Source organism: Zootoca vivipara, chromosome Z, assembly GCF_963506605.1.
Source record: "Zootoca vivipara chromosome Z, rZooViv1.1, whole genome shotgun sequence".
NCBI classification, from domain to species: Eukaryota; Metazoa; Chordata; class Lepidosauria; order Squamata; family Lacertidae; genus Zootoca; species Zootoca vivipara.
Window position 1 is genome coordinate 42,884,999 of NC_083294.1, and position 72,089 is coordinate 42,957,087.

Genomic DNA, 72,089 nt, shown 5'->3' on the forward strand with positions numbered 1-72,089 from the left:
GACTTATTTGTATACAGTCTCAAGTTGTGGATGTCTATGTCCTTATCCCTGGTCAATAGAGGTGTTGAGAAGGAGGGACATCAAGAGTCAGGCTCACGACACAATGTCCCCAATTCATGGAGCATTCCAATGCTGCAGCAGGGAAGTGGCACGTAGTGAAGAACAGAGTCATTCCGTGAATCTTAGGAGCTGCCAGGCTTTAAACTGAGAACCATTGGCTTCTATTGCCTGGTTTTAGATGGTGCCCAGCTATATCACCATCTCAACAGAAGCATTTCCTTTTCTTTCTCACCCAGGTGTGGGAGGGGTGGGTTGCCCCTTTTAAGATGGAAACTTCATTCACATTGAAATCACTGGGGCTTGACTTCATTATGATTAACATCATTTCACAATGATTTGTGATGTTTTCATTGTTGTTGTTTTTGTTTTTAATTGATATTTTAAATATTATCTTTATTCTATTCATGTTTAATTATGTTTTAATGATTGCCTTTTCTATGTTTTTAGCCTTTTCTGTTTTATGTGTGTAAGCTACCTTGATTCCCAAGCTGGGATAAAAGGTGGGGAATAAATAAATAAATATATTTATAATGGTGATTTCAATGTGCCTAAATTAGTCTGGATCAAACCCTTTTGTAAGGAGGTGTATTAAACTTTTTTTAAAAAAATAATTAGATGGTCTTTCTGATTGGCTGCTGTCCAGCACTTATTGCCTGCTTGAGTTAGTAACTCTTGTGCCTTGACTTAACAGCCTCTTCCACTCCTTTAAAATGCACTCTGATCAAATGGGAATGCCCCACTTTCATTGGAGTGGAGAAATTTCTAAAGGGGGCATAGCCACTTATCCTTAGATCATGAAAACAAAGCATGTCATGAGATCCCTGAAGAGGAAATGTGTTTCTCTACAAGCCTCAGAGCTCTCTGAGCATAAGGGGGGCGAGTGGGAGACAGAAAGAAAGAGAGAGAGAACATAACACATAGCCAAAAGCTTTGTTGTAAAGCTACACCAAAGCCATCTGTCCACAGATTTTCATTCCACATCCCAATCTGGAGAACCTGCCAGTTTTCTAAGCTTGGTGTATTTTCAGCAATAAATGAAAGACAAAAACAAAACAGAAATATTTTTGTTGCAGAGCAAATCTGTCACAGTTATTCATTGCGGCTTTCTGCTGTAGGGTGGCCATGTGCCCTACTTCACAATAGGCAGTTCTCTATTATAATTATTTTTGAAGCTTGTTTTGCTTTTATACTATTAGTAATAACAGTAACAAATATAAACAGCAATGGTATGCCAGTGGCCCATCCAGTCCAGTATCCTGCTCTCACAGTGAACACCCAGATACCTGTGGGAAACCATCAAGCAGGAACCAGGCACAATAACATTCTCCCATCCTGCAGTTTCCAGCAACTGGTTTGCAGGACCGTTGCTACCTCTGACTATTGAAACAGAGCACAGCTGCAGACTCTTGGGGCATCCCTGTACCGGTTTCTGATTTGATCCCAGAATGTCCTGCTTTTCCTTGGGGTGTCCCTATTTTCATTGGAGAAATGTTGGAGGGTGTTGTAGGACATCCCTATTTTCATTAGAGTCATTCAAGTCTATGGTTGTCACTGCTTCCCATGGCAGCCAATTCCATAGTTGAACTGTGTACTGCGTGATTAAGTATCTGTCCTGAATCTTCCAATGTTCAGCTTCTCTGGATGCCCACAAGATCTAAGTGTCATGCAACAGAGGGGAAACTGCCATGCTCAGGTCCTACTTTTGTGCTTCCCATAGGTGTCTTGGTTTGCCATTGTGAGAATGGGATGCTGCACTTGATGAGTCATTAGCCTGAAACAGCAGGAGTTACAAATTCATATGCATTTGGGTTTGTTTGTTTTCAGAGTAGGAGACACTTTGAGAAATGTAGGTTAAGCTTTGGATTCAAAACAGCCTACAAAATTTTGTGATAAACCAAGGCGGGAGGGGGGAGATGAGAGAGAGAGAGAGGGCAGAGAGAGAGACAGAGAGAGACAGAGATATTTGCAACCCAAAAAAGCAATTCAGATTTAGCATGCATCTGCTATGCCAGAGATACACTATGCCGGAGATAGAGGTTATACACTTCCTATTACAGGGGAGAGATCAGGAGCGTACCAGGACTGTAGCTGAGTTCCTCTATTTGATCTTTTGCTGCTGAAGTACATTACAGGATCCTGCCCCTGTTGGAGACCCACAGAGGTGAAACAGATTGCTGGCCTCCCCTCTCTTTGGCAAGTGTTTGTACTGATGGGTTGGTGACGGGATCACACTGGACTCTTTGTTTGTTTTTTTGTTTGTCTGTTTGTTTTAAAATGTTTGTAAATGATGCCTATAAAGGTTTAGAATGGAATGAATGAGATACACTTCCCTGCTTTTGAAAAAGGAGCCCAGAAAAAACTGAATGGAATCAATTAAGAAGCAAAATTTATACATTGCTAATCTTTCAACCAGTGGGGGGCAACTTGTTCAACACTGTAGGCCACAACAGAAGTAACAATAAACCGAAGTTTTACAGATAATGTACAGATTGAGTGCATGTTGTTTCTGTTGTTGTTGTTGTTTAGTCATTCAGTCGTGTCCTACTCTTCTTGACCCCATGGACCATAGCATGCCAGGCACTCCTGTCTTACACTGCCTCCCGCAGTTTGGTCAGACTCATGTTGGTAGCTTCGAGAACATTGTCCAACCATCTCGTCCTCTGTCGTCGCCTTCTCCTTCTGCCCTCAATCTTTATCAGCATCAGGGTCTTTTCCAGGGAGTCTTCTCTTCTCATGAGGTGGCCAAAGTCTTGGAGCCTCAGCTTCAGGATTTGTCCTTCCAGGGAGCACTCAGGGCTGATTTCCTTCAGAATGGATAGGTTTGATCTTCTTGCAGTCCATGGGATTCTCAAGAGTCTCCTCCAGCACCATAATTCAAAAGCATCAATTCTTTGGCGATCAGCCTTCTTGATGGTCCAGCTCTCACTTCCATACATCACTACTGGGAAAACCATAGTTTTAACTATACGGACCTTTGTTGGCAAGGTGATGTCTCTGCTTTTTAAGATGCTGTCTAGGTTTGACATTGCTTTTCTCCCAAGAAGCAGGCGTCTTTTAATTTCGTGACTGCTGTCACCATCTGCAGTGATCAAGGAGCCCAGGAAAGTAAAAATCACTCACTGCCTCCATTTCTTCCCCTTCTATTTGCCAGGAGGTGATGGGACCAGTGGCCATGATCTTGGTTTTTTTGATGTTGAGCTTCAGACCATATTTTGTGCTCTCCTCTTTCACCCTCATTAAAAGGTTCTTTAATTCCTCCTCACTTTCTGCCATCAAGGTTGTGTCATCTGCATATCTGAGGTTGTTGATATTTCTTCCGGCAGGATTGTCTTCAGATGGCTCTGGGATTGGATAACTCCATACCCTCCAACATTTCTCCAGTGACAATAGGGACTTCTCTAAATCAAAGGACATCCCTGGAAAATAGGGGCACTTGGTGGATCTGCCATGCTACCTAGGTAAAGGTAAAGGGACCCCTGACCATTAGGTCCAGTCGTGACTGACTCTGGGGTTGCGGTGCTCATCTTGCTTTATTGGCCGAGGGAGTCGGCGTACAGCTTCCGGGTCATGTATCCAGCATGACTAAGCCACTTCTGGTGAACCAGAGCAGTGCACAGAAACACCGCTTACCTTTCCGCTGTAATGGTACCTATTTTTCTACTTGCACTTTGAGGTGCTTTCGAACTGCTAGGTGGGCAGGAGCTGGGACCGAGCAACTGGCTTTGTCATGCTGGCCACATGTCCTGGAAGCTGTATTGGCTCCCTCGGCTAATAATGTGAGATGAGCGCCACAACCCCAGAGTCAGTCATGACTGGACCTAATGGCCAGGGGTCCCTTTACCTTTACCTTATACTGAGCTGGATGGACCAATGTTGGGACTCCACTTCCTCTCTTTATATATGTCTCTGGGTGTGATTTTTTAAAAAATATTTTTTCTAAACAAAAACAAAAAAAGTCATAAGCATCAAGAGAAAAACAGGCATTGACAGCAGAATAATATAAATGCAAGATAAGAAAAGAAATATATATTTAAAAAATCAGGAGTAAATGAACCAGATACAATTATAAAATTAAAAATGGGGTATGAAAACACAATGTTCATTATACAATGAATGAAATAGGTAGGAAGAAGAAAGGCCTTACCTGTTTACAGATGCTGCCAAATAAGATCATATTTTGACAGCATTGCCATATATTTAATAAATAACTTCCAAATAGAAATCTCTTCCTATTTAAATAAGTTCTTTATTTAAGACCACGAGGATTGATATCTTACTTTAATTTGGGGGCATGAGCATCTGCTTTGCATGCAGATGATCCTAAATTGAATCCCTCTGTCCTGAGCACACACGCCCACCCCACCCAAGCAGTACATGCAATTGGAAGTTTAGTTCTTTATTGGCAAAGCACTTGATTACATCAGGTCCTACGGTGCAAGAATCACATGCACCACTCCTGTTAAAAAGCTAGTGTTGGGCATTTCCTCCTTCATTCCTGTGCTCTTTCCCAGCAGTTGGAGTAACAGTGCACCATGCATCCTCCAGCACATTTAACCACTCCTCTTCTGACAACATGGTGCATGCAAGCAACCAGCAGCTTCTCCTGTGCACCAACTCCAACTGTTGCTGTCATTTTAAGCCCCTACTCATTTTCTGAGACAGTGGAGGAGGAGACAGAGGAGGATTCTAATGACCAGACACCCTCTTCTACCTCTGTGCCTCCCTGAAATTCCACCCCACCCCCAGACTCATAGGTGCCTCACAACCCCAGAAGTCACTGGTCCCTTTGGACTCCTTCCAGTTCTTGACTCCTTGTCATCTCCAGGTAGGGCTCCTTCCTGAAATTCTGAAGAGCCACTGCCAGCCAATGTAAGCATTACTGAGCTAGATGGACTGGTGAGTGTGACATAGTATAAGTAATCATTCTAGGATTATATCTCATGGCTTGTTTGAAAGCCAAGCTTTCAAATACAAAAATGCTACCATATAGTACCTTGAAATCTCTTCCAGAATTATATGCAAAGTACTGGAAAGGGCCAGGCACTGCCCAGGAATTTGAAGAAAGAAGAAATCTGTGATTTTTAAATAGATAGTTTGGGGGCTGCATGCACACACACATATACTAACACACAACTCACCACCTTAGGAAACCTAGTTTGTAACTGTCACACCAAATTGGGTAAGTCATGGCACACTCACATTTGGTCCACCATCTTGATTCAGTATGGCATATGGCATCCAAACATAGACTAAGACTGCTGCCTCCAATCGACACAGTTGCAACTCAGCACATCAAACTTGGTGACAATATTTTGAGAGGCATCCAAATTGGCACAAGTTGGAACCATCCTGCCAATTGGGCAACAATCTCTTCAGAGCCATCTAATTTGTTGTAGGTTGGAACTGTCAAGCCAGGTTTGGCAAACACCCAACAAATGGGGCAACAATGTCTTCAGAGTTGTCCAAACTGGCCTAGTTTGGACCCATCCACCTTGGAAAAATGCTGAATTTGGCGACAATATCTTGAGAGGTAGCCAAACCTTGGCCAAAAAATAAGCAAAGTCACACCAAGTGACATTTCAGTCCTCCATCTTGATTCAAAATGATGGTCAGCATTTGTGCATCAACAGTAACTGCCCCTGCCTCAGAAACCCTCATGCCAAGTTTGGCAACAATATTGTGAGAGGCAATGAAACCTATAGAGGGGAAATGGGCAAACAGACAGACAACTCACTTTCCAAAATTTATAGTAAATAATAGACCTTATAGACTTCAGAAAAGGTGTTGCTTTTAACAAGAGAAAATAAAATATTTTTACAAAGATATTGTTTTGCTTTAACACAGATATTTGGAATTTTCTTTTTTCCCAGTCAATGTTTTGGAACAAAATATGTAATCAAAATTCATATATCACCTACCTTAAACCAGGGCATGCATCAGGCTTTAATTGCTTTATAAATGCATGGCAATTAATTCTTTAGAACTTTTTAAAACATCCTTCCAACCCCCCTTTCCATGGCACATACAATATAAACATCATGCAGGAACTGTAAAGGCATAAACAACCAGTCTTACTCAGGGCGGGGGGGGGGCAGACTGCAATTATCATTTAATCACAGTTAATTATATGCTTAATGTACCTTGAGCAAGAAATTACTTAAGCTGGAAAAAAGAATCCCACCAGACTTTGCATTACAGTAGCGAAACACTGTCACCTCCTTGACAGAGAATGAGATAGATACTATACAGTATTGCACATACCCTAATGTTTCTGCCTAATTGTACTTAGCATATCAAAAGGAAACTTAAATTTACCCTCTTTGGGGAGGTGGCAGAGGCTATATGTGTGGGGCAGGGAACAGATAGCTCCATGTTGCACAGTTTCATGCAAGGGGAAGATTTATCTAAATACTTGGGTGGTAGTTTCAGCCTTTATTGAGGGCTTTACTGAATTGTTTTGTCGCAGTGGGGAGGTGCTATCTGTGTATAGTGGAAGATGCTATTCCAAGGAACACAAAGGTTGAACTGAAAGGGAAGTGCAACCTTTCTGAAATGAACATTTTCAGAAGGAGCAAAACTGAGCTGCAACAATGAAGAATCTGCAAACAATGTGACAGCAATAATCCTTAATTCCAGTGCCTTTGTTCCCTGTGCAGCAATGAGGATCTCTAACTTGTTTTTGCGGAATTTGTGAGAGGACCTCAGCAGCTACGGGGGAGTTGCGGTTAAGAGATGTTGCTAATGTTCTTTCCAGCACAGTGCAATAGCTTCTTTACCTTTTAGAAGTGTCTTACCGTCTGCTGAGCGTAGGGGGAATATGCCATGATATATTGGCCCATAGATGGTCTTTGTGGCTTTAAAGAAACTCTGTGCATCATGAGTGTCTGCTAAGTGCTGGATCTCTTGAGCTTTTTTATCCATCAGGTGTTTTTTAGTTCTCTGGTTCTTCTTTGAACCTCAGCCTTAGTGTTAGCATAGGTTTTTTGTTTTTTTCCTTAGTGGCACAGTTTCTATCTTTGCCAGATCTGAAAGGCCTTCCTTTTCTTGTCAATCATGCGTTCAATCTCACTGTCATTCTCATCAAACCAATCCTGGTGTTTCTTGGTTTGGTATCCAATAGTTTGTACACAGGCTGCAATAATGGATGTTTTTAGCTTGGTCCAGTGTTCCTCGATGTTATCAGGGAATTCTGAAAGCAGATGGTCTGATTTGATTTGATTTATTGTTACGGTTCTTGACCAGCACACATAAATATGCAATACATAAAAACAATAAAAGAAGACAAGAATATCTAAAAATAGACAATAAGTATAAGTTTTAACAATTGGTTAAAAGAAAACTAATTAAAAGGAGTATTACTACTTAGGGAGGTAGACTACAGCAGTTAATATCACTGGATCATCTTTAGCTAGTCCTGAAGATGTTCTGAGGATATTTGGACACTGCTAATTAGATTGGACCGAATTTTTATGGCTCTAGCACAGAATTTGGCAACCTTCGCTATTGTACTACCAATCTTACTATGTGAAACATGGACCACTTATAAACGCCATCTCCAACTCCTCAAAAGATTCCATCAACGGTGGTTCCAAAAAATTTTACACATCACTTGGGAAGACAGGCGAACTAATATTAGTGTACTGTAAGAAGCAAAGATCACCACTGTTGAAGCAATGATTCTTCAACATCAACTTCGTTGGACCAGTCATGTTGTGGGGATACCTGAGGATCGTCTTCCAAAGCAACTACTCTATTCCGAACTTAAAAGTGGAAAGCATAATGCTGGTGGTCAACAAAAGAGGTTTAAAGACTGTCTCAAGGCAAATCTTTAAAAATGTAGTATAAACCCTGACAACTGGGAAACACTGGCCTGTGAGTGCTCCAGTTGGAGAACAGCCTTTGCCAAAGGTGTCATGGGCTTTGAAGAAACTCGATCTCAGGACGCAAGGGAGAAACGTGCGAAGAGGAAGGCACGCTTGGCAAATCCACACCGTGATCAACTCCCACCTGGAAACCAATGTCCCCACTGTGGAAGGATGTGTGGATCCAGAATTGGCCTCCACAGTCACTTACGGACCCATTGTTAAAACCAGGTTTATGGAAGACAATCTACGAGTGATCGCCAAAGAAGAAGAAGAAGAATGAGGATCTGTAGTCTTAGCTCTCTCTGCAAACCTCCACTATGTATCATGAGAGGTGACACATATTTTAAGACACCTGAGCAAGCCTGAGAGTGACTAAGGAGATATTTCATTGCTCATTTATCTCAAAAATACATGTGCACACAAAGAGGTGCAGGGAGCGTTTGATGCAGCACTGAAAAAATAATCTGCCCATTGTTCAAATAAGTCTGAATATTTTTTTTAAAAAAAAGATTATGCGGTTACACTCAGGAACCAGAAATAAAGTTGGGTAGGAGGATTATGTTATCAAGATTCTGTGCTTCTGCCATCAGGTGGCTCTCATTTGATCTTCTGATATCTGCTGAGAACTGGAGAGGATGCTATCACTTCAGAAGGGAAAAGAGCCGGATGATACCACCAGACAGCTGCCGAGGCTACTGATATCACAGAGATTGCAAAGGCCTGTGGGACATTTCCTTGGCCTCTGGAAGAGCACTTGAGAACCCAGTGGAGATCATTTAGTGAGCAAGATGTTCCTTTGATGACTGGTGCTTCTAAGACAAACCACAGAATACCCTTCAGCACCTTCCTGTTCCAGTGCACCGTATCCAAGTCACCAATGTAAGCCTGATGTAAACAGCATTTCAACTTAATTCCGAGTGGCTGATCAGTAATTTTCTCACTGTTTTCATGGTTCTCCAGGCTAGAGGATTAATGCAGACACTATATTCATTTATTGGCTGTGGACTGAAGTGTGTGTGTGTGTGTGTGTGTGTGTGTGTGTGTGTAGGTGAAGGGGAAACAGTTCTTTCAATTTGTAAGGAAAAGCTTTACAGTTTACAGCGACAAAAAAAGTTAGTGCAAGGAAAACTTAATTCCAGCAGATTTGGCAGAATCAACACCTTTCTAGCACTGCATCAAATCTCTGTGTTAAATCCATGAGGAAATACTTCTTATTAATCAGCCCACCTCCATCAAAAGTAGGGAATTTTATAATCAACCCCCAGGTATTGAGTGGAGACAGGCCTGGACTGGCCCAAGTCTCTGCCAATCAGTGCTGCAAGTAGGCACAAGCAGTGGTAAAACTTCATGCTCTGGCACTGGGGGGGGGGGAGAGCAGGCGGGGGCAGGGCTGGCACGCGTCCTGGGGGCAGGGTGCGCCATCTGCAAGGGTTTGGTGCCCACCACGGGCGGGGGGGCAGCCGCAATGGCACCCCACCGGGATCGCGCTGCCGGGGGCGGTGCACTCCTCCTGCATTCCTCTTCCTCCGCCAGTGGGCACAAGGTTTAAAAGTGCTAAGAACCACGACCCCCTTATCCAATGTGTACAATAAAATGAAGTAATATAACACCTGCTTGTCAAAAGTATTGATGAAAGGAAGTGGGCAAACACAGGGGCATCAGAATTGGCTTGACTGAGCCCTCGCAGTCTTCCAAAATGAAAAAAAGAAAAATGTAAAGGTGGCTAGCATGGAAACCCCTGGAGCTACCTATCCGAAATTTAGCAAGGTAAATTCCCTCTGCAGGAATTACTGTGCCTCCAAATATTATGACCGTATATGACCAAAAAAAAAGTTATGGCCATTTTCATTTTGCCGTGTAAGTCATTGGGAATTCTGGCGAGTCGTTATTTCCAAATTGTCATCCAGAGTTAGATCTGGGGTGGGTTGGAAGGGGTCTGGGTATTTCTGCAGTGGATCAGGTACAATCCAGATTTAAAAATGGGGCCACAAAGTGGATTGGAGGGAGTCCATGCACAGCCCTTCTATTTAATGTTTTTCCCCTTACTGATACAAGGGTGGAATCTACACACATATAAAAACTGTTCTGAAAATGTTTTTTGTTTTGTTTTTTAAAAAAAGCACTTATAAAAATACATTGAATTTTTCATAAGGCTCACCATCGCCATCTAGTGTCACATTGTATGTTGCACTTAAACACACACTTAAAACTTTTTATTTGCAGCTATATACCGTAGCTGAGTCCAGAATGAAGAGACATAGCACACACTAAATGGAAAACGAGTGAGGTCCCAACTAAAGAACAATGTCAACTTAAGTTGGCATTGTATGTGAATCTTGCAGATTTAACATATAGAATAACAGAACAAGAAGATCATACGTTTAGAGAAGATTGGAAAACATTGATTGAATAAAGGTAAAGGTAAAGGGACCCCTGTCCGTTAGGTCCAGTCGCAGACGACTCTGAGGTTGCATGCTCATCTCACTTTATAGGCTGAGGGAGCCGGCGTTTGTCTGCAGACAGCTTCTGGGTCATGTGGCCAGCATGACTAAGCTGCTTCTGCCGAACCAGAGCAGCACACGGAAATGCCATTTCCCTTCCCGCCAGAGCAATACCTATTTATCTACTTGAACTTCATGCTTTCGAACTGCTGGGTTGGCAGGAGCAGGGACCGAGCAACGGGAGAACACCCCATCGCGAGGATTCAGACCACCGACCTTCTGATCGGCAAGCCCTAGGCTCTGTGGTTTAACCCACAGCACCACCCGCGTCCCTATTTATTGAATACATGGGGGGAAATTGTGTACACCTGAAAATGTTGGCAGCATTAAGATAAATTCAACAGTGTAAATAAGTTTTGATGGATGGAATAATGGAATATTGAATGGTTTAATTTTTGTAAAAAAAATGCAGGGATTTATGATATGCAAAATATACTATGGAAAGAGAAGAAGGGAAGTCATTGATATTTTAAGGGTGTTTAAATGAGTATTTAAAATTGTAAAACAGAAAATTTAATAAAAATATATATGAGAGAGAGAGAGAGAGAGCACTGTAAAAACTCTGTTCAACATGTTTGATTTAATTGCATCAGAAAGTTGTATTGGGGAGCTAGCAAACTACCTTATGGAGCCATGGGCCTAAAGATAGGATGGGGATATTTTAATAAAAAGCAGACACAAGGCACTTGAATTGGCAAATCACATCCGGCTCAATCAATATGGTGACACGAGTGCACGATGTTCAGTGGCTCAGCTTATGGTGGCAACATGCCATGTCTTCCAAAATCAGCAACCTATGCCAGACACTTTGAAAGAGGGAGCAAATGAGATATAAAAATTGGCAGCATGTTTGGAAAGTGACGTGAAACAGTAGGGGAAATGTCAAATTCAAGTTATTGGGATTTTTATTTCTGTTTTACATTTTTTACATATCTCAGAGAGCTAAGAAAACAGTGGGGGGCCTTCTGTGCCCCTTTCTTCCCTCAAATTGCAGAGCAGGGTTTGAGCAGAGACTGGGGTTCTCACAGTTTGAGCAGATTTGTTAGGTCTTGAAGGGTAGGGACCAAGTAGGGTGAGTTTTGGGGTCCATGACTTAAATTTACCCCTAAGAAGAAACCCACTAGATCAGTCCACTAAATTTGGCCAAGTCCTGATCCAGATGATTTATGGGTATCTGGGCATTGCTCAAGTTGGGCTGAGGCAGCCCCGGTTTGCAGCAGCTTGGCAGCCCAGAGCATGGGCGTAGGCAAGGGGGGGCAGGAGGGGGCAGCTGCCCCCCTAGAAGCAAAAAATTAATGTATTTTACAGACCATAACCAGCACTTTTCCCCTCCAAAAACTGAAGTGGAAAGGGCTTTGCTTTAGCAAGAGCAGCTAAGTCTCCGCTTGCTGGGGGGGGGACACACAGCTGTAACAAAAACACATCAAATAAATAAAGCAAAGTGGCTACCAGTAGTTAAGCAGTTAAGACAATGGAGCAGATGTCCCCAGGCAAGTTTCGATAGCTGACCAATTCACCCTATTGTTCTTGAGTGGGAGTTGTTAATGAGCATTCAGGAATCACATTAAGAGTTCTATTGACGATTTAATGAGGGTGCAGAGGATTCAATTTGACTAAGGTGGCTCTGCAAGGCTAAAGGGAAGTGAATAAGAAAGGGGGGGCTGTAGCTTTGACAGACACAGTGATGTTTATAAAAAGCACAGGTGTTCCAGCCTGCCCCTCCTCCTGCATCTGTATACTGTAAATCAGGGGTGGCCACCTCCCAAGAGACTCTGATCTACTCACAGAGTTAAATACTGGGAGTGATCTACCCCCTTTTGGGGGGTTCAGGTCAAAGCTGTTGAGTTTTTTTAAGGAAGGGAAGCCCTGTTTTTTTTGGTTTAGGTCAAACTTGTTGAGCTTCTTTTAGGAGGGAGGGAGGCCCATTTTTGTTTAGGGCTTCAGGTCATAGTTCAACTTTTTTTAGGGAGGAGGAAAATTTTGGGTGAGCTTTTTTTAGGGGTGCCAGTGACCTACCAGTGATCTACCACAGACATCCAGTGATCTACTGGTAGATCACAATCTACCTGTTGGACGTGCCTGCTGTAAATCAAGCAGAGAGAAAGCTGCTTACAAGACTCCTCTTGCTGCAGAGTTCCAGCATCACAGCGTCACCCAGAGGCACCCAAAAATATGAGTTATCCCATTCTCTATTCCTTCCTTCCTTCCCTCCCTCTTCCATCCTTAATAAAATACTGGGGGGGGGGCAGATAAGCCCCACATAGAAAGCCCATCAACATGGGGGGTGTGACTCTTTCAAATACGGTATTTACCAGTAATGGGGGGGAGGGGAGAGGCACCTAGGCCTCTAGGAGTTGGCTGCTATGCCTAGGAGTAGGACAATTCAAGAAAGCAGAATGATGCATATGCTATGGTAATATATCAATAGAATTGTAGTCGGAAGGGACCACAATGGTCATCTAGTCCAACCCCCTGCAATTCAGGAATTTTTTCCTAAGGTGGGGCTTGAACCCAAGACATGGTTGAAATATTATGCTGATATGCAGCAATGCCTTGGAGCTGTCGTGACTGCGGCCATGCCTTGCCTCGCCCTCGCCCACCCTGCCACCCTCTCTCGCCTGCCCAACCCTCCTGTCCTCTTGCTGCAGAGTTCCAGCATCACAGCGTCACCCAGAGACACCCGTAAATATGAGTTATCCCTCTCTCTATTTCTTCCTTCCTTCCCTCCCTCTTCCATCCTTAATAAAATACTGGGGGGGGGCAGATAAGCCCCACATAGAAAGCCCATCAACATGGGGGGGTGACTCTTTCAAATACGGTATTTACCAGTATTTGGGGGGGGAGGGGAGAGGCACCTAGGCCTCTAGGAGTTGGCTGCTATGCCTAGGAGTAGGACAATTCAAGAAAGCAGAATGATGCATATGCTATGGTAATATATCAATAGAATCATAGAATTGTAGTCGGAAGGGACCACAAGGGTCATCTAGTCCAACCCCCTGCAATTCAGGAATTTTTTCCTAAGGTGGGGCTTGAACCCAAGACATGGTTGAAATATTATGCTGATATGCAGCAACGCCTTGGAGCAGTCGTGGCTGCGGCCGTGCCTTGCCTCGCCCTCGCCCGTGCTGCCACCCCCTCTCGCCTGCCCGACCCTCCCATCCTCTCCAGCCAAGCAGGGTAGCTGCCAACGCTGCCAGCCCCAGAAGCACAAGGTGGCTGCTGCCGCCGCCGCCACCACCACAATGTCATTGGGCCCACTGGCCCTGTGGCCCCGCCCACATTCCCACTTCGTGGCCCCTCCCCTCCTGTGCCTTGGCCCCGCCCCTGAACGACCATGGCTTGCCCCCCCCCTAGTTTTGATCCTGGCTACGCCCCTGGCCCAGAGTGATCTGCAGCTGTCATAGTTTGGGGTGCTAGGGGAAGGAGAGGTAGGCACCGGATGAGAAGAAACAGAAACCACAAAAAGAGGAGGAGGTACCTACTTAAGTGGCACTGTCTTCTGGGAAAAGTTAAGCATCGGGAGCTGAGTATGACTGATCTAGGACCTCTAGAGCAGGGTCACAGGACATATCATGAGGAGGTCTATGCACAGTACAAGCACAAGTCCAGACCCTTATGAGTTCTGTGTAGCCAGGATTACCTAACACCGTTCAAGAGTGAGCTGTTGCCTCAACAACACACTGCAGCTTTCTGAGGTCTAATAATAATAATAATATATTATTTATACCCCGCCCATCTGGCGGCTTCCAGATGCTTGTGCTTGTACTTCCTTGTGCTTGTACTGTGCAGAGCGATGGGGGTGGAGACCCTCCTTCAGGTATACTGGACCGAGGCCGTTTAGGGCTTTAAAGGTCAGCACCAACACTTTGAATTGTGCTTGGAAACATACTGGGAGCCAATGCAGGTCTTTCAAGACCTGTGTTATGTGGTCTTGGCGGCTGCTCCCAGTCACCAGTCTAGCTGGCGCATTCTGGATTAATTGTAGTTTCTGGGTCACCTTCAAAGGTAGCCCCACTGATTAACCTGGTGGCTCCTTGGAGGGCAGGTACTAACAAGAGGCACCTGTTGTTTAAAAGGCCACCCCCTAATTCTGTAGCCATTGTCTTCAGAATCCTGCAAGGCAGTGCCCACATGGGCGATCCATCCAACCTTGCCATTCCTGCCAGGATTGTGTGGCTGTGCCACCTTGCTGCAGCAAGATCTCGCCAGGCATTGTTAAGCAAGGCTGCTGGGTAGGGTTGGGGCTCAGGCAGTGAAATAAGATGGGTTGTTCCTGCTAATGGCTCCTACAGCATGGGTAGTGGTAATTGAGATATGGGTTACAAAGGAGGAGTAGCTCCTGAACCAGAAGAGTTCGCCAAGGCTATATCCTCTGGCTTGGGTTGTCTGGAAGCAAGGGGTGATGGTGTTCCAGGTGGAGCCTCCCCTTCCTCTGAGCTACAACCAGAATCGTGGCCCAGGTACATGACAGTTTTGTCAGCATGTGGTTATTGGTTATGTTCCTGAAACTGTTAATCCCACCACCTCCTCCAAAGTATCCTCTCCAAGATGTTGATTGAATTTAGCAGGGAACTGGGACAAATTACAACTTGTGAAGCCTGGGTATTTAAGATCTGCAGCATCACTGAGACAAAGTGCAGAGTTTACAGTACTGTCTGCTGTGATTACTTTGCCATGGAAATGCCTTTCATATCCAGATCACTAAATTTAAATGTAAAGCAATTTCTCTCCCTTTCCCCCTTTTCTTATTTTGTCACCGCTACAGGCAAAGGGGGAATCAAAATGATGGGACATATTTATAACTGCTCTGTTTGTTATTCAACAGAGGCGTTTTTCGTTTGGTGTTTCTTTTGGTTTATAAATTCTATGTATAGTTTAAATTGTCTATGTAACTTGTCAGGAATCTAGTCTCCCAGCAGTTATTATTACATATTACTGTACATCAGACACTGCTTTGCCTTCCTCGGGATATTAGTGTTCTGGTTCCCAGAGCGACGGCCAATGTTTGTTTCTGGTGCTTCAAAAACTAACATACTGACAGTTTCATCCTTGGCACATCTACATAGAAGTAATCCGTATTGTGTCCATGAGTCTCACCCACAGGTGAATGGGCATGAAATTGCAGCCATAATAGGTTCCCATTCCCCTTTCAAATTAATGCTGCAGCCCTAATCTGAATTTCCTGGGAATATGATCTATTGAATTAAATAGGGCTTGCCTTGTGAGTATTATTATTATTATTATTATTATTATTATTATTATTATTATTACGATGACGATTTCATTTCACTTCTATCCCTTAAAGAAAAAAAATCTCAAAACAAGTTAACAACCTATATTAAAACATCAAATAAAGCAATAAAAAACCATTACAGAATAAAATCAAATATGAAGTTTTTGTTACAGGCCACCCCAATCTCTGCCAAGTTGTCTGAGACTCCAAGATATTGGCACTTAACCAGGATTTGCGTACCTTTGGAATGAAGCATGGTGGAGACTGTAGTGTCTTTAAGAAATATGCTTTATTTACACATATTTACAACTGAGTTTTCCATGGAAGGGGTGCAGAACATTGTACCCCCAAAGTGTTTCAGGTTGCTCCCCTCATAGTTTCAACAAGATTGGTCCCAGAGCAAAAGCCAGTCACGCTCCCTCATCTCTATATTGAGCCTCTCCCAGCCAGCATGCATGGAGTCCTGGTACCTCCCTGTTTCTTCCCAACTCCTCCTGCTCCAAACATAACTCAAGCCCCATGTACAAGGAGTATTTTTTCCTATGGTGACACACCCCTGTAACCCTGGCAACTTCCTAATTTTGCAGCTGGGGAAGTGACTCCACATACCCTTCTTTCCCGACGCTGAATGTGCATCTTGACCCTGCCATCACCTGTCTCTGTTCTTTGATGGCACCTCTGTCAGCTGATGTCCTGACCAGGAGAACTGGCTCAACCTATATTTTTACACTGCTCCTGGTTCCTTCACTTAATATTCCAAATATTAGCTAAATTATGCCATTTACTAAACTAAGGATCATGGGGGATCTGTCCCCCTGCAATTCATAACAATATGTTAAAAGCGATAGGAAACTAAAATATTATCTTTGTTGTTGTTGTTGTTGTTTAGTCATGTCCAACTCTTCGTGACCCCATGGACCAGAGCACACCAGACTCTCCTGTCTTCCACTGTCTCTCGTGCTTTGATCAAACTCATGTTAGTAGCTTCGAGAACACTGTCCAACCATCTCGTTCTCTGTCGTCCCCTTCTCCTTTTTCCCTCAATTTTTCTCAACATCAGGGTCTTTTCCAGGGAGTCTTCTCTTCTCATGAGGTGGCCAAAGTATTGGAGCCTCAGCTTCAGGATCTGTCCTTCCAGTGAGCACTCAGGGCTGATTTCCTTCAGAATGGAGAGGTTTGATCTTCTTGCAGTCCATGGGACTCTCAAGAGTCGCCTCCAGCACCATAATTCAAAAGCATCAATTCTTCGGTGATCAGCATTCTTTATGGTCCAGCTCTCACTTCCATACATCACTCCTGGGGAAACCATAGCTTTAACTAAAGGTACGGACCTTTGTCAGCAAGGTGATGTTTCTGCTTTTTGAGATGCTGTCTAGGTTTGTCATCGCTTTTCTCCCAAGAAGCAGGCGTCTTTTAATTTTGTGACTGCTGTCACCATCTGCATTGATCATGGAACCCAAGAAAGTAAAAGCTCTCACTGCCTCCATTTCTTCCCCTTCTATTTGCCAGGAGGTGATGGGACCAATGGCCATGATCTTAGTTGTTTTTTTTTTTATGTTGAGCTTCAGACTATATTTTGTGCTCTCCTCTTTCACCCTCATTAAGAGGTTCTTTAATTATCTTAGGCATGGATAAACTGGGAATAGCAAGCGAGTAGAATTCTATTGCTCTTCTGTCCTGTTTGCAGGCTTCCCACAGGCATCTGAATGTCACACCAGTTGGGTCATTGCTTGATTCAGGAGGCTCATTTCCTTAGGAGGTTCTTGTCCTGTTCCAAAAGAGGGTCATTCTGGTGACATAGCAGGGCAGGGCATAGAGGAGATGGAACCTACTCCAAACCGCTTTCAACTCAGTCACATGACCTGGTGACATGGCAGAAGTTGTGCCAGCAAAAAAATGGTGGCACCAGTCAAACCTGATAGCTCAGTTGGTTGCTAATAATGCCAGGTTTGCAAGTTCTATGCATGGGACAGCTGAACATTCCTACATTGCAAGGGGTTGGACTAAATGATCCTCAGGATCCCTTCCAACTCTACAATTATATGATTTATGATTCTGTTTTAATGACTTATTTTTCGTCTACCAGACTTGGGCCAGCTTAGCCAGCAGTAGCCCTACTACTAAACCAAGTTGGGAGCAGGGGTACCTTGTGCTGGCTTCGCATAGATTCCACCAGCTTCCTATCCTTATGATTGATCTGTTAGACTACACTCCTCACACCATACTTATTATGGAGCAGTTCCTGTTGAACTCAAATGGATTTATGTCTGAGATAAGATTGTACTTTGTGGGTAGTTATGAAGCCTCTTGATTAAGAGAGAGAGATTAAACACTGACATAGTATACATGCTCCATTGTAGAATTGGCTAAAATTTTGCAGTGCAAGGGTGACAGTTATTGCCAGCCCTCTGGTGCCTGCATACCAGCAGTGTGGGTGGTTACCCACACTCTTGTACACATAGAGGGCATAAACACATAAAATACATGCAGGATGCACACACATACAAGTACACACACACACAGAGCCCCGCTCCCCAGCTGATCCATGCAGTTTTGCTTCAGTTATTGCAGGCATCCCCAAACTTCGGCCCTCCAGATGTTTTGGACTACAATTCCCATGCTCCCCGACCACTGGAGGGCAGCAGTTTGGGGATGCCTGAGTTATTGCCTCCTCTCTGCTCATCCAGTGATCCATTGCAGGAATGGGAAACCTTTGGCTCTTTGGCTGCTGTTGGTCACCAACTCCAATCAGCCTCAGGCGGTATGGTCAGTGGTCAGGGAGGATGGGAGTTGCAGTCCAGCAGCAGCTGGAGGACCACAGGTTCCCCATGTATGAGAAGGGGTGAGATAATATTCCTTGGAAAACACTTAGCCTCCTCTGTTCCTTGACTTCAGGTTGCATTAGCTCACTAAAAATCACTTTGAATTGTTCCAAGGGTGTTGCTGGGGTGGTGGCCACAGAGGACCTGAGCTCTGGGTTATTTGTTATGATCCCCAGATCTTCTTCTCCCTCTCACTTTTAAAACCTCAAAAAAACCCAAAAACTTATTTACAGGGTACCTGGACATCCTGTAAAACACAGTGTGAGTGACCACCGCTGGTCCAAACCAGACACCATATTAATTTGCTTAGACGGTGCTCCATACATTTATGCACATTTCCACAATATCCTTTAAGTGCCTCATGACACCCCTGCATTTCTTATTGTTCAGCATACACTGGGCTCAGCAGCAAGGGCACTTGCTTTTGATATTTCTGCATTAATATGCATGTCTCTTCTCCCCATAGACAGGAATGAATTTAGCTGCATAAGAATATTATCTTGAATATGATCTGCAGGAAAGGAAAGGGTGATGTAACAGGTTAGCTGCAGCATGGTCGAAAAGAAAGGGAAGAAGAAAGAAGAAATTCTAGCTTCAGAATTAATGGTGGGTGAACTCTTCCTGTCTTGATTCAGAATGAATGGGGCTCAGCAAACTGAGCTACCCCCCCACACACACACCAGTAGAAAAGTAAGTGTGTGTGTGTGTGGGGGGTTGTTTCTGAGTCCAGTTCCAAGCTTCAAACACACCACATCTCCAATGATATAATGGGGAATGCAATGTAGTCTAAATGTTTTTCATGAATCCCTGAAATCTTCCCCATATGAAAGAGTGTTCCAAATTCAAAGAGCCCTAGAACCTGATGTTTGAGCTAAGAACCCAGGTGCTCTGGGTTTTCAAGAAAATATGTACAACTTGAAAAAATGTATTATTTTTGCTTTTGTTTCTGTTCGATGTTTCATATTTTGTTATTTATCAATGTCTGTTTTGTTCAATTCTATTTTCTTTGCTTGTACATATAATGTATAGATTATGTTGAATCCTAAATGTTTATAATTTTATATATGATTTATTATTATCAATTTTTTCCCTTTTTTTCCTTTTTCCCTTTTACTTTCCTTTCCTTTGTGTTTTTCCCCCCTCTTTCTGTTTATGTTATTGTTGATGTTTTGATTTGTAATGTTGTTCGTATTTAAATAAAAATTTGAATTTTTTTTAAAAAAGGAAAACTGGGCACCTAAGAATGCTGCACTCAAGTCACCAGGGGAGGAAGGAGGCATCCTAACTCAGTTTAGGATCTAAGCTAGAGAATTTTCAGAGGTGTGACACTCCACTTTGTAGTGGCTGGCTGCATTATAGGCCCTAAGAAATTAGTGTATTGAGCCAAGTAATGATCAGCAGCAGCATTGCTAACCAGAAGTGGTCATCAAGGCTGCCTTTTATTGATTCCAGGGTTTGTTTAGCAAAACTGACAACAGTGTTTCCAAGGCTACTGGTGTAAGTCTGTCTCAGCTTTATTACCCTCAGCTTCTACTACCAGAATAACCTTGCAGTTTATGGTACAAAAATAAAGCTCGGCATAAGATCCCTAGCCTACAAATCTACTCCTAACTGGAGCTGGGGAGAGTCTAATAATGGTTAGAGATATTGCCCATTTAAGTCTTATTCAGTACATGCACCTACATCACTTGATCAACTATCTTCAGTTGACAAATTGTTAAACTAACTGCCACAAGATTTAGTGGTGACCATCAGCTTATTTGCTTTTAAAAGAGATTAGACCATAATTTGTTGGAATACAGCTCCTATCATCCCTGACAATTGACCAATGCTAGTAGAGGCTGATGGGAGTTGGAATCTCAACAATATCTGGATATCACCATGTTGTATGTCACTGGATTAGGCAAATCCAGGGAGAAAAGTTTTTCCAAATGTTCTTTGCCTAGTTGGGCTATGCTCCTACTTCTGGGGTTTCCAGAGGGATCTAAATGTGGAAGGATGCTGGACTTGAAGGTCCTTTGGTCTGGTCCAGCAGAACTGCTCTGGCATTTGAGATGAGGATGACTGACTGACTGATTGATTTTATGAAGCTGTTAATTTAGGGTTGCCATATTTCTGGGTGGTGTTGTTGTTGTTGTTTGCAGAATCCAGAGGAGGAGGAGGAGGAGGAGCTATTTTAAAAAGAAATTCGCCAAAATCAATACTTCCAACATGGGGCCAGATTTTCCTGGACCTTCAAGCGATGTCACTGTTTCTTATGACCGATTCCCAGCTATGTCCCTCTCTTGCCTCCATGCCAGATCTGGACTGACAATCAAGCTGTGGTCCACGTCCTTACCAGGCAATCTTCACACTCAGATAGGGTGTTACATCTGCTGCATGCCTTTATCGTGTTGTGTCTGGAATCTAGCATTGTTTTTTCAGCCAGATTTATCCCAGGGGTTAACAATAACATTGCTGACACATTATCCCGGTTCCAGATGGATCATTTCCGATTGTTAGCACTGGAGGCTCAGCAGTTACTGGAGCCATTCTTGGAGCATCTCTGGAACCTTGGAAACTTGATGTGATGTGTATTGGTTTCCTACAAGAAGGCATGGTCCGATTGCATTGTTTCCCGCACAAAAATGCTTTCCATTGGGCATAACCACCCTCTCACAGAGGATCAAGTGTTGCAATACGTGCACCTCTGGAGGTGGGGTTGCATGCCTAAAATGTTATCCATTCAAACCACTGCTATTGCCTTTTTAAGCAAATGCATTTATTCTGTTGACCCCTGCACAGCATTTGTGGTGTGTAGGGTGATCGAGGGTTGGCGTAGACTTCAACCACCAAGCATGGAGGGTAGGAAGCCAATCACATTTGACCTCCTGTGCCATATCCACAGAGTCTTAAGGACCATCTGCTAGTCAAAATATGAAGGCCGATTGTTTTCTGCAGCATTTTCCATTGCATTTTTGGGGCCCTTAAGGTGGGTAAATGTGACAATGAGGGCAAGCCCAGCATCCTCTCCAGGGGGCTTCTACTTGAAGACACGTGCCTTTGCCCTGATGAATTGATTGTCCTCACTCCAAAAGTGACCAGTCGGGTAAAGGAGCCCTCATCAGGCTCTCAGCATCCGAGCACAAGGGCCCTTGTCCAGTAAAAGACACCAGGAGTTATCTCTATCTCAGGCCTCCTAGCCTGGGCCCCTTACTTATTCACCAGGACATTCTCACTTGCCTAGACATCAATTTACTCATGTTATGCGTAGGTCCATACAGGCTTGAGGACTCCCTGCTATCCAACGAGGCCTTACAAATAGCGGAGGAGAGGAGGCAAGCAAAATGCAAGGGAGATAGGGAAAGATACAGGAAACTGAATGCAGATTTCCAAAAAACAGCAAGGAGAGACAAGAGGGTCTTCTTAAATGAGCAATGCAAAGAAATAGAGGAAAACAATAGAATGGGGAAAACCAGAGATCTGTTCAAGAAAATTGGAGATATGAAAGGAACATTTCGTACAAAGATTACCATAATCAAGGACAAAAGTGGTAAGGACCTAACAGAAGCAGAAGACATCAAGAAGAGGTGGCAGGAATACACAGAGGAATTATACCAGAAAGATATGGAGGTCTCGTACACCCCAGGTAGTGTGGTTGCTGACCTTGAGCCAGACATCTTGGAGAGTGAAGTCAAATGGGCCTTAGAAAGCACTGCTAATAACAAGGCCAGTGGAAGTGATGATATTCCAGCTGAACTATTTAAAATTTTAAAAGATGATGCTGTTAAGGTGCTACACCCAATATGCCAGCAAGTTTGGAAAACTCAGCAATGGCCAGAGGATTGGAGATCAGTCTACATCCCAATTCCAAAGAAGGGCAGTGCCAAAGAATGCTCCAACTACCGCACAATTGCGCTCATTTCACACGCTAGCAAGGTTATGCTTAAAATTCTACAAGGCAGGCTTAGGCAGTATGTGGACCGAGAACTCCCAGAAGTGCAAGCTGGATTTCGAAAGGGCAGAGGAACCAGAGACCAAATAGCAAACATGCGCTGGATTATGGAGAAAGCTAGAGAGTTCCAGAAAAACGTCTACTTCTGCTTCATTGACTATGCAAAAGCCTTCGACTGTATCGACCACAGCAAACTATGGCAAGTTCTTAAAGAAATGGGAGTGCCTGATCACCTCATCTGTCTCCTGAGAAATCTCTATGTGGGACAAGAAGCTACAGTTAGAACTGGATATGGAACAACTGATTGGTTCAAAATTGGGAAAGGAGTACGACAAGGTTGTATATTGTCTCCCTGCTTATTTAACTTATATGCAGAATTCATCATGCAAAAGGCTGGACTAGATGAATCCCAAGCCGGAATTAAGATTGCCGGAAGAAATATCAACAACCTCAGATATGCAGATGACACAACCTTGATGGCAGAAAGCGAGGAGGAATTAAAGAACCTTTTAATGAGGGTGAAAGAGGAGAGCGCAAAATATGGTCTGAAGCTCAACATCAAAAAAACCAAGATCATGGCCACTGGTCCCATCACCTCCTGGCAAATAGAAGGGGAAGAAATGGAGGCAGTGAGAGATTTTACTTTCTTGGGCTCCTTGATCACTGCAGATGGTGACAGCAGTCACGAAATTAAAAGACGCCTGCTTCTTGGGAGAAAAGCAATGACAAACCTAGACAGCATCTTAAAAAGCAGAGACATCACTTTGCCGACAAAGGTCCGTATAGTTAAAGCTATGGTTTTCCCAGTAGTGATGTATGGAAGTGAGAGCTGGACCATAAAGAAGGCTGATCGTCGAAGAATTGATGCCTTTGAATTATGGTGCTGGAGGAGACTCTTGAGAGTCCCATGGACTGCTACAAGATCAAACCTATCCATTCTTAAGGAAATCAGCCCTGAGTGCTCCCTGGAAGGACAGATCGTGAAGCTGAGGCTCCAATACTTTGGCCACCTCATGAGAAGAGAAGAATCCTTGGAAAAGACCCTGATGTTGGGAAAGATGGAGGGCACTAGGAGAAGGGGACGACAGAGGACGAGATGGTTGGACAGTGTTCTCGAAGCTACGAACATGAGTTTGACCAAACTGCGGGAGGCAGTGCAAGACAGGAGTGCCTGGCGTGCTATGGTCCATGGGGTCACGAAGAGTCGGACACAACTAAACGACTAAACAACAACAAAGTAGTTAAGAATGCTGTGCAATGAGATGGTGTGTTGCAAGCTGCATTAATAGCTTAAATGTGTCCCAATTCTCTATATACATTTCTTAATTTATTTATTTTTAAAAAATCCAACCAACCCATTAGGAGGATGTTCAAAGTCCTGGCTGGTTTTGGCTCCATCCCAAACTCTAGTGAACTCATAATCTCAGCCCTGTTTGATTCCCTCTCAGGATTTAATTTCCTCTCCAAGAAGCAGCCTACTACTCTATTCCATTCTTCTTTCTAGGAATGCATTGCTCAGCTTGCATTCTTCCGCAGGTGTTAGTAAGCAAGAGGACCTGGATTCCTCCCCATATCACTTTCTCCATCTCTGTAGTGCTATTTTTAATACAGGAAGGAAGCCAAGGTTGACAAATACATACAGTTGTGTAGCTTTAATTATTTGCCCCAAAGATAAGGTTGCAGTTAATTTCCTTGCATCTGCGTTTTTCATGTCAACCCTCTAGAAATGACTGATTAATCATTTCTGTTTATAGTTTCTTTACCTGTAGCCAGACAGCTTTCTCCCCCCCACCCCCTTGTGAATGTATTTAATGTGGGAGTTAATTGCACACTTACAGTTAGGCCTGCTTCCAAAGCACCTCAACTGCTGCAATAGGTTCCAGGGAAGGTGTCAGGCAGAAGCAGCTTACTGCATGGGGCAGAGCTGCTATGCTTCCTTCCTTGAAGGTTTGTTGCTGCTATTTTCCAGGAGGGAGAGTGTCATGTGAGCCCCAATGAGATGTCATGGAGGGGATGGGCAGAGCCTGACTGGAGTTAGAAATAGAGGCCTCAAGAAATGTCTGAGCTGCTGAAGGGTGCAAGTGATCAAGAGAATCAGGAGCTGGATCCTGGGAAATGTTGTTTGAGATGCAAAACTGCACTCTAGGCAGAAGTAGTCCAACCACCTTACCACTTATTTCACCAGGGCCTCAATATCAATCAGGGTCAAGAAGTACCACCAAGCTATGTCCTCTATCAGAGGCCATAACCTATTCATTCAGACTTGGAAACCACTTACTAAGTGTCCCAGTCTTGTGTGGATTAAACTACTGTTTACTGACACTCATGCAGAACAATGCCAAAACCAGGCACCAGTCTAGCACATCTCACAACTGAGGCTGAACCATTCCATAGATGATATAATCTAGGGACCCGAAGAATCATCATTTAGCTTATCACTTGGCTCATTAGCTTGAGCAATCTATTTTTAATATATATATATATATATATATATTAAATTTCCAAAAGTTCCACGTAAATTCCAAAACATATTACAAAAAATCTTTTTATATTATTGACTTCCCATTCAATTTTTAATAATGTTTTTATCATCTCACACAACCTTTGCTGCATCCTCTCTTCCCTCTTTTTTAACATAGTCATGAAGAATCCCTGAGCAAGTTTCAAACTACAGTCATACCTCGGTTTAAGTACACTTCGGTTTGAGTACTTTCAGTTTAAGTCCCCTGTGGACCCGTCTGGAACGGATTAATCCACTTTCCATTACTTTCAATGGGAAAGTTCGTTTCAGGTTAAGTATGCTTCAGGTTAAGTACAGACTTCCAGAACCAATTACAGTGGTACCTTGACTTACGAAGGCGGTCCGTTCCGCAGCGCTCTTTGGAAGTTGAAAACTTCAGAAAGCGAAGTGTCCATTTTGTGCATGCGCAGAACGCGCGCATGGTGAAAATACTTCTGGGTTAGCGGACTTCGGAAGTCGAAACCTTGGGAAGTCGAGGCACTCATAAGTCGAGATACCACTGTACACTCATACTTTGGGTTATGTACGCTTCAGGTTGAGTACTCTGTGGACCCGTCTGTAATGGATTAATCCACTTTCCATTACTTTCAGTAGGAAAGTTTGCTTCAGGTTAAGTACGCTTAAGTTTAAGTACTCCGTGGACCATTTGGAACGGATTAATCCACTTTCCATTACTTTCAGTGGGAAAGTTCGCTTCAGGTTAAGTACACTTCAGTTTAAGTACTCCGTGGACCATTTGGAACGGATTAATCCACTTTCCATTACTTTCAGTGGGAAAGTTCGCTTCAGATTAAGTACAGACTTCTGGAACCAATTGTGTACTTAAACCAAGGTACCACTGTATGAGTAACAGAAAGAATTAAAGATTATTGTGTTATAACTAGCTTGAGCAATCTAAATGTAATTGCTGGGCAAGAATATAATGGTCAGGATAATATTCACAGCAGACATTAACTCCCTCTCTCCTGATCCTCCATTCTGTCTGAGTTACTCACTTGGAGGTCATAGGAAAAGGAATTTGTATTAGTTAACATTGGGGTGGGGGTGACATTGGGTGGGGGGAGGTAAGGTTTGGTTATGAAGTTTGGTTTGGAGCCATCTGAATTTATGGAGAAATATTTATCATTTGCATAACTACAGGCTGGAAATTGATGGAGAAATATTTTACTCCCCATCTCTGTGGTGAACTAATTACCCAACTGTCTGAAAGCATGCTAAATAGCATGCGATAATCTGGCGTTTTAGAAGTTATGGGCTTATAAATTTCATTTGTTTGTATTTATATGGATGACGTTGGCAGTTTTGGAAATCCTTTTGACAACTAAATTGAGAGGGCTTGAACATTTGCTTTACAATTTATTTCCCAGATAATGAATCGCAGCAAGACGTGATGCAGTATAAATGGACAGAATCAAGTGTCACACATACTGTGTGTTAAACAAAACAATGCTGGCAAGTTTACAGAATTAGGCAAGGAAATGTAGACTGTCAGGGAAAGCAACAAGAACCTTTTCAGAAATGAACGTTTTGCTGCAGTAATTTATCCATTCATTGGAGCGGTTAGCATTTAGGACTAAAGTTCCAGCATCCCTGTTAAATTCCATGATTAGAAATTTAATTTTAAAAATTAGGCATCTGCAGCCAAAGATTTAGTCAGTTATTTGAAATCCAGTTTTTCCTAATTTCATTGCATCCCTTCGCAACCTTAACTCTGTGGAAGGTTTCCCACTATACACTTCCTGCTTCCTCCAACACCTCTTTCTCAAAACAAAATTTAAAAAATCCTTCCAGTAGCACCTTAGAGACCAACTAAGTTTGTCATAGGTATGAGCTTTCAGATTTCTGTCCATTTATCCTTCGGCGTAGGGTTTGGCCTGTTCAGGGCCGTCTTAATTATATTTGGCACCGTGGTGGGCGGCCAGAGCTGCGCGGGCGGGCAGGCGCAGCTCCGCGGCATCCCCCCTGGCGGGCAGGCGCCCTGGCGCCCTGCACCACCTAGCCTGGCCGTAGGGCTGGCCCTGGGCCTGTTTGTCCAATATAGAGAGCTGAAGGGCACTGTTGGCATTTGATGGCATACATAATGTCAGAAGATGAGCAATTAAATAGTCCTGAGATGGTATATTGGATGTTGTTGGAGCCAGTAATGGTGTTGTCTGGGTGTATGTGGCAGCAAAGTTGGCATCTGGGTTTATTGCAGACTCTGGTACCAGTGTCCATGTTAAGTCTGGTGGTGGTATTATTGTGGGTGAGGAGTTGTTTAAGATTCGGTGGCTGTCTGTAGGCAATGAAAGGTCTTCCTCCCAGAGCTTGAGAAAGAGAACTGTCATTGTCTAGGAGAGGCTGTAGATCTCTGATGATGCGCTGTACTGTTTTAGCTTGGGAGCTATATGTGATTACTAGTGGTGTTCTGTTATTTTCTTTTTTGGATAAATGGACATACATCTGACATCAGGAATCACAAGACAGAGAAACCAGTAGGAGAACACTTCAATCTCCCAGGACATTCTATACAAGATCTCAAAGTAGCTGTTTTATTACAGAAAAATTTCAGAAACAGACTGGAAAGAGAAGTTGCTGAATTGCAACTCATTAGCAAGCTTAAAACCATGGAGAGACCTGTTCTGAATAATGACACTGGATTCTTATCTCATTATACATCATAAAGCTTTCTTTAGCACCTCACCCCTTGCTTTTTCCTGCAAGACCAATTGCAGTCATTAACAGTCATTAACAGTCGTCAACAGGTTTACCACTCTTATCAGCCAATCACCCATTCCCACCACCCTTCTGAGTAATACCCCTCCCCACCTCTGACTATACATAGGGTCTGGTGACTTCTGTTTCAGTGTATCTGAAGAAGTGTGCATGCACACAAAAGCTCATACCTATGGCAAACTTAGTTGGTCTCTAAGGTTCTACTGGAAGGATTTTTTTTTTACTACATCAGACCAACATGGCTACCTACCTGTAACTACCTCTTTCTCAGTTCCCCAACCCTCTTCTATTGTTACTTTCAGAGTTCTCCATCCTTTCATCCTCTGTCCACCAACCCCTTTACTCCCTAAGAAGAGTCCTGTTGGATCAAGCCAATACCCCATCTAGTCCAGTATCCTGTTCTCACTATGGCCAACCAGATGCCTGTGGGAAACCAGCAAGCAGGACCCAAACACAAGAGCCCTCTCCCTTCACTTAGTTTCCAGCAACTGGCTTTTAGAAGCATTGCTGCTTCCTTAGCCCTGTATGGGTTTTCTGACCATTCCCACTTTTGAAACGAAAGGTCCTAGGTTCAATCCTCAGTTTTTCCACGTGGAGTTTGGGGGGAATGCTGTCTGAAACCATGGAGATACACAGCCAGTCGGTGTAGAAATAATGAGCTAGATGGACCAGCTGTGTGAGAATAAGGCAACTTCCTGTGTTCCTATAAAAAATTCCCACAGTACTACTGCTCCTCTTCTCAGTCTCCCTCCTTTCCACAGCTTTCCTGCCCCCCCCCCCAAGGTCTAGCTGGCCATTTCATATTTCCAAATAGATTTTCATCATTCTATGGTTGGCCTTTCCCCCTAGGCAGTAATGTGAATGTTTTGTAGTATTGCTGAGAAAATGCCCAGATCAAAACTGGGTTATATCTGAAGTTAAAATTCTGGGACGATTTCCCTGGGAATTACCTAATGCAGACCTGAAATAGAGAGAACATCCATGTTTGAAACACCAACACCACTCCCCAGCAAATCTGTTCTCTGTGCCCAATACATGTTCTAATTTGTTTTCAATGGTGAGAGAACTTTTTCAACTCAGTGTCTTAGGAAAAGCAATTATAATAAAGCTATGACAAACTCTAGCAAATGAACATAATCACTATATCTGTAGAAGCTTTACAGAGAGCTGACATTTTGCCTTCTCTTTTGTTGTTCGCAAGGTGTATGGAAATAACAGGAAGACCTGACATTTCAGATAATTGCTCTTTTAGCGTACAGTGTTAGCAATTATTGCAAAATGTCAATTAAATGTTGGTGCCCGTGAAATTCAGCTGATGGAAATGTAGGGTAAACAGTGCTTTGCTACTGCATAGCCCTTCTATAGAATCATGATGTGCCAACATAAAATTCAAGATTCAAGATTCCAAACAGCATTATTTTCCCACTGGAGGTTCTGAGACTGGTGGTTTCCGTTACTTCTTCAATGGGAAAAGACGCTCAACTGGTGTTTTGGGAACACGCACAGCCGGTTGCACTCTGAACACCTTTGAACATTTTTTTTATTATACAGTAATCAGAGTTATCATAGTCAAGTTCAACATCAACATTATTCTGCCATTACAAAAAAGGGCAGATTTCTTTCCAATCTCCCACAATTTACCGTACATTCCACCAGTATACAAAACAAGTCCATTTCTCTACCCAATTGTTGTTCTGCAATCTACCTTGTTTCCTTCAAACCAGTACAGTTAATTTATTCATTTTTGCCATTTCCAGACATTTCAATAACCATTCCCAATCAGTTGGAGCTGCTGAAATTTCCCTTTCCTAGTCCACACCTTCTGAGCTTTTTGTGAGTGTGAGGTAAAGGTAAAGGGATCCCTGACCATTAGGTCCAGTTGCGGACGACTCTGAGATTGCGGCGCTCATCTCACTCTATAGGCCAAGGAGCCATCGTTTGTCCACAGACAGCTTCCAGGTCATGTGGCCAGCATGACTAAGCCACTTCTGGTGAACCAGAGCAGCACATGGAAATAGTGTTTACCTTCCCGCCTATTTATCTACTTGCACATCATGCTTTTGAACTGCTAGGTTGGCAGGAGGTGAGTGTGAGAACTGGGCACTAATAAAAACTTGACATTTTTTGGTCAAAAACAGTGCTGGGGGTGTATAAAATTACTCCAGTCCATTTCAACATCCATTCACACATACATCTGGTATTATCCTTTCCATTGCAATTGGTTTATCTTGCACAAGTCTTTATTCTATTCCATTATCTGAGAACATGGCTGATTGCTGTGCCTATAGAAGAAGCAAGAGATTGTCTTGGAGTGCACCTCTGGAAGTGAAATCAAACTGATGGAGAATCACAGCACCTGCTGTGGTCGCAGAGATGGGTAACTCATAACTTCTGCTTCCCCAATTGTTTTTGCTCTGCTAGCAGCACTGAAGTAACCTCTCTGGGGCACAAGCTTAGGCAGTGTTCATAGAGGTCCTGGGCTGCCCAGGCAACAAAATCCACCCTATGGGCCTCACTGATGCGGACCAAAGGAAAGCATTTGGCACCAGCTTGGCTGCAGGACTTGCTAGAAGGAAGCATACAAGGCACCATCCAACTGGCTTACAGACTCCCTTCTGGATTTGTGAAGAGTTTACTCCGTAACCTTTTCTTCTCCCAAAAATATCCGGCAAGGGAGTGGGTAAAGGATGTATATATAAATAAATAAATAAATAAATAAATAATATATCATAAAGTCATGACAGTCCCTGCTGTCCAAAAGGAAACACAAGCCCTGAGAAAACACCTGGACCACTAGAATCTCACACTGCTCAGGGTTTGTGGTGGCGTGTAACTCTACATTGCAGATGTATTCCCCATCAGCTCATATTTTAAAAAGGTGTTATTGCTACCTGTCAATGGCAAGAAAGGCTACCTTCCACTATTCCATGTCATGCTTTGATGCTTTGATGAGATAAGAATCAGTCCACTTGAAGGTGCACAGAATCTGCTGGTTAGGTTGACCCAATGAGAAAAGAATTACAGTCATACCTCAGTTTACGTCCACTGCAGTTTGAGTACTCTCGGTTTGAGTACTCTGTGGACCTGGAAGTGTTTACTTCCAGGTTTTGTGACGTGCACATGCACAGAAGCGATCTGCGTGGTGTGCGCATGTGCAGAAGCGCTCTATCAGCGCTTCACGCACGCACAGAAGCACCACTCCATTTAAGTACATTTCGGGGAGCGAACAGCTCCCCGGAACCAATTGTGTACTTAAACCGAGGTACCACTGTACCCTTCCAGAAGGTAAAGCATTTTGAAGACCAACCTTCTGCTTTGTTAACCTTTATCAGTTGCTATGAATCCAGGCAGTGAAGGCACCTTCTGAACTGTTTCTGTCATCAGCGAAAGGCTAATGCATGTAGAGGGTTGCTGCTTTTGTAAAACTATTTTTCTCTTAAACCTCAAAGATCTTTCCCTTTGTTTGAAAATGTACTTAACATAAAGCACAACAGAGATAAAGACAACACCTAGACCTCAGGATTCAGAATGCAGCCCAGTTGTTATAAGAACAAAAGAATGAGCCCTTTATCATGCTATATCAACACTCCTTCTCACAGAGCCTTCAAAACCTAAAATAAATAAATAAAGTTGCTTTAAGCAACTCATGTGCCCCATTTCCCCCTATTTACCAGGGACAGACTCCATTTTTCTATTGTGTTTTCCCTACTTTTTCCAGTAGAAGGTACCATGTTCAAACAATTTAAATTAGAGGATATGTTGTTCCTTGGGTGTTCAACTCCATCTTCAGGGATATTAGAAAGTACATTACTGAACACAAATAGTGATGGCCACCAACTTGGATAGCTTTAAGAGAGGACTAGACAAATTCATGGAAGAGAAAGCAGTACAGTGGCTACTAGCAGGAAGTGTGTTGCTGCACCCAAGTCCTACTTGGAGGCTTCCCACAGGCACTGTGGAAACAATATGCTTACGTAGTTTAACAATTCAGTACTCTACATCAGGAATAGAGAACCTTTGGCCCTCCAGATGTTGGATTTCAGCTTCTGTCATCCTGGACCTCTGGTTATGCTGGTTGATGGTTGCAGTCCAACAATATCTGGAAGGCCAAGGGTTCACCATCAGCACTATACATGTTTATATATTCCTACTATTCATGTCAAAAGTATGTTCCATTGAATTCATTGGAGCTTATCACCAGCTAAGTGGATAGAGGACTTCAATCTAATGTACAAAACATCTTCTTACGTTCTTAAGCCATACACTGCTGCAACTGAAGATAATTTGAAAGAACTAGTACTAAGTTTGGTGATATTAGAGAAAGGTCTTTTCTCAAGGTTGCACACTGAGGGTTGGAAACAAACTTACTCAGGTTAGAGCAGACCCACTGAAATCTGGACTAACTTACGCACCATTGTTTTCAGTAAGTTTCCCCTATGACAAAGTCTGGATCCAACCAAATATCTTATAAATATTTTATTATTACACATAGCTTATTAATCTTCTACACCACTGTCTCAAGTACATGTACACATGAAGTAATTCAAAACAATTAAAAGCACAAATACAACAAATTCATTTAGAAGAAGATTAAAACCTTAACACTAACAGTAAAGACCCATTTATCCCGCTGTGAAAGCCTGTTGGAACAAAAAATGATAGGCAATTATTATACTAAAGCAGGAATGCTATTCCTGGAAAACAAATTCCTGGAAAATAAGGCAACCAATGTACATTGGTAATGACGGTTATGTTCTGCTTCCAGCATCAGAGACATGCTGGGGCACATGTGCTGCTTATGAGCTTCCCCACGGAATCTAGTTGGCCACTGAGAACAAAATGTTGGTCGTTTAGTCGTGTCCGACTCTTCATGACCCCATGGACCGGAGCACGCCAGGCACTCCTGTCTTCCACTGCCTCCCGCAGTTTGGTCAGACTCATGTCCATAGCTTCGAGAACACTGTCCAACCATCTCATCCTCTGCCGTCCCCTTCTCCTTGTGCCCTCCATCTTTCCCAACATCAGGGTCTTTTCCAGGGAGTCTTCTCTTCTCATGAGGTGGCCAAAGTCTTGGAGCCTCAGCTTCAGGATCTGTCCTTCCAGTGAGCACTCAGGGCTGATTTCCTTCAGAATGGAGAGGTTTGATCTTCTTGCAGTCCATGGGATTCTCAAGAGTCTTCTCCAGCACCATAATTCAAAAGCATCAATTCTTCGTGATCAGCCTTCTTGATGGTCCAGCTCTCAGTTCCATACATCACTACTGGGAAAACCATAGCTTTAACTATACGGACCTTTGTAGGCAAGGTGATGTCTCTGCTTTTTAAGATGCTGTCTATGTTTGTCATCTCTTTTCTCCCAAGATGCAGGCGTCTTTTAATTTCGTGACTGCTGTCACCATCTGCAGTGATTATGGAACCCAATGCTGGACTAAGTAGGTCTTTGTTCTTATGGGTATCCAAAGCTGTTCAGTGCCATCAAAATTACCGTAAAACCAATTCATGGAGGATAAGCCTATTTATAACTATTAGTCATGATAGCTACAGTATATGATACCACCATGTGCAGCATCAGAATGCCACTCAATACCAGTTGCTAGGGAGGGCTGTTGCCTTCATGCCATGATTCCAGGGGGCATCTGGTTGGCTACAGTCAGGGAGAGGAAATATGGACTAGATGGAGATTTGGCATAATCCAACATGGCTCTGTATGATTTCTATAACAAAGCAACAGAAGTTTGAATTCAGCAAATTGAGTGGCATGTCAGCACATTCCCATTTTTAGCATCTGCTGTTATCTTCTTCCTCATTTGAGAATTATGACAATTATAAGACACAGCTTCCAAGGGTTCTCAACCTGTTGGTTTAATGCAATCTGATGTTTTGTTTGTGTGCATTATATACATATATATATAGCAGGCATTCTTCCAACACCACTTTCCGAGAAGGCATTCACGAAATGTTTGTTTCCTTTCAGATGCATTAATAAGGGCAAAACACTGTTCCGCCAGCAGCTCAAAGATCAAACCAGAAAATAAACACTCACATGGCATATGGGCTGTTCTGCATGGTTCTAATGTGACAGTGATGTGACTTTAAAATAACTATAATCCAGCTCGGAAGTGAGATGATAATGCAAGCAAATAACATGGTCAAACACCATCCAAAGCTTGATTACCCTGTATTTCCTTTGCTTTTATTTAAGGGGATTTATACAAATAAGCTTGGGGTGTGTTTGGCATTTATCTCAGTGCACTGTATTGTGGGGTGTGATTTTTTTAAAACTAATCTAGTCATGAAGACAGTAAACTCCCCATATTCCTCATCTTTTTGATATAAATGACACTATATTATGTAGGAAGGATGACAAGAGCTATGCAAAGTGAAATTCGTTATGTGGCTGATGTCAGCAAGACTTGCTGGTGGGAGTTTTATCTCACAATGTATAAGAAGATAAGAAGAGCCTGGCTGAGCCTGGCTGTTGGACCAACCCAGAAGCCCATTTAGTCCAGCATCCTGTTTTCACAGTGGCCAACATGATGCTTGTGAGAATCCTGCACTCAGGAACCTGAACACAACTACATTATCTCCACCTGAGATTTTCCAGAGGCATTTGTCAAGCCACAGCAGGAAGCAAGATCATGAATGAAACCAGCAGCAGACAACCTTTGTCTCCAGGGCCTAATTTATATAGACCTCCATCTAACTTCATTTGTGTGACAGCAAAGTGAGTGAAAAATAATGGGAGAAAGAGAGAAGGGGTGCAGTGCCCATTTTGGCTCTGGTCATGACCACTTTACCTTTGGTAAAGACCCCCAAAGAGAACAGGATTGAACACTTGGCTCATCAGTTGGTGAGCTGAGGGTTCAATCCTGCTGGGTGTAGCTTTGCCAGCGTATTTATTATGGGGAATGTGCTGGCAAAGCAGTCCCCTCCCCATACGCCATGGTTCAAGTTTGACAGGTGAGTAGGACTAACTGCCTATCTGTGACATCAGATGATTGAGAGGTAGGTGGTACCGTACACCTAAGTTGATCCGCAGGTATATGGAGATAAAGATCTGGCCCTCCATGCCGAAAAGGTTCTCCACAACAAATCCTGTCCAGCCCTAGCTATTGCCTGAGTTCAGAAAAACACAAAACTCTGTATTTCCCACCTCCATCAAATGAGTTAATCAATATGTTCAATATGTTCTTTTCCTGCAAGTGCCACAAATAAGGTTCCTGGGTTCTTCCTCCTCCAAAGGAAATGAATTGCATGAAAGCACTTTCGATATTCTTGGCACTTTAAAGGTTGGCTAATGTTAGGAGGTGGAAAGCAGTACAGCCAGCCTAAGTGGGAAAGCGCCTCTCTTTGCCAGGTTCTAAATTGTATTGTTAGAGAGGCATGATTCAGAGTGATGAAATATGAATTCCAGCTGAAGGATTTTCCTCTGGCCCAAACTGAAATAATTAAATGTCTGGTCGCTTAGCCTCTGCCTCATGGACAAAACAAACATCTTGCAACAGACTGGCAATTCTAGACTCTGTACTGCATCACGGGGACACTGGTTTTATGGCTCAGGAAAATGGAAGCAATTTGAGTTAGCTTCCATTCCCTCCCCCTGGCAAAGTCAGAGTATGTATAACAGCTAGCACCCATTGGTAATGTTAGCCTGTATGAGTACCTGGTGGGTGGTGATTGACCAAGCACATTGGTGTAAGTCTCTTGGGGAGCATTTGTGCCTCAAAGTTGGAGGGGAGAGATAGACTTGCTCCACATTTTACATGCTTATGCTCAGCTGCAGCACATGAAACAGCTGGATGGCCGAAAGAATTCTGAAACGCTGATAGAGGCTGTAGTTAAGACAAGCTTGCTAGATCAGGCTAATGGCACATCTAGTCAACCATTCTGTTCTCAGAAAGACTAGCCAGATCCCTATGAACAGAACCTGAGCACAAGAACACTCTCTCCTCCTGCAGTTTATAGCACTACTGCCTCTTACCATGGAGGTAGATTACAGCTATAAGTATTAGTAGCCACTGGTAGACTTATCCTTAGATACGAATGGACAGATCAACATACTATGAGTCTCTCTTTTTTCCATTCCAAAGAGTTTCTCTTTTTTTCCATTCACAAGTTTCTTCCACCCCATTTATACACTGAATCTGCTCTTTTTTTAAAAAAAAGTGCTACACAAAAGCATGGTATTTAAATGTATCTTTGAACATACTTTCTCACAAAGTGTGCATTTCTAAATATATGTTATTCCCAAATACATGCACATCTTGGTACATAGCTTTTAAGCTAAGAACTGAATTGAAAAACTCAAAGAAGTGTGAAATCTGAAGAACTGCTATATTATGATCCACACATTAGTCACGGAGGTATGGATCAGGTCAATTCATATCAGAATTTTCAATGAATGAATTCCTCAAAGCACCTCTACTTCCAGACTTTTAACACTCCTCCTCCAATAAAGGTTTTGAGGTCTAGCTGTTATCCTGAAAGTTAAAAGCACTTAACCTGTTCTTTTGATATATTTCAGTTCAGAAATAACATTATTTCTAAGGGAAGGTTTTAGAGAGAATTCCGATTTCTGTATCTTGTAATTAGATCCTTCTCAACCATATTTTTGTATATATATAGAGATCGAGAGAGAGAGCTTGCAAGGGTGAGATGAAACAGTTGAGGGAAGGGGAAAAGGAGTATATGAAGAGTATATGAAGAACTAAATTAAGAAATGTTACTTCAAAGTGATGGGAAAAAATACAGCAATTGCCAGAGACCGACTCCCAGCACTGGGGAAAGGAAAAAATGCATTCACTGTTCAGACAATTTCTGCGACATGTTATAGAGAAGGAAAGTACCAGCGCATTAAAAGAGCAGCCTCACTAATTGAATGGAAATGGAACTGCCTTCCATTAAATTGAAATGCAATTAGCATTAAATAACATGTGAAGGCAGAAGTTACTGAAAATGTTTACATCCATTTATCCATTTTGAAGTGGATTTCAACATTTCAGCTATGGAAAAAGGGAAGTGATGTATTAGAATTTAAATACCTCCCCAGTCCCAATGTTCGAGGCGCAACAGAAGCAACCACTGTACACATTCCGTTCATTTTCCACTGCTAGAGATTGTTCTTGGTCCAAGATTGTTCGAGCAGAGCCTGCTCTGGGTCTGCTCACTTTAAGCTGCATGAAATAAGCTGCTTTTGTGCCATTCAGGTGATTAAATTCAACCTTCCAGTTGGCTAAATACCACCACCTGGCTCTTGTTCCCTCAAATGTCTCATCCTGATTATGGCAGCTTATTTAATAGAGGTTTATATGCATCCTGAATGCCTGCTAGAAACCCAGCTTCAGGTTCTCTGCGGAAACAGGCATAGTCTTGGGGGGGGGGGGGACGCACAAGAATAGGACCTTGGACAGCTCTGATGAAATCAACTCACAAAAAAAGCCAGAAAGATAGTGAAGATAACAGCTATTAGTTGGAAGCTATTAGCAACTGTTTTCCAGGGTTTCAGGGAGGCTTATCTTCCTGCCCTGCCTGGAGTTGGTAGTGATTGAGGTTGGGGCCTCCTGAATGCAGGGGAGATGTCCAGCCATTGAACCTTGACCACTAACCCCCCCCCCGAGTCCTCAGAGTGGTGCAGGGCAATTATAACAATCACAACACATTTTTAAAATAGAATGACACTATATAAAAAATAAAACAATAAAATTTGAGAGAAATTCAGCCTCCATATATTTTTCCTATAGCTGAGGAACGTTTGCTGAGGGAGTGGGATAATATTGTTTTGTTTGTTACCTGAAGTTTTTGCCAGTGTATAGTTAGCTTATGGGATCCACCTTCACTTAGAACAGGGGTCAGCAAACTTTTTCAGCAGGGGGCCAGACCACTGTCCCTCAGACCTTGTGGAAGGCCGGACTATATTTTAAAAGAATAATGAACAAATTCCTATGTCCCACAAATAACCCAGAGGTGCATTTTAAATAAAAGCACACATTCTACTCATGTAAAAATACGCTGATTCCTGGACTGGCCACGGCCGGATTTAAAAGGTGATTGGGCCGCATCCGGCCCCCAGGCCTTAGTTTGACTACCCATGGCTTAAAGGTAAAGGTAAAGGGACTCCTGACCATTAGGTCCAGTCGTGACCGACTCTGGGGTTGCGGCGCTCATCTCTCATTATTGGCCGAGGCAGCCGGAGTACAGCTTCCAGGTCATGTGGCCAGCATGACAAAGCCCCTTCTGGCAAACCAAAGCAGCACACGGAAATGCCGTTTACCTTCCCGCTGTAGCGGTACCTATTTATCTACTTGCACTTTGACGTGCTTTCGAACTGCTAGGTTGGCAGGAGCTGGGACCGAGCAACGGGAGCTCACCCCATCGCGGGGATTAAAACTGCCGACCTTCTGATTGGCAAGCCCTAGGCTCTGTGGTTTAACCCACAGCGCCACCCGCGTCCCAATGGCTTAGAAGGCCTAAAAGGGGGAAATTCAAGGGGACAGATTCATGGAGGATAGGGTTAGTAATGGCTACTAATCATGATGGCTATTTACAACTTCAACAATCAGAGGTAGCATATCTTTGGACATCAATTGCTAGGGAGCAACCCCAAGGAGGACTGTTGCCTTCATTACCTGCTTTAGTGCTCCCCATATGCAAGTTTCCGGCCACTCTGGAAATGAGGATGCTGGCTCAGATGGACCACTGATGCAGCGGTGAACTTCTTACATTCTTAAAACTTATATGTTTGCTTTCATAAGTGGGGCTCACTGGAAAGCTGGCATCTGGGCAGAATAGACCAGCCTTCTTCAACCCAGTGCTCTTTGGATGCAAGTGCTTAATTTGAGCCCTTATGGATCAGGACAAAAACCCATCAAGTGCAGCATCTTGGCCATCCAAATACCTTTGGGAAGCACCAAACCAAGACCTGAGTGTTACAGCACTCTCCACACTAGTGATTCCCAGCAACTGGAATGCAGAGGCGTACTGCCTCCAACAGTGGTGGAAAAGCATAGCTATCCTAGCTATGATAGTCATTGATAGTCTTTTATTCCATGATTTTATCTAATTCTTTCTTAAAGCCACTCAAGTTGGTGGTCATCACTACAACTCGTGGGAGTGAATTCTAGTGCTTAATTATGCATTGTCCAATGTTTTTTGTTTGTCTTCATTGAATAGCTATAGCTTCATTGCTTCATTGAATAGCCATAGGTTCTAGTACTATGAGAAATGAAAATCTTCTCCCTACCCACTTCCTCTGCACTGTGAACACTTCTATACACCTCTCGCATGACCCTTCACTTGCCCTTATCCTAAAGTAAACAGCCCCAAATATGTTGCAACCTTGCCCAGCCTCTTGATCATGTAGTCAGACTACAACTCCCATCAGCCCTAGGCAGCACGAGCATCTACAATCAAAAAAACATCTAGAGGGCACCAGATTGGGGAACGCAGTCCTAGGTGAAGGAAGCCAAACCATCCAGGTCACCATATCTATTAAGTTTCCTGTTAAGCAATAGATGATTTGCTCAATTTGGCAGTGGATCAAATCAAACTGTTCTGCCCCTTTTAGCATCTTGACTTTGAAACACTGTTTAATTAAAGAAAAATCTGCTCCAAATTTGGTTCTTAAAGAATTAGAATGTTTCTATTTTTACCAGCGTAATTACATCCTGCTCAGAAGTGCTTGCAGGTAGTAAAAAATATTTATCCCAGCCAGAAAAGAATAATTATAATAAGGTTTTGATTCTGAAAATAAATTGCAGAGGGATCAGTCATCTTGTCTTCAAGGCACAATGTGTGTATGGTTTGGGGGTGTGAGACAAAGAGAGGGCGTGTTTTCATTGCCGCCTTAGAGCACAGTGATGTTGTTGTTTTTTCAGGTGCATTTCACAGCCCTCCCCCCCCTCAAACTTTGCTTCAGCGCAACTTCACTGGCATCAGGTTTCTTTCTCGTGTGTGTGAACACCAAAGCTTACTGTGGGGGGAAGGATATCTTTACCCTATGCAAAGGTGTTCCCACCTTGGCTAGAGGTGACTTAAAGGTAAGGGTAAAGGGATCCTTTAAGTCCAGTCACAGATGACTCTGGAGTTGTGGTGCTCATCTCGCTTTACTGGCTGAGGGAGCCGGTGTTTGTCCTCAGACAGTTTCCAGGTGATGTGGCCAGCATGACTAAGCTCCTTCTGGCAAACCAGAACAGTGCACAGAAACACTGTTTACCTTCCCGCTGGAGCAGTACTTATTTATCTACTTGCACTTTGATGTGCTTTCGAACTGCTAGGTTGGCAGGAGCTGGGACTAAGCAACGGGAGCTCACACGGGGAATTGAACCACCGACCTTCTGATCGACAAACCGTAGGCTCTGTGCTTTAGATCACAGCACCACCTGCATCCTTTAGATCCTTTAGAGGTGACTTAGGAACAGCCTAAACGACTCTAACTGATGTAAAGCTGGTTTGAGAAACAACACATAAAACAGTATCTTATAACAAAGTACAGGATGCATATGTATTTTGGATAATGTCATGTGAATGGATTAAAAACCCAGTACTGGGATTTCAGTGATTGCACAGTAAACAGAAGTATGAGCACAGGCAGAGAGATTCCCACGGGGCACTGAGGAAGCAGACTTTTACTAAATGTAATACAGGCAGCCCTCCATTTTCATGGGAGTTACGTTCCCAAGGCACCGTGCATGTCAATGAAATCGCATACAGTTGAAACCCATTGAAAAAGCCTGCAAATACCCTGTTCCACCCACCCCCATTCTGCCCTTTAAGAGACATTTTAATGACTTATTTGTGATGTTTCCAGGTCACTTCCAGGTTCAGTGTGATGCATGTATACATGGTCACACACATATTGTACATGCCTAAATGGGGGAGCTGCCTGTATGCTGCCTGCTGGACACATTTTTGCAGCCATCATGTATCTGATACATCAAAGAATTTCATCCTGTTGGCTTCTTCTTATGAGAAGTAAATATAGGGATAATCTTGGGATAATGCAGATTGGGTTGGGAATCTGCGGTCTTTCAAATGTTGTTGGATTCCAGATCCTGCCCCAGCTTGCATGACCAATACTCCAGCAACAATTTTTTGGAACTCACTTCCAGTTCAGATCAGGCAGACTCCTCACTACTGAACCTCTGGCACCACTTGAAGACTTTTATTATTATTATTATTCTAGAAGGCATTTTAATTGTAGTTTGGTTTTATCTGTTTAGCTGATTTTTATTCTTTGCATTGTATTTTGTAAACTGCTTAGAGGCTACTGTGGTTAAGCAGTACATAAATTGTTTAAATAAATAAAATTAGGTAGGTTGGTCGAAATAAATAAATAAAAATTATTTATAAATTTTTTAAAAAATTGTTCATTAGCACCTTAGAGACCAACTAAGTTTGTTCTGGGTATAAGCTTTTGTGTGCATGCACACTTCTTCAGATACACTTCTTCAGTTTGCATCTGAAGTGTGCATGCACATGAAAGCTTATACCCAGAACAAACTTAGTTGGTCTCTAAGGTGCTACTAGACAATCTTAAAATGTTTTTATAAATAAAATTAAACACCAGGAGGTGCACAGGTATGCCTTCTCTTCCATATGGAAAAGGATAGGACATTCTAACACAAAATAACTCCTATTTGGTAGAGCTAGCTCCAGAGGGCTCTGAGGTTGGGCAGTTGCTAACTAATCCAAAAATCCACATCAATTGCCAAATAAGGATTTAGATAAATACAGCAAAATTAATCCCATTTTATTAAATCACAGAATTGTATAGTTGAAGGGACCGTGAGAGCCATCTAGTCCAACCCCCTGCAATGCAGGAATCTTTTGACCAATGTGGTGCTCAAACCCATGGCTCTGAGATTAAGAGTCTCATGCTCTACTACTTAACTAACCCAGAATGAGGTGGGGAAAGGCAAGGTGGAGTGGGGAGGAGTCAAACAACTAAACCCCAAGTAATCTCTGACAGATGACTGGTGCCAGGCTCTTCCCCTTCCCCCCCCCCCACAGATACCATCTCATTCTAGCATAGATATGCACTTTCTGAAATATATTAAACAAAGCACAGCTATTCTGCAAAATTCACTCATCTCTGAATTCTGCAACACAATTCTTCAGTCTAAAAAAAATTGTCTGTATTGTGGGGGAAGCATGCATAAAACTGCATATAGTAATGGAACTATCATACCCAAGAAATGCATTATATTCTAGGGAAATGCTTGTAATGATGGCCATACTGGGAGATTTGAACATTAAAATGCTAATGAATTTTCAGGAGGGATTTTTGGAATTGGTATTCACCAACTGATTGATGCAGCAATATGAAGAACTGAAGATTGGGAAAATGAGAAACAGAGAGAAACCGAAATTGACAGATTTGTCTGTTCCTTTCTAGCCTTCTGTTCTCACCCACCCCCTTGCTATAGCAACAAGTATTGAAAGCAACAAAGCACCTTTCAGTCTGCAGGAAAACTAATCGATTACAATAACTTCCAAATGTCCTCTGGATTAATTCATATCATGCAGCAGCGTTCAACCTGGGCTGAGAAGCCTTGGTGACTTTGGTGTTTCGTGTTGTTTCAAATGGACAGGCTGTTGTTTTATTTAAGGTCCAGAGAAGAATTGCTTACTCAGGAAAATGTCTGATGGCAACGATCCCTTGGACACCAAAGCATCTATTGATTTGTCATTCATCAATGCAGCAAGCACAACTTACTTCAGCAAGGACTTGCATGATCAAGGCGGAAGAGGGGCTGGCTTTCTTTCAACTGGTTACTCAGCTTGCCTTTGAGGTCTGGTTAGATCACATATTGATACCCACACCACTCTGTTAAAATAATTCTCAGAGTGGCTTTCAGTGAAAAACAACAAAAATCCTATATCTACATATATCTAACATTACAAGTTCAGTATAACAGTATCAAGAATAACAATCACATTGTTCCATTTGCTACTCCTTTTGCTGTCTGCAGAATGGGGGTATGGGGTAATTTCAGTTTGGATCTTAATGAAATCCCCCAAATGCAGCTATCTTTCTACATTCACACTTACCAAAATTTTGCAGTGTGAATTTTGGAAAGTTGTTTTCCACTTTTTAAGTTGTTGGGGGAAAGTGTGTCTAAAATGAATGCATTAGGGGAAAGAATCCATTCCTATTATTGACTAATTGGGGGAAATTACTTGCAAAATTTGTAGTACAATGACAAACTTTATTATGGTCACAGACCAGCATAAGATATAAGCATGCAAATAAAATTTAAAAAGCACATAGGCTTTAAAGAGGAGAGGAATAAAAGCAAATAGTTAAAAATTACTTGCAAAAATGTGCACATTAGGCAGAATTGCATTCGCAATGTATATTTTAAGGGAAATGTGCCCCCCCCCAAATGATGAATCTTCATTAAAAAGCAAATTGATACAAAAAGGTTGAGAACTAAATTTCAGGTTAGAAGCCACAGATTCATCCATCCCAAAAAGAGCACAGTTTCTGGGAGTTTCAGTCAGATCCTACAAAGGGTAATCCCAAAGGGTCTCTTTCCCCTTTGGGAGCCACCTGAAGGCAGTAGCTCCTTATTTCTGATCTCCTTTTGGCTGATTTGGACAGCAGCTGCTAATCCTCTATAAACATCTCATTTCAACTATTAAATTCCACAAATATTAAAGGTTTTTTTTTTACACATTTACAGGTATATCCCACCTTCCTTATACCTCATTTACATGAATCTAATGTGCCATCAAATCTAATGAGCACCTCAATTTTCAAAACCTTGAAACCAAAAAAGTATTTGCTGGCAAACGTTAATGCACACCCTAATTTTTGCAAAGTAATTTGGCCAAAAATTTGGCCAAAAAAGGTGTGCATTACATTCAAGTAAATACGGTACATGACAGAACTCAAGAAGCTGTAGGTAAGGACCCCAAGTTGTCTTTCATCCAGGCCTTGACCACATAGGGAGACAGGACTCTCCCTTATGCCAAGTAACACCGTCGGCATTGTAGCTGAATACTTTCTATGCTGACTGGCAGCAGCTATCTAAACACAGGACGTAAGGGAGAAACGTGCTAAGAGGAAGGCACGCTTGGCAAATCCACACCGTGATCAACTCCTGCCCAGAAACCAATGTCCCCACTGTGGAAGGGCATGTGGATCCAGAATTGGCCTCCACAGTCACTTACGGACCCCTTGTTAAAACTGTGTTTATGGAAGACAATCTTACTTGGCTACGAGTGATAGAAGAAGAAGAAGAAGAAGAAGAAGAAGAAGAAGAAGAAGAAGAAGAAGAAGAAGAAGAAGAAGAAGAAGAAGAAGAAGAAGAAGAAGAAAGTGAGGGGCAGGTGGGACTCGTCAACCTGGGAAGGTAGCCCATCTAGGAGAAGGAAAACTCTTATCCTAAACCTCCACTGCCGCCGCCTCCTCCTCCTCCTTGCAGGACATCTTCAGGAAAAGTAAAGGCTCAGGAGTAAACCTTACCAAATCCAGAGTAGAGTCCCTAAGATGGTTGAATGCCATATTGTATGTCTCCTTCCAGCAATTCCTGCAGCCCAGCTGGTGCTGAATGTATTAATCTGCTTTCTTCTGGACCACATCAGTGAGGCTTTTGTCATCTGGATAGCATACACACTGCTCAACATACACACTGCCCAGTCTTGTGCCTTGGTGTGGTAATAACAAATCAGATTATTGATTCATCAAGTTCAGTATTGTCTACTCTGACTGGCAGCAGCTCTCCAGGGTTGTAGACAGCCCTACCTGGATGTCAGGCATCACAGCTAAGAAAAACCCTCACCAGAGACCCTGGGCAGAAAATTCTGGCAGTCTTATATGTTTATTGCAGTGCTGAGCCTTTAGGAGGCATTAATATGTCTATGCCTTACAATTTACATCTTTAAGGGATGGGGGAATGTTGAATGCTTTCACCAAGTCTGATGCACTTTTAAGGTAAGCAATGTTTCCTTCTAGGATATCAGGGTGCCTGAATGCAAAGAAATTAACTACATAAGCTCCTCATTAAAGTGCAATCAGTTAAGCTGAATGCTGGTGAAAGGGAAATGAAGATTCCCCCCCCCCCATCCACCTCCCAGAGCCATTAATTCAAAGAGGAGATTTGTCAACTTGGTGAAACAGAGGCCCAATTCTCCTCCTTTTTGCACCAGTGAGAAGCTCCTAGGGCAGATTATTCAAGTGCCAAAATAAATACAGGAGTTGAGTGTGTGGCCCACATTAAATCTTTGATGCATGAGGCTCTGAAATTTTAAGTGCCTCCTCTCTAAACCACTCCCTTGATAAATATCATGGAATTGTTTTTCACTGAAATTTTCTTTAATGGGCTGTTTCTGGGAGGTGTGCAGGGGTGTATGTAGGCATTGGTGAAAGTGGTCCCTGCTGGGGGCGCAGGCCCAGAGGAGGCATAAAAACCGCCCCAGATTGCTCCAGCAGGGAAAAGAGAGTTAGTATTGTAGGGCAAGAAGCATGGGAGACAGATTGCCTGGATGGCAATCACCTTAGAAGAAACTCAGGTGGCAGAACAGCTGCTGCCAGCTGCCACCACTGCTGTTTTCTTTGTGCCTGCTACCAATGGGGGCTTTAAACTTCTCTCAACTCTTGTGTGTGCATGCAGCACTCCAGTGCCCCACTGCATGAGGGAACTGACTAAGCCCAGCCTGCCTGCCTGGCTTCCCACTTGTGGCTGCATGGGCGTAGGCAGGGGGGGCAGGAGGGGGCAGCTGCCCCCCCCCTAGAAGCAAAAAAATTAATGTATTTTACAGACCATAACCAGCACTTTTCCCCTCCAAAAACTGAAGTGGAAAAGGCTTTGCTTTAGCAAGAGCAGCTAAGTCTCTGCTTGCTGGGGGGGGGCACAGCAGTAACAAAAACACATCAAATAAATAAAGCAAAGTGGCTACCAGTAGTTAAGCAGTTAAGACAATGGAGCATATATCCCCAGGCAAGATTTGATAGCTGACCATTTCACCCTATTGTTCTTAAGTGGGACTTGTTAATGAGCATTCAGGAGCATTAAGAGTTCTATTGGCGATTTAATGAGGGTGCAGACTCAGGGGATTCAATTTGACTAAGGTGGCTCTGCAAGGCTAAAAGGAAGTGAATAAGAAAGGGGGGGCCTGTAGCTTTGACAGACACAGTGATGTTTATAAAAAGCATTGGTGTTCCAGTCTGCCCCTCCTCCTGCATCTGTATACTGTAAATCAGGGGTGGCCACCTCCCAAGAGACTCTGATCTACTCAGAGTTTAAAACTGGGGGTGATATACCCCCTTTTGGGGGGTTCAGGTCAAAGCTGTTGAGTTTTTTTTAAAGGAAGGGAAGCCCTGTTTTTTGGGGTTTAGGTCAAACTTGTTGAGCTTCTTTTAGGAGGGAGGGAGGCCCGTTTTTGTTTAGGGCTTCAGGTCATAGTTCAATTTTTTTGAGGGAGGAGGAAAATTTTGGGTGAGCTTTTTTTAGGGGTGCCAGTGACCTACCAGTGATCTACCACAGACATCCAGTGATCTACTGGTAGATCACAATCTACCTGTTGGACGTGCCTGCTGTAAATCAAGCAGAGAGAAAGCTGCTTACAAGGCTCCTGTACATGCAGAGTTCCAGCATCACAGCGTCACCCAGAGGCACCCACAAATATGAGTTATCCCTCTCTCTATTTCTTCCTTCCTTCCCTCCCTCTTCCATCCTTAATAAAATACGGGGGGGGCAGATAAGCCCCACATAGAAAGCCCATCAACATGGGGGGATGACTCTTTCAAATACGGTATTTACCAGTAATTGGGGGGGGGGCACCTAGGCCTCTAGGAGTTGGCTGCTATGCCTAGGAGTAGGACAATTCAAGAAAGCAGAACGATGCATATGGTATGGTAATATATCAATAGAATCGTAGAATTGTAGTCGGAAGGGACCACAAGGGTCATCTAGTCCAACCCGCTGCAATGCAGGATTTTTTCCTAAGGTGGGGCTTGAACCATGGTTGAAATATTATGCTGATATGCAGCAACGCCTCGGAGCTGTCGTAGCTGCGGCCATGCCTTGCCCCGCCCTCGCCCGCCCTTCCACCCCCTCTCGCCTGCCCGACCCTCCTGTCCTCTTGCTGCAGAGTTCCAGCATCACAGCGTCATCCAGAGACACCCACAAATATGAGTTATCTCTCTATTTCTTCCTTCCTTCCCTCCCTCTTCCATCCTTAATAAAATATGGGGGGGCAGATAAGCCCCACATAGAAAGCCCATCAACATGGGGGGATGACTCTTTCAAATACAGTATTTACCAGTAATTGGGGGGGGCACCTAGGCCTCTAGGAGTTGGATGCTATGCCTAGGAGTAGGACAATTCAAGAAAGCAGAATGATGCATATGCTATGGTAATATATCAATAGAATCATAGAATTGTAGTCGGAAGGGACCACAAGGGTCATCTAGTCCAACCCCCTGCAATGCAGGATTTTTTTTCCTAAGGTGGGGCTTGAACCATGGTTGAAATATTATGCTGATATGCAGCAACGCCTCGGAACCGTCGTGCCTGCGGCCGTGTCTTGCCTCGCCCTCGCCCGCCCTGCCACCCCCTCTCGCCTGCCCGACCCTCCTGTCCTCTCCAGCCAAGCAGGGTAGCCGCCAACGCTACCAGCCCCAGAAGCACAAGGTGGCCGCTGCTGCCACCGCCACGATGTCATCAGGCCCGTTGGCCCTTTAGCCCCGCCCACTTTGTGGCCCCTCCCCTTCTGTGCCTTGGCCACGCCCCTGAACGACCATGGCTTGCCCCCCCCCTAGTTTTGATCCTGGCTACGCCCCTGTGTGGCTGGGTGAAAATGATATCTAGGGAGCTGCATTGCTGCTGTGTGTGCCAAGCTCTGTGTGCCCAAGAAGAGTGGTGGTTGGCTCCAGTCAAAGAACCCCCAAGGGAAGCTGCAGAGGAGAAAGGCTGTGAACCAGGGGAGTGGTGGTGGGACACGGAAGATTGGTCAGAGGAGGAAGGAGGGTGGGATGCTGAAGAAGCAACAGGCTCAAGGGAGAAAGAAGAGCCAGGAATAGAAAGCCATTCAAAGGCAGGGCAGGAAGCAGAGGGAAGCAATTCAGGTTCAGGACCTGAAGCAAAGGAGGGGGAGGGGGCAGGAGCTATGGCAATTTCACAGGAACTGACTGGCCTCACTGTATTAAGCTCCCCTCCCCCTTGTATCCAAGGATGCACAGGGCTTTGCATGTAGCCAAACAAAGAGCACAGAGAGCACAAGAAGCTGATTGGAAGACATCCAGCTGAGGAGGGGCAGCCAGGAGTCTTGGTAGCTACGCTACTGGGGGCAAGCCGTGCCCTGCAGTACTCTGTGATTGTAGGATGCTTTTCCTAAGAAAAGGCTTTACTCCAACAGCATGGGACCCTGGAGACAGAGGCAATGGCCTCAGCAGTGCCTTGGTCCTCGTGTGGGACTCACTTGGCCAGTGGCTACTGCAGTAAAGTGATTTATTTATTTTTTTACAGTAGAGGGCACCAATATACTGTAGCTCCTTGCCAAGGGTGAAAAGGATCCTAGGTATGCTTCTGAAGATGTGCAACTCTGAAAATCAATCCCTTCACTTGAACCAATGCTGGGCTAATCAAGCTGAGTCTGATTAACTCTGATCAATAAGAATGTCCACAGTTTGTTTAATAGAGTGCTTAAGTTTCCACACCTGGGTGGTTTTACAGATTATGTTCACCTGGAGGACTGTAATGGCTGTCATCCTGGGAGGGGATGGACAAACCTTCTCAATTTTGCTTCCTCTCACTTTTTCACAATTCCAGGATTAACATCAGCCCACCATTTTTCTGCATCAGTCTGAATTCTTTTTCTTTTAAATCCTCATAAAAATTCATTAGCATTTTCATGCAAATTTATCCTAATAAGCACACTTTTGCAGGCAGTTTTAATAGCCTAATATAAACTGTTTTTCCAAGCAATCTTGCCTAATATGATGGGGTTTTGTATGCCATCTTTTTACAGTAATATATGTATTTTTATGCACACTTTACCCAATATATACATTTTTCATTTGAGAACTGCACCACAAAATTCAGAGACATGAATTTCAAAAGTCTGGTGCATTTTGGTTAAGTGCAATACTCCTACTTCTCCATACTCCTACTTCTAATCCATACTCCTACTTCTCCCACTACCCTTCCCTTTCTTTGCTGCCTGACTTCCAGCTCTTTTGACAATCCCAGATCAACCCAGGGCAACACAAATGTGCTTCAACCTGATCCGAAGGAATTCATGACCATCCCAGATTGGTCAGATTCAGTTCGGGATCCAGGATTCAGCCAGATCCAGTGCACAGTCGCATAGTGTATGAGAGGCTGTTAGGTCTTCCCTGCTTTAACAGAGAATTTCAGCAGGAAAGGTCTTTAGATAAATGTTGGACTAGTTCTTTCAAGGACATGCTTTTCACAGCAGGTCAGGCTCTGCTATTTCAAAAGAATGACATGAAGAATCCATGGGACCTAAAAGAAAGGGAGTCCTTTTAGTTCCTCAGTTACTTTGCGAAGAGTGGGATGTGTGTGTTTTTCCAAATAAATAAAGAACTAAAATTTGTTAACAGAAAGTGAAGCTTCCCCGCCAACTCAGCTGGATCTGAAAAATGTGAAGTGTCAGTGAAGAGAACTATCTCAGCCTGAGGCAACGTGTTGAGGATATGAGATTGTGGAGGAAGAAGAAAGCAAGTCCAGGAAACACTCCACAGAGTCTGTCAGCCTCCTGGCACTGAATACATACCCAGCAGTCCTAGACGGACAGCGGGATGCAAACTCAAACAACAGCATTCTCCACAAATAGCATGTATATATATATAGCATATATATATATATATATATATGCTATCAGATTTAGTAGACATAAATAAGAATTTGTGCATTGGCTAGTGGAGTGTTGTGGCTAAGCAACCAGGGAGTGAAGCAACAAGTGGCCTGTTCAAATGTTGTTTAAGTAGCCTTAGGATACCCACTTGTCTCTTGGCCACAGTAAATCCATCTACAATATGGGCATAATAGTACTTGACTTGTCTACTTTACAGGGTTGTTGTCAAGATGACAGAGGCTGCACAGTGACTTATGGTTGTCATTTCCCCTCCAAGGCTTATGTTACAGATAAAGCTGATCTGGGCAGGGAAACCTGTAAATCAAAGAAGCCATGTTATTGCTCCTCTCATCAGCATCTTCTTATATAGGATGGTATTCAACTCCGGGTAAAACTGAGTGGAATACCACCCAAAATTCCTACATATATTAAAATGCTTACTTTTTTAATGATAATACATGGGTTTTATCCAATGCTGATTCTATCCAGAATAGATTCATAATTAATGGAGATAGCCAAATCAGATTCATTTCAATGTGTCTACTCTGAGTAGAGGTTACTTGAATAGTATGTTAATATATGTCAAAGCTTTTCGTAATAGTATACTTTTTAATCCTATTTTAGTATGGATTAATGTACTTGGTACGTATTTATTCTGTTTTTTTCATTGACTGCATATGCAAATAACCTGATTGACTAATAGATATTGAAAGATAAGATAGTCCCTGCCTGCAGGCCCACAACCACATGATACAAAAGAAAATAGGAATGGAGAGGCAGAGGCAAAGGAAAGACACAAGACCTCCCAAAGTGTGAGTATTCAATTATGGAGCATGAAGAGCTCTTCTGGTATAACTAATAAAGTGGTTTTGGAAAGGCAAAACGTGGCTAAGAGCAGCTTCTTTCGATACAATTATATCAAGTATCATTACCTCCCTTTGGGCCTGCCATGCATCACATCACAGCTGCTCAGCTGGAGACAGAATTATTAGATGTGGGGGAAAAAGGCATGCAAATATCAAGTGCATCATTCTGTGTTTTTTGAGCTGGTGCCAACAGTGCAGCAGAGCAGGGCAGACCCACATCTGTCTGTGCCCACCAAAGACTGAATGAAATAAGCATGGAAGCCCAAGGACAAAGAGAGCCAGAATTGTGCTAGACTCAGAGCACAAGTCCATCTTGTCCAGCATCTTAGTTGCAACAATGAATGTCCAGATACCTCCGGGAAATCCAAAAGGTGATGTTCCTTCAATGTGTTTCCCTTAGATCTGTTCTACAGAGGTATACACTCACTGAACATGAAGGTTCTGTATAGGATGAAGGACTGCAGCTCAGTGGCAGACCATCTGTTTTGAATGCAGAAGATCCCAGTGGCAATCCCCAGTCTGAAAGTGGGCTGCTGGTCGTAGCTGAAGACATAGGAGCCAACTCCTAGGGGCTGAGGTCTGTGGCGTCGCAAGGTGGGGGAGGGGGCAGGGGTGGTGTGCCCCAGGTTCTATGTCTGGGAAGGTGAAAAGAAGGCACTAGCTTCTTAGCTTACCAGTAACCTAACTCACAGGGATGCTGTGAGAATAAAAAGGGGAGAAGGTGGTCTATAAATGTAATAAATAAAAATAATGAATGAATAACTGCCACTGGTTCATCTTTTGCTTTCCCTGATAATAACCCCTAGTGACTAAGAAGCTTTCGGTTTTAAGGCAGAAGCAGAATAACAATTCCTCATTGGAAACAATGCAATAACAATTTCCGAAAACCTTTTCAGTTAAATGCAACGTCCTTCCTACTCCAGGTTCCTAATTCTCCAGTATCCTCAGGTGGAAAAAAAAACAAATATGACCAAATGTCAGAGAATGTCATTCTGCCACTTTAGGTAGTGTGTACAATAATAAGCCAAAATATGTCAGGGCTTATCAACAAGGAAACCTATCATCAGAAAGCTGAGTGAACAAGAAGTGCAGCTATGTGAAGCAACAAGTTATTACCAAGCTTCCAAAGCTTGTATCAACCAAAGGAACATAGCTGAAGACACTGGTCTCCTCTTGAACACATTACGAATGGATGGGTGTTTTTGGTAGGGGGCATAGCTGTCGACTTCCAGATTGGAAAATAAGGGATCAGCAGCCTCACCCAGCGGCGCGGCACCGGAAATCGTTTCTGCGCATGTGTCTGGACCACTTCTTCAGCAGGTCTGGGAAGGCTCCCTCACAGAAAAAGCATTCACCGCCCCACTGAGCCCATCACCCAGCCCTTCCCAGCTTGCTTTTATGATCAAGGATCAAGGAGACAGGTGGTTGGTTTCACTCATCCAAGCAGCCTGTCCACTTCCTCGGAGGTAACAGATTGGAATTGATCCCATACAACTTGACTAGACAGGACTCTAGAACTCTCCCGCCCTGGCCCTGCTCCCATGGTGGAGTCTATCTCTTTCTGAATCTGAGCGACTTTATCTGCAAAAAAACCTTTGCAAAATCATTGCAGGAGAACTTGGGGTCCTCACCGGGCCCCGATGGCAAAGGTGTTTCCATTAGATTGTGAACCACCTGAAAGAGTCTCCTGCTGCTGTTTTCTGCAGATGCAATAGAGGCAGTGAAGAAGGTCCTCTTCACCATGGCTATCGCCACTTATGAGGCTCGATGTTGAGCTCTAACCCATGTTCGGGCTGATTCAGATTGAGTTTTATGCCACTGGTGCTCTAGACGTCTCAGTGATTGTTTCATCACCCTCAGCTCTGGGGCAAACCATGTCATCTGTGCTCCCTGGAGAGGGCATTTCGGAGCCAGACTTTCGATAGCTCCGGTAAACTCTAAATTCCAGTGGGCCACCAGGGAATCAGCTGAAAGGCCATCAGCATGGGATAAAACATCCCCTACCACTCTCTGGAAACCATTTGGATTCATTGAGTGGCAGGGGCGGACCATCCAAATTGGTCCCACCTCCATGCAGAGAAGTCCAGTTGCACCAGAAAGTGATCCAACACCTGAAATTCCAAATGTGCTCACTGGCTCAAAAGTGTTAGCACCCTGTTAAAGAATCAGACTTAGGGCCAACTCTACAATTAAACAGAATGAGATGGCTGTCCCAGGCAGCTGATCTTGGGTGTCATGAAAATTGCAAATTAATTTGTCATTGGTGTATTTTTACTTCCAGGGAAAGAAGAGACACTAGTGGGATGTTCTACCTCTTGTGTCAAAAATAAGCCTTGAGTGTTATATGCCTTGACCTGAGGGTAAATGAGGGAGGGGCACAATTTGCTACTCTGCTTCAAGCATCAGCATTTGTTGGGCTGGCCCTGAACTTGAACTGCAAACTTTATTTTAAAAAAATCCTTCCAGTAGCACCTTAGAGACCTACTAAGTTTGTCATAGGTATGAGCTTTCGGGTGCATGCACACTTCTTCAGATACCAAACTTTATGTTAGTATATACCCTGTTTCTCATATTTTAAGACATACCCATAAAATAAGCCATAGCAGGATTTTTAAGCATTCAAGGAATATAAGCCATACCCCGAAAATAAGACATAGTGATAGGCGCAGCAGCAATGCCGACCGCGGCAGGAGGAGGAGGAAAAAAATAAGACATCCCTTGAAAATAAGCCTTAGTGTGTTTTTTTGAGGAAAAAATAAATATAAGACATGTCTTATAATATGAGAAACACGGTACAGTGGTACCTTGGGTTACAAATGCTTCAGGTTACAAACTCCGCTAACCCAGAAATAGTACCTCAGATTAAGAATTTTGCTTCAGAATGAGAACAGAAATCATGCAGCAGGAGGCCCCATTAGCTAAAGTGGTGCTTCAGGTTAAGAACAGTTTCAGGTTAAGAACGGACCTCCAGAACGAATTAAGTTCTTAACTAGAGTATACATGTGAAACAAGGCAGCATAATTTCTTTTATTCAAGCTGTTGATTTAGGCACAGTCGAAGTAAACTGACAAACTGATTCATCCTTATATGAAGCAAACGTGTGAGGCTTCTGAAAGCTCTTGCAAGCCAAAAAGATGATCCAATAAATAATTATGATAATGTCATAACATTCTTCAAGGAAGCAAACTTTATTTGAGTTACTCATTTGTTCTCCATTGTTGCCTGAATGCTGTTTCCTTACCTCTCTTGTTTACAGGTAGATGCACGTTCAATTAATTCAGTATACCTGCAGAAGGAGAAGGACATAAAAATCTCACTTTGGCAAATATGCTTATATATCTCCTGAAACAGTGCCCCATTTTTTTATGGTTTGTGTCGGCACAGAATATTAAATTGCCACCACCTACATAAACCTGGTGTCTATAATAATTTTTCAGCATTAAAAGGAAGCCAATTACATATAAAACATTTAACGTGTAACTAGATTTGCACTGTAGCAGATGGCTTAGATTTATATACTCTCAGTTCCCGTCTATATGCGTCGCAAAGCAATTTGATACAGCACCCTGATGTTCCTCCTCAGGATTACTTAAAGCTGTTGGAGTCAGTTCTACCTAGAGCTGTCTGATTATAATGTATTCCTTGCTCCTTTTGGAATTTGAAGGGCAGGATCTTGGGAAGGTTTACATATTTACACACTGAATAATGCAAGGGCTTATCTTGATTTGTGTTGCAACAGCTTAAGAGTGTTTGCAATTTTTATACATTATTTTAGCTGGTGGAGCTAACCCAAAGTTGACTGACAAACTGAATAATGTTTTGCAAGTGGAAAGCTATGGATTATACAAGTGAATTTTTTTTTTTACATTCCTAGCTAAACTTTTTATTTCGCCTGTTCTCTCTTGCCATCTCTCCTGAATGTGCCTTTTCTAGGTACTACCTCACTCATTTCCTACAAATCTCATCTGAAAAGGCATCTGTCCATAAAACACTGGAATCAATCGCATAATCTTCATTCTCTACTATAACTAAGGCTGACATTGCCATGCACACTTGTCTGGAAGCAAGTACCTTTGAATGCATTGGGACTTACTTTTGAGTATGGACATGTATAGGATTAGACCATCATAAAATAAACAAAGGGTCTGCTGGTTTCTCTTTAAAGTTTCCAGACTCAAAAGAGAGCAGGGCAATTAAAGGCACAGAAGTCCTGTCCTCTATTGAGTCTGGCAACCCTAGTTTGCCTCTCAGTAGGTCTAATGAAATGGCCCTGCTTCCAACCTCTCCTTCTGCTGTGACATAATGGAATGGCTACTGTCAGGTGATGGAAGGAGTAGTTGAATGGAGCTAGTTTCTCAGCAAATCCCATGGAGTGACCCTGCTTCCCTGCTTACTTCCCTTCTCTCTCTACCTCCCCCGCCTCCTCAGCACCACTACTCTCCTTCGGCAGCCTGATGGAATGACTTGTGTGGCAATGACCCTCCCTCCCCAGGAAATAAGACACAAGACACGGTGAATAGATTTAAGTGGGTGAAAAGGCCACAACTTTATTGGTTTCGGGTGTTGAGCGGTATTGGCTTAGGCATTGGAACCTAACAGACTATATCCGACTGTAACCCGGACTGTTACAGTCCGGGAGAAATTAACCACCAGAAAGGAGCCCAGTGATGTACATCTGCCGAGACACCTCCTGTGGCCACCGTTGGGGGGTGCTATAAGGCCCTGACCTCCGTAGGCCCAGGACAAAGCTACCGCCCCCGGAACCCCTTTAACGGGATTAAATCTCCAAATTGCGGGCAGAGGATGACGCAATCTGTCCCCCCCCCATTTCACTTATGCAAATTTCCAATGCCTAACCGCCAAACCAAGTTGTGACGAATTGCCATGAGGTAGGCAAAAAAACCAGTTTGGCTAGTTCAAGTGGAAAAAGTCCTACCCGCCCCCCCGGCCAACCGAGGGGACCGACCGAAGTCTCTCCTTCGGCAGCCTGATGGAATGACTTCTTAACTCCAATTGTGCATATTTACTGTCTTGTGTCTGCCTTCCTCTTTTCTCATGGTTGCCAAAAAATGAAAGAGGAAGCACTTTGGGAGTGTTTAAAGAGGTATCATAATATAGTGTGGATGTTACCTTAGTCTCAGTGCTGCCCTTGTAGAGCTCAGGAAAATGGGAGGCTGAGGACCTACATTGGCTCTCAGTACGTTTCCGAGCACAATTCAAAGTGTTGGTGCTGACCTTTAAAGCCCTAAACGGCCTCGGCCAAGGTCTCCAAACTACGGCCCGGGGGCCGGATGCGGCCCAATTGCCTTCTAAATCCGGCTCGGGGACGGTCCAGGAATCAGCATGTTTTTACATGAGTAGAATGTGTCCTTTTATTTAAAATGCATCTCTGGGTTATTTTGGAGGCATAGGAATTCGTTCATATTTTTTTTCCAAAATATAGTTCAGCCCCCCACAAGGTCTGAGGGACAGTGGACTGGCCCCCAGCTGAAAAAGTTTGCTGACCCCTGGCCTCAGCCCAGTATACCTGAAAGAGCATCTCCACCCCCATCGTTCTGCCCGGACACTGAGGTCCAGTGCCAAGGGCCTTCTGGCGGTTCCCTCTCTGCGAGAAGCAAAGCTACAGGGAACCAGGCAGAGGGCCTTCTCATTAGTGGCACCCGCCCTGTGGAACGCCCTCCCACCAGATGTCAAAGAGAAAAACAACTACCAGACTTTTAGAGGACATCTGAAGGCAGCCCTGTTTAGGGAAGCTTTTAATCCGTGATATTTGATGTATTTTAATGTTTGTTGGAAGCCTCCCATAATGGCAGGGGAAGCCCAGCCAGATGGGCGGGGTAATAATAATAATAATAATAATAATAATAATAATAATAAACAACGTTAGAATTACATAAAGGAAGGAGCGTTGCCAGCTACCCTGCCCCACCCCTGGCCTTATAAGAAACTGCTGTCTGGCCAGTGATACCAAAGTGGCAGCAATCCCTTGGGGAAGCTGAGGCCCAGTCATTTTAACTGATTGGCATGATTCTGCGCTGATTTGAAACAGCTGAAACAGCAGTGGATAGTTTCAACCTCCTGTATTATTTCTTCTTCTGCTGCTGCTGCCAGAGGTGTAGTGTTACATTTACAGTATTGAAATGTTTCTGCATTACTGTATCTATCTATCATCTATCTAATCTGTCATATTATTGCTTTTATCATGAAATGGTTGTTGCAATTTTTGATTTTGCAATGTACTGCTGTTCTCTACATTGGATGCCAATTTAAACATACATATTTTTTGTGGAAAGGCGGCATACAAATAAAGCAATGCTGCTGGTGAATGAATAATTTAGTAAACTGAAGAGCGGACGAGGAGTGTTGGGAGGGACCTTGCACAGAGGTAAATTAATCAAAGCAGAGTCATAAACAGAATAAAACAGAATAAAACTTTACTGAAGAAAATAAACTTGTTCAGAACATTATCGTTAAAGAGCATACACAGAGTGCTCATAGCAGCTATCTGACTCTTCACAGAGGCATAGTCTTAGTGATTTACTGGAGTCCTGGAGCCACTCTGTCCGCCTTAGCTTTACATTCACAGCAACACATTACAACAATAGCACAAACACTACACTGGGCCTGCAAACAGGATACAAATTTATAGAGAGAATCAGTCATCCTATAGATGAGTCACAATGATTCAGCAGTTTGCTGTTAGCAGCTTGAATGATTGTGTAGGCCTTGTAGGCCTTGCCTTACTTCTTCTGCTCTCAAGAACCTTTGTCTCATGGCAAAAAAATCACCCCCAAAGGGGAGCATTAAAAGAGAGGCATTTTGACTTAGCATGAACTCCAAATGTTCGTTCTGCCTGCCTTTGCTGTGACTGCTGTGACTACTCAGTAACTTTGGGAAGAGGAATGAGGGCCCCCCCAAGAGAATAAAGCAGCAAGGAAGTTGGAGAGATCCTTTATCCAGGCTGACAGCTCTGATCTGCAATGCACGGCTTCCTTTCAAAGCAGTTTGCTGCCCGCTCTAGTAAGCAGAAGGAAAATGTGACTTCCCGCACTTCTCAGCTCCTGAGTTGGAATCCCCCTTGGGGGATAGCTTCTATTCCTGCAGGCCTTCTATAGAATGAGTAGCAGCCTCAGGTGACCACAGCTCCTTCCTGCCCAGAAGGACTCTGCCAATGACACTGTGATCCCAAGAGGAACCTGGAAAGCTGCCAGAAATCCCAATGGCTCTCACCCAAAGCCAATCTGCGGAATTTATTTTCCTCACCTGTTCCATTTGCCTATTCCCTTGTGTTCCTCTAGGAGCCATCTTCAGTTTCCCTTTGCTGGCTATTCCTCTCTTCTCATCATTTTTCAGCACTTCTGTGTCACCATCAGAAACACTTGCATGCAATGACTTTAAACTTCTGAGGCTCCAGCAAAAGGGAATAAGGCACTCCTCAAAAAATATTCAATCCAAGGTAGTTCCTAAATGATCTCCAGCTGTTAAAAACATGAGAAGGGTCTGCTGGATGATACCAGCGGCCCATCCGCTTCAGCACCCTGTTCTCACAGTGATCAGACAGATGCCTGTAGGAAATCTGCAAGCCCTCTCCCCTCCTGTGGCTTCCAGCAACTGGCATTAAGAAACATCACTGCCTCTGACTATGGTCACAAGTAGGACCTAAGAACAGCAGGCTGCCCACTTGTGATTCCCAGCACAGGTATTCAGAGGCACAATGCATCCAGCAGTGAAGCTGGTACCTAACCATCAAGGTTAGTAGACATTGATTGTCTTATCTTCACTGAGTCTCTCATTGATGATGGCTGCTAGAGTGGTTTCCATAATATATGCATGAAGAAAAACTTTCTTTTGCCTGTCCTGAGTTGGATGTCCGTGAGTTCTAATGTTCTGAGAGTGGGAGGGATACAGTATTCAATCAAAGGTGGTCCCTAAATGAGGATTGGGGAACCTGTGGATGGCCAAAGGTGCCCCAGCCAGCATGGACAGTGGTCAGGAATAAGAGCTGGGATCCATTGAAAAGCACTTTTTACAGAGAATCATTAGAATTGTAGAGTTGGAAGGGACCACAAGGGTCATCCAGTCCAACCCGCTGCAATGCAGGAATCTCAGCTGAAGCATCCATGGTAGATGGCCATCCAACCTCGGCTTAAAAACCTCCAAGGAAGGAGAGTCTACAACTTCATTCTACTGTCAAACAACTCTTACTGTCCAAACGTTCTTCCTGATATTTTGTCAGAATCTCCTTTCTTGTAACTTAAAGCCATTGGTTTGACCCTACCCTCCAGAGCAGGAGAAAACAAGCTTGCTCTATCTTACATATTACATACAATTTTTTAAAAAATAGAATAAAAATGAAATTAAAATATTTCAATTTCTTAAAATCCAGAAAGATGTGAGGCCACTGAGCGGGGGCAGTAAATAAAACAAAGAGCTGCCTTTTCCTTCGTTGCAGTACATAGATTGCCGCAGAGGAACCATTGCAGCATCCTATGTGGTTAAAAATTCACAAGCATTATTGCCTGCAGTATTTGAGCTGTAAAAATCTGTGGAAGGCAAAAGGATCAGTTCAAGAGTATAGCAGACACCACGTTCACAAGAGAAACTTAAATCAGGTATTGAATTTGCCACAGGTGGGCAACAAAATGTCATAGCAACCCTACATTATGCATGTGACAATGTTAACATTTCTGTCCTCTAAGAAAGACAGTGCCTTCGAGCTTCTGGCAAAAAAGGGGGGGTGCGAGCGAGCGGGCTCATCACCCCAAGAGAATTGCTCTGCTGACAGATTTCTCCATGACAAAAAAATTAAAAAATTAAAAATGGTTATCAGTAACCAGCAATTATGCCAATATCCGATTCAACAGGCCCTTCTGAATGGAATTTTGTCAGATTCAATGTGGAATTTCTAAACCTTTCCAGAGTTCAGTTTAGATGGGGAAGTGTGCCTAATAAGTGGGGAACCTCAGACCTGGGAGCCAAATGGAGTTCTCCAGGCCACTCAATCTGGCCCCCAGTAATTGCTCCGAGTCACTGGCACAAACTCTGAGTATTTTTGCCTGGCTGGAATGTGTCCTTGAACTCTAATAGTACCTTTCGCTTGCCTGAATTGATACCACTTTAAACAGTCACAACTTCCACCAAAAATCTCTGGTTCTGCAGTTTGTTAAGGGTGCTGAGAGCTGCTAGGAGACTCATATTTCCTTCACAAAGTTCCCTTTGAAGAGGAATGAACTGATAAGCTACTCTGGGAATTGGATCTCAGAGTGGGGAATAATGGGTCTCCTTGAAGCTCTTAACAACCTTTACAAATCACACTTCCCAGAATTCTGTGGAATGGTGCTGCTTTCAATGTATAGTGCAGATAGGGCCTAAAACTCACTTGACACCCACTTGCATGTACAGTGGAATCTCGGTTTACGACTACCTCCGTTTACGAACCCCGCAGCCCCGGAAGTGATTACATCCGGGTTCCGCGGCGTCGGATGCGCAGACGCAATCTGCACAACTTGCGTATGCGCAGAAGCAATTCGTGCAGCATGCGTGAGCGCAGAAGCACTCTATTGGCACTTTGCGCACACACAGAAGCGTGCCTTCGGCGAGCGAATACCTTGGCAAGCGAACGCCTCTGCGGAACAGATTGCGTTCGCAAACGGAGGTACCATTGTACAAAGATGATGAGATAAGAGAAGGGCATTGAGAGTGACATGTTGATTGAATGCCCATTCTCTTATAAAGTATTGATATGGACACATTTTGGTTTTCAAAGTTCAGATTTTCTGCATGGATATGGATATGAAGATTTCTAGACCACTCAAATATTATTCAGGGAGAAGGACATTAGAGAATTACATTGTCCTAGACATAGTGTCTTGCCCTATGCAAAGCCATCCTATTACTCAAGGCCACTGACGATCTTATAACATTTTTAAATTAACCCCAATCTTCTGGCTCCCTTCCAGCTTAAGTAATTGAGCTCAGCCTAATATTCCTTTGTAGTCCCAGTATGAATAAGTTACTCTTCACATTCCCTCACCAAAGATTTATGAGGCCTGATTAATAAAGTAAATGCTCTTTGGCACTAAATGTTAGCAGAACTATGAAGATGTGCCAGGGCTGGTGAATGTTGTATTGCCCTTTCTAGGCTGGGGAAAAGATGTGCTTGACTGTGTAGCAGATGCTGGAATCATGTAATGTACGGGGGTGGCTGACTGCTTCTCATTCTGCTTCTGTTCTTCCCAGAGATATCTAGCTGGTAACTGTGAGAACAGGATGCTGGAGACAGGAGAACAGGACTATGTGCAGTTTTCTGTTGGTTCTAGAAATACAAAGAAGGTTGAAATTTGCTCGACCTCCACTTCTTTTTTTATCACTGTTAAATCATCACCCTAATTTTGTCCTTATTTTCTCGCGTTTTAAAAAAAATCAGGCATTTATAATTCTCACTTTCATATCAAAGCAGTTTGCAAAATACAAAGTTATAATAATATCAGTGAAAGCCTCCATAAAACATCAATAAATACTGGTTGGTTAAAAACAGAAAATCATATTGTGAAGGCCTATCTAATCAATGCAGTGCAGGAATTCCAGGGGAGGAAATGGCGAATTGACTGTCTTTCTGTCAGCTCTTTGCTCTCGGCAGAAGATAGTAACGTGGTGATTGATAGTAGTCAGAAAGAAAGTCTGGCTATTAAATCACTCTTGGGAAAAGAGTGATTAAGGGAGTAACCTCAAATACTCTGATCAAAGCCATTTTCTGTGTCGGAAGACTTGGGCAAGTTGCCAAGCCAAGGAATCAACATCATGCCCAAACGCCACATAATAACCCTTCATGGGTAATAAGACCTGCACCCTCTCTTTCTGAAACATTTTTTGAGAAAGCCTGATTTCTGGTTGACAATAAAGATTAAATGAACGAGAGAATTCCTCATGTGAAAAATCTTTCTTTTTCTTCTTTAAAATATATATAGAAATGTCACTGAAGAGCTGAAAGTAATTCAGCCATTATTTCCTCCTTGGAGGGGGAAATTCATGTTTTGACTGGACTGTGATCTTAAATGGAGAGGGGGAGAGTTGTCTGAATTTGCCATTGATGGAACTGAGAGAAAATGAAGGCTTCGAAAAACCTGTTCTGCTCTTATTCAATTCCAGCAGACAGAAAGCACCCTGTGTATGATCTGGAGTGAATTCAGAGAACAAGGTTACTAAATGTATGGTTTCCACCCTGGAAAAAGAAGTGTAAATGGAAATTCCCAGAGGAGCAGATTGGAATATTACTGTAAATACAACAGGAAATTGAAATACAACAGCAAATGGAAATGGAATCTGCTGAATATTTTGAAATTAAAATTAAATATACTGAACTGGGCATGAATTAAAGGTTATATAACAAGAAAAGAATTATGGAATATTATGTGAGTGCAGTGGAGAGACATTTATATGGACACAAACAGCAGAATTTACTTTTGCTCAGTATGGAGGCATGTTGGTGGGAATTACTTGACATTAAAGAAAATATACTGCTGACATTTACTACTAATAAAAATAATTTGGGAACCCCTCTTGGACATTTTGTGGGAAAAGGAAATGAATTATTTTGATACACTTGGACTTAAAAGAAAGATTGTTTAACGTAAAGTGGAGAAGATGGATGTTATCATGGACTGCATGTCTCAAATAACTTTTTAATGTAAGTAGTAGGTGGAGAATAACAAGTAAAAGCATCTAAAAGTATTTTAAAGCACAAGAAAACTTTAAAACAAATTGTAAAAACAGATGTAATCAAATCAAGTGTCTGGTTAGGCTAACTGAATCAGAAAAGTTTTAAGCAGGCATCTAAAGCAGTATAGTGAACAGTCAGTAGGCATATGGATAGAACCTTTAATTAATAAATTAATGATATCCAATAGAGCATTTCCAGTGGTTCCCCACACTTATGAGGTTTGGTTCACCTTCTTTTGGGACTGAAACTTTTGTATGGCAGGTCTGCCCTATGGAACTGCCTGCCAGTGTGGGTTTGACAGGAGCCACCTCTGTCTTCTTTTGCATGTGTTTTGAAAACTGCACTGTTTTAGACAAGCCTTCACAATATGTTTCCCCCCCCCACCTCCCTCAAACCAGCCAGTATCTACTGATGTATATCTTTGAATATTGACCACTTTTTCTTTTCCTTACAGGTTTTGATCTCCAGCTGACAAGCAAGAAGAATTCCATTAAGTCCCATCATACTCCAGATGAATTATCTGCCCAAAGTGATGTCATGTTGCAGAAGCCTGAAAGACTGGTCTTGAGGTGCAAATACCTTTTAAAAGAAAGATTAATTTATATGTTTGTGACCATGCTCTGCCTTGGACTATTGGCCTCATTTTTTCCTCTCCCTCTCTCTGTCTATGTTCTACTTAACACAGTGGCTCCAGTCTCTTGATTACCCACAAGCTGTCTCATGTGCCTTTGTAGTGCAGATTCACTGTGTCTGATTCACTCAAGCATTCCCTTTCAAAAGCTTCCAAAAATATTTGAACTTTTTTTTGTAGAGCAGTGGGTTACTGCCATATCCTGCTGGGATCTGTAGAGATCAACTCTTACATGGACTTCTCTGAAGCATTGTGCACATGCTAGACATATTGGGGGCAGGGGGTCCCACAACACCTTGATTTGCAAATCGGTTTCTATAGATCCAGAGAGCTGTTTAGAAAACATTACTCTGGCTGCCTCTAAACCAGGGATGGTTTAGAGAACCTACATTGACCGATAAGTTCAACTCACCTCCCCAAAACACTTTCTCCAGCTCCCAGTAGTCATGACAAATTTTATCTGAGGTGTTACAGTAAGCAACACACATACTGTAGGAGTCCTGTGAAAATCTAATCAGGAAAATAGATATGTATAAGTATGACCTGCCTCAAAGTATTGGAGAATGAAGTATTCCTAGTGTGTGTTCCAATCAATCAACCATGGCCTTTCTCAGGATACTCCATTCCACCCACCCAGGGCCGGTTTGATGAGGCCCTAAGCTACTGAAGGTAATGGGGCCTTTTATATGTCCAGCTGTCCTTTGTCAACAACAAATTGTCACTGTTTTTTGTGCTGAATAAATGATATAGTAATTTATGGACCTAAAGCCATTTGCACATAACAAAATATGTATTTTATCAAAGTAATTGTTGAACTTATTTTATATTTTGGAAATGTACATCCAGGTATTTTTCCCTTTAATTTTTGGGGGGGCCCCAAGAGAGTGGGGCCCTAAGCTATAGCTTGTTTAGCTTATACATAAATCTGGCACTGCACCCACCCCAGGTTTCTCCTCCTCCCCACTCAACAGTCAGCCAGCATTCTGCGACCATCAAGTTTGCTCAGTACCAAACATAGGTGCCAACTCCAGGGGGCCCTGGGGGCCCAAACACCCACAAAATTCCCCATGAAGGGTCCAGGCACCCACAAATTTTGATGCCAGGGCCATGCACAATGCATAGCACCCATGGTCCCAGGCACCCACGGACGTGGGGCCAAGCTGGCACTCCTAGTCCCAACTGAGCTATTTTGGAGTCCTTTGGGGTTTAAAAAAAAAAAAAAAACTTCATCAAACCCTGAATGTCACCAGGCTCACCGACTTGTATGTGGATGAGGTTGTTTTGGTGGTGTAAGGGGGAAGGCTTATATGGAACAGCCCCCCCCCCAATCAGGTTGAGTTCCTCGCAGAGCAGTAAGTCAAGCACATGATCAGATTACAAGAGCCAGGAAACAGAAAGGGAGACCCGAGGCTCTGACAGCCTCAGAGAGCCCCTGCTTCAAGGGGAGGGAGAGAGAGCGGTGGAAGAAGGGACCGGCAAACAGTCAGCAGGGAGGCCATTCCCCCCTACGCCAGAATTGAGACGAACGGCTCCCCGTAGAAGCAAAGGGAGGCACTTCGGGGTTCCCAGGCTGTTATGTTGGGTGCGAAACAGAAAGCAGCCATTGCGAGATTCTGACTCAGACTGAGGCAGACATGTTTTATGGACACTTTGCACTGTAAATAATATGCACAAATAAAAACATCTGAAAGATCAGCAGATGTGGAGGGTCGTTACTCAAGAGTAGCCACAACAACCCCTGACAGGTGGCATAAACATTCACACTTGCCTCTGACTTAAGAAATGCAGACAATCCAATCAAAGTCAAGCACTTTCCCCCATTTCTCTCTCCCATTGAAATAAATAGGGCTTTTAAAAGCACTCTGATTTGGCTGGGTCTTGCTGTAAATGAATCTATTTAAAACAGGAAAACAGGATATTGCCTTTGAAAACTCATCAAATTATTTCACATTACTGAGCATTTACAGCTTTCAGAAGGACCCAGGGGGAGCAGGACCTTTCAGGAAGAAACATGGAATCTGATACCAGGGTGTTCTTCTCCCCCCAGTCACCACCAATGCATTTTTCTAAGCACAGACTCCACAATCCAGGCCAGTTCACCAGGATGTTTTGTTACTGAGAGGAGCTCTTTAAAAAGGAGTTTTTCTTTTTCTTCTAAACACTTCAAGCTGATATTTGAGATCAATGATGCACACCACAGTCATGAGTCATAAAGATAAAAAAGGGAAGGAAGGAGATATAATACCCTGATGAATATTATGCACCATATGTGATTCCCATGGCAATTCACAATATGACACATAACTGGAGGTCATGCAGAGCACTTGACTTTTAAAAAATGAGCACTTGACTTGTAAGGGCACAACAGACAGAGCCAGTCAATGACAAAACTTTGAAATCGTGCAGCATTAGCGATGGGTGCTATGATGGCATAAGCTGTGTACATTGTTAACTTCACTGCTGCCACAGCATCATGTTGCTGCCTCCACAACACAGCCCTTTAACTTTCTGGACTTTAAATGGCCCAACCTACTCCCAGTACAGGGTTGACTGGTGCAGCACTTAGGCATGGGAATGAATAACAGGGAAGGAAGTGCTGGATTTGCATGCTTCGTGAAAAAAGCTATCCAGTTTTCATATATCTGGCTGGAAGAAGCCTAGAAAAGCACATAGTCCATAGAGCTCTGTTTGATGAGACAAAAGGCCCATTTGGTCCAGCATCAAGTTCACACAGCGGCCCAACAGATACTTGTGGGGGAGCCCACAACCAGGGCATGAACACAAGACGTGCAAAATTGTGACTTGCAGGGTCAGCTCCCCCTCCCTACTAGGCAGTGTGAGCAGGAAAAGATGGGGAGGTGTTGGGGAACAGAGCTGTGTATGCCATATAGCCTGCCCTTTATCTCATAAGACAACCTCCTCTCTCTAGATATGGTCGTGCCAGGATGCGAGTAAGAAGCTGGGTGAACTAGCATATCAAAGACCCCAGTAGTATAGTATGAGGAGGCCATGGGGAAATTGCCCCAGCTGCAAAATTGTTAGGGGTGCAATTTCAGCACCTGATGCTACCTCAATGCACCTGCACGCTTCCACTGCACTGGGCTGTGTTGAAAATAGCTTCTCCATGCAAACCAGGCAGTAACCTCTCCAGACAACGGAATGACTCATCTTTTCTTATCTCTGTGGCTGCGATCTCCTGGGTGATGTGGATGCAGTTAAGCAATTGAATGTGCATGTGTACATCCATTTCCTTCCCACCCACCCACCCACCTCCACATAGCCCTGGGCACTAGGAACCCATGCTACACCACTGCTCGCACCTAGGGCTACGGCCTTTGGAGATGGTGGAAGGATGAATGATGACGTCTATGGGCATGCTTTCTGCTGTTTAATTGGAGTGACCATGATTGACAGCTAGACGGGCCACTGGGGACCCACATAGGCAGGGAACACTGAAGGAAGAGGCAACTGGCATAAACCTTCAGATGTTTTGTACTAAAATTCCCAGCAGCCTCAGGCAGCACAGCCATTATCAGCTTGAGAACACAATGGGAAGAGTTTGCACGTCCTCCTTTGAAGCACTTAGTGGATTTTGGGTGGATTTTTCCCAACCTCTAAACTCAGTAGATCAGCCTTTGCTAACATGGTGCTATTCAGATATCACTAAACTGCAACTCCCATCACATCCACTCAGCATTTCAACAATAAATAGGAACACAATCTGAGAGGTAGAAGTCTTCCATTGTTAAAAAAACCAAAAACCTTTCATTTACAGGTACAGAAGGGGGGTATCTTTTGTTTTAGATCTAAAAAAGGTTCCATTTCTCATTCGAGTTAACTAGCAGCTGCTGACCATTAATTGCAAGTGTTCTGCTTTTCATGTAAAACCAAGCCACCTGCTTCTAATGATAATGTAATCCTCTGAGATTGGAGTGTCCAGACAGCCAAGGTGCATTATAATATATCCTGCAGGTTTAGCAAATGTCTATAATTAGCTAGAAGGGAAGTAGAGGTCTTGATCCACTAAGGGAGGCATCCCCAACTTTGGCCCTTCATATGTTTTGGACTACAATTCCCATCTTCTCCGACCACTGGTCCTGTTAGCTAGGGATCATGGGAGTTGTAGGCCAAAACATCTGGAGGGCCGCAGTTTGGGGATGCCTGCACTAAGGTCACCAGTCAGAGCTTGTCTAGTTGAGATTGGTGGATCTGATTCTTTAAAGCTTTCCTATTCCTGTAGTTTACATACTCAGCTTTGCTTAAAGATGGTCCCTTTTGCATTCCCTAACTTGTCCAGAAACACAGAAAGATGGTTTGCATTGAGTCAGACCACTGGTCCCTCTAGCTCATTTTTATCAACACTGACTAGTGGCTCTCCAGGGTTTCAGCCCTGCCCAACCTAGGTATGCAGGAGATTCCAACTTCTGGTTGATCACCATTTCCATTCGGACTGGAGTTTGCTCGCTCCGGGCAACTCTGGTGCGCTGAAGGGGGGAGTCACAAAAGCGCTATGTACCCCCAGAAAAACCTCAGATCGAGCATTCTGAGGATGTGGTGATCCAGCGGGCACCCCTGGTGACTATAATATTGATATTTTTGTTGTTAGCCGCCCTGAGCCCGGTCTTGACTGGGAAGGGCGGGGTATAAATAAAATTATTATTATTATTATTATTATTATTATTATTATTATTATTATTATTATTAAACAAATCACCATCTGCTGAGCAGGGCGAGGGAGGGGACCTGCACAGCAGCAGGCAGACAGTTTTGATCATCAGATAGTAAATCGGACTCTTGGGCAGGTTTGATTTATAATCCATGGAGTGAACCTTGCTAGTGCTTTGCTAGCTTGGCTTAGCAATGCAACTGTGCATGTGCCATGATTGTGTCTAGAGTGCAGAAACAGCACAATATCTGAGCAGCCATGTTTCTTTTTTTATTTTTATAAAGGGTGCATTTTGAGTCCTTATAGGTGAGTAAATATGCTTGGAAGTTTGCAAGTCTCTGCAGAAATATCAGAAGCCAGAGAAGATACTAAAATGGATTTCCAGAGGGGACCAGAAACTTGCAGCACCCGCATCACTCATTGCCCCACCCAGTGCTTTTTTCTGGGGGTGCGCTGGGGTACCCATACTTTATAACTCTCTGCCTATTGACATTATTCAGTCACATGCACCTTTGTATGTTGCTTGTAGTAATACAGTGGTGCCTCGCAAGACGAAAGTAATTCATTCCACGAGTCGCTTCGTCTTGCAATATTTTTGTTTTGCGAAGCGCAGTTTGCCATGGCAAAACAAACAAAAACATCGCAAAACATTTTCATCTTGCGAGTTTTTCATTGCGTGAGGCATTCGTCTTGCGAGGTACCACTGTATATACATTTTAATGCACTCCCAATATACAAGTTTTCAAAATGTACATTTGTTTATTGGATTCACATATTGTTTTGGGACGTGTGAATTAGGTAGGGTAATACTAAAGTACAAAGCAAAGCAAACCTCTCCCTTGTTACTAGTTCTGTCAAGTAATTTTTAGTGATGCCAGTTAGCCTTTACTAGACTTTGGAAGGGATGCAGACTGTAAAAACAACTGGATAATCTGTACTTTAAAACACTTAAGTGGAGAGCTAAGGTGGCAAGGACAATGCACTGCATACCACATTGGCAAAGGGTTCAGAGAACACTTTTCAATTCCACAGATGCTCTCCCATCACAGTCCCTTCCACGACTCACTAGCCCCAAAGATGGTGCGTTCATTTTTCATATTACTAACATGCTGGATATATTCCAATTAGTTGTGGCAAATTAACCCTCCTTGCTGTGGTATGAGGCAAGGACAGTTCACTTGGTCTCACTGGAGCATTTCATCTTTGTGAAGTTTTAGCTACGATCAAAAGCATGACAATGCGACCTCCAGGTAGAATGTATCATCAAGCATGGCACACACTCACATACATACACTCACACACTGATACCAAACCCTCAGTCTTGTCAGCAGATTACTGGTTTCAGTAACTATATTTCCTTAGAATGAGCAAACATTTATATAATAATAAATAATAATAATAATAATAATAATGTGCATAATATGCATAATGTATGCATATGTTGTTGGTGCATCTAGCCTTCAAAGGTGCAATGCCAAAGCAGTTGACAACAGAGTTGGAACCTACCTTGATTTGCTCTGTGTGTGTCTGTGTCTGTGTCTGTCTGTCTATCTATCTATCTATCTATCTATCTATCTATCTATCTATCTATCTATCTATCATCTATCTATAAAAGTCAACCCCACAGCAGCATGTGGGAAGGAACTTCATATATTGGGTAAAGTACTTCTCTTCGAGTGTCCTGAATCTACAGCCCATCCATTTCATTGGGTGACCATAGAAGTGGTTAGGATGCCCTGTGTGTGCATTTTTTAAAAAAAAGATAAAAAGAGAACACAGATTTGAATAAATGTAGCATATATGCTATGGATGCAAATGTTGAAATGATTACTATACTTTAGATAAAAATATATAATGCATCTCAGTATAGTAGGGAAAGACTATGACTTCAGCATACCAACCATCTTGGATGGTTGGATCAGCAGGTGAGGTCTTCAGTGATGGCTCTCCTGTTGTGGAATGCCCTCCCTATTCTTGTTTTCCTGCCTCCATCGTTAATAATTTTCAGGAAGAATTAGAAAGCGTTTCTGCTTACCCAGGCCATTGGGGGCTGAAGAATACTGTTCCTGGCATCCCCAAGATAATTGGATGGAAGAATGTTTCTGTAATCTACATTTTTAGAATGTTTTTATCTGTAATTGCTTTGGGGTGTTTTAAATTATCATTGTTTTTAGTATGTTCTTGCTTTGTTTTTAAATTACATATCTATCTGCTGCCCTGTGCTCCTAGGAGAGGAAGGGTGGGATATAATTTCAATGAACGAAGAAACAGAAGACTTGTGGTAATTCTGCTGTCTGCGCAATAACTGTTGCTGGGCCACTTCAGGGCCCAGGATTCTCTCCATTCTTGTGGGTTTGTTTTTTCTTTAAACTTTCAAATAGAGGATGCCTTCAACATACATACTTTTGGAGAGCTGCTGCCAGTCACATTTCAACAACACTAAACTAGAAGTTCCAGTGATCTGACACATTAAAAGTCAACTTCCTATGTTCCAGTTTAAGCAAGCCATTTATTTTAAACCATGAGGACTAGAATCTTGTTCTAATTTTAGGGGGCAGATGTTAGCTTGGTGCTAGGCCACATCATTTGTATGCAAAAGGTCCCATATTCCTGGTATCTCCAGACAGGGCTTGGAAAAACGTGTGCCTGAAACCCTGGAGAGCCTCTGATAGCCAGTGTAAGCAATGTTGCACCAGACGGACAAAGAGTCTGACACAGTAAAATGCAGCTCCCTATGTTCCTTAACAGATGCAGTTCCTGAGTGAGCTGCCATATGCCAAAAGTCCATCTCAGCAAGCTGTCCATTGCAGACTCCCAGGGCTTTGCAATAAGAAAGGTTACCACTACCTCCCCACTGGTCTGAATGACTAATTTGGAATGACATGTTCCTTTCAAATAAAGTTGTGGTCTCTCTAATCTCAGCATTCACTGGCTGCCTCTTTTATTTCCTTCCCGCAGCATTGGTCTATTTGTTGTTCAACTGATCAATCAAGAAGAGTGACAAAGGAAACAATCATGTGAAACAAACAGCATCTCCTTTGCTCTGTCAGATTCAAATGAGGGAGACAGGGAAACATCTGCCTTGTTAAGTTCTGTGTTTGACTCCACAGTCATATCCTGTTCTTGCATTTGCTGTACAAATTACACAAGCACATCATAAGGCAAAGCCCCACAGCTCTGTTTGGAACATTTTCTATTACGTTAAAAAATAAACCCAAAAAACACCTTTCACCCTTTTAGCTCACGTTAGGGCTTCCACAGAGTTGGCAGGAAGCTGAACATCATGCCTAAAGCCTCACAAATGAATCCATCCACACCACCTGCCTCCATTCCATTTCCATTTCAAGCCTGCGCTTTCTCCGTGACTTGACAGGTGAACTTCAGAAGCAGAGAATCTTCTGTACCTATGAAGACTCTCTGCGAATAAAACATTTTAAGCGTGTTGTAAAGTGCATTATACAAATGTGACACGAAATGGTGATGGTGAGCTATGGCAAATAATTCAATGTATTTTTCAAAACTTTTTTTTTAAAAAAACAAAAACCAAACATTTTCACAATTTTTAAAATATGCATCTATATTCCACCTCTATGCAATTTCTTCCTGATATTCCAGGAGGTCTAAATCAATGGGGACATCCACAAGCATGGGGGGCAGATCCCTCCTTGCTTCAGAGGTTCACCTTCCAACTCATAGAAGTTGTGGAAAAGTGGAACTAAGCATGATTGCCTCTGAACAACTGGGTGGGTTTTACACATGAGTAAAACCCCCTCATTCACCAACCAGCTCTGGCACATAGGGAGTTTGGGAGGAAGGGGTTGTGGTCTCAGTTGCTTCACAAGTAATAGCAACTTGTGCCCAATTGTTTCAAAATTAAATTACCTTCCATGAATTTTCCTGACATTTCCTTTAAAACTTTCCAATGCTGTCTTGCCAACAGAGGCGTAGCAAGCCCAGGTGGTACCCGGCGCAGGTTTTTTTGTCAACCCCCCCCCCAAGGCCGCTTTTCGACAGCCCCATTGACAGCTCAGGGTAGGCTAGGGAGTCGCGGGCAGGCGCCGAATGCAACCCCCCACAGCGATAACACCTGGGGTGGTCCCCCTCCCCTTCCTACGCCTCTGCTCATACCACCATGTCAACAAATGTGTGATATGGCAGTCTATGAGATCCAACCACTCTGTGGAGCAACTGTAGCATAAACCATGTTTTTGGAAGCCTCCACACTGCTATCACGACCACCTCTTAAGAACTAATCTGCTGGATCAGAGCAGGTTTGTCTCATCTAGCATTCTCTTTCTGCCAACAACCCTTGGCTGTCAGTCACCCTGGTGGCATATGGTTATTTGGAGCTATGTTGACTAATATGGATGTTCGATTTAGTTATCATGGCTGGCAGGCTAGATTACTCTTTAATGGACTTATCAAATCCTTAACACACACACACACACACACACACACACACACACACACACCTTATATAAGCTAGTGGCCACCACAGTACCTTGTGGCAGTAAATTCATGTTAGTTAAGGTGTGGTTTAAAGCTTTCTTTTGTCTGTCACCAATTAATTTCACTTGGTGACCCTGAGTTCTAGTGTTATGAGAGGTGACTACTAAAGCAGAATTGGTATATTTATTTATTTATATTTATTATTCACCTTGTCATAAGAGTACAGGGCAGCTTACAATAGTATATTTTCTTATTGCATGTCTGAAAGATGGTGATTTGCCCACTT